This window comes from Myxocyprinus asiaticus, chromosome 14 (genome assembly GCF_019703515.2).
Source record: "Myxocyprinus asiaticus isolate MX2 ecotype Aquarium Trade chromosome 14, UBuf_Myxa_2, whole genome shotgun sequence".
NCBI lineage: Eukaryota > Metazoa > Chordata > Actinopteri > Cypriniformes > Catostomidae > Myxocyprinus > Myxocyprinus asiaticus.
The window spans coordinates 36,611,115-36,676,585 of NC_059357.1; the positions used below are offsets into that span (position 1 = coordinate 36,611,115).

The window sequence follows — 65,471 nt, forward strand, 5'->3', positions numbered from 1 at the left end:
TGATCAATAAATAATGATTTACATATCAGCCTCCCCAGAAAATTCCCTCACAGTTTGCAACTAGTGTATTTCTCTGTATCTCTGTTTCTTAAACAATATATTTTGCTTGATTTTAGAAAAGGTGTAAGGTGAAAAAGGTCTGAATAGTATTTTGAATATTTGGTGTGTTTTTCGTGTCATACAGGTCATTCTGTCGTTCATCTGATGATATCGATAGTATACAGCCACTCATTTTAGTTGTGTTACAATACAATTAGGGTAACATGAATGTGTACCCCCCACCCCAGAAATTTTAAAAGCTCCCCTATGAAATTAATCCTGATGCCGACATTGCTCCTCATGCATGCTGATGCACCTCCAGAACAGAGGCAGGTAGTAGCAGGTCAGACGTTATTTTGGCACTTTGTCTGACTCCACTAGACTATTTGGGAGGCAATAGCTGTGCTGTGCTATTTGGACTTTGGTGCAGATAGTCATTCAGTATCTTTTTTTGCCAACTGTGAGTTCTGGATGAGTTCACATTTCTCTGTTTGAACTAGAACATCATCATTTGTTTTCTAGCCTTCGGCTCAAAAGCAATATCATTCTGTCCAAGCCTTAACTCTTTTTAAAACATCTTCTTCCATATAATGCACATCACATCTAATCAAATTCTCCTTCCTTCGCCTGTGATGTAATTTATTCTTGTTTTCACCTATAGTTGATTCAGGGGATCCCAAAAGAGCACTGCATGCACACTCTGAAATCAAGCTTGCATATCAAAAAAACGTTCCGGCTCTTATAAGCATCAATTTCAAAGAGGCAGATATCCAAGATGTGATGAGTTTCTAAATAAAATGTTTAATATCAAAACCCTGCAACATAAAAAGATTAAATAAAATAATAACAAAATAACATTTAATAGTGGCAGGCAGGTCAGGCAAAGTGCAGGTAGGTAATTACATGTACAAAATGACAGGGTCAGAGATCAGTGACCTCAGTAATGATAAGTTTGAAAGATTAGATTGTTTGACCTTTGTTAAAAACACTTTAGAAGATTACATTCATTTAGAAAACAACCGGTTTGAAATGCGTTTATTCACAGCACGCCATCTTTTTGACATGAATGACAACGAGGCTGTGAGGAATAGATGCACAGTCTCTTCAATGGGTTGTACTGCAGTTTAAAGGGTTTTTGGATCATTCTGCGGACAAAACATTGAAAAAAAAATCATCTTTCCAAGACTATGACAAAAAACTCGTGAGTTGTGGAAAATCAGATGTGATCGAGGAGCTTTTACCAGCTTTATACCATGCGTGCCATTGAAGAGATGGTAAGTCTATCCCTTGCCACCTCGTTGTCATTCCCAATAAAAATCAAAGATACTGTGAATAAGGTCCATAGATGCTATTTGCAAAAGCATCTTACACTGCATTCAAGGTATACATTGTATATGTTTCCTGGAATTCAAACCCATGACCTTGGTGTTGGTGCCATTCTACCAGTTGAGGTCCAGGAACGCTTCAGGAAATAAAAAATGCATTAAAGCTCAGCTTTAACATTTTAGCAGATTAAAAATGCACAACAAGTACATATACACACACATAAATATGGACAAAGTTCTTCTTTGTGGCCAGCATCTACACTTTAGGTAATATATGAACAGTCCATAAATAAAAAAAAAAAATTCAAAAATCACTGTTTTATGTTTTTATGTTTTAAACGTTTTTAAAAACAAAAAATTTACCTCAAGTTGTCTTACCTTGCAACATTATCTTACAAACAGCTGCAGCGGAGGAAATAAATATTTGGACACTTAAGCTTCTCCTAAACATTTATGAAAGTCGTTACATTATGTACAAAATATCAAAGCAAGTGGCAACTGCAAACACATCATCCTAGGCCTTTTCCAGCCAGAAAAGATTTTACTATGAGACCAACCTTTTCTGTATAAACTCAGTTCACTTAAATTTTAAACAGGTGTCCAAGCAGATAACCAAAATTAGATACGTTCTACAGTACTAACATTTAATAATGTCTCATATCAGCCAGCACAATATGAACAAAATAATTACTTGGTGCAACCTACAAATTTAAAAACTAACAAACTTCTTTTTTTTTTTTAGATATAAATGCAGAGATAGCACTTTACATGAATGTTCCCTTTGTGAAGGGTTTATAACGGGGTTCATAAATAAATAAGTCATTAACACATGCATTATAAATCATTTATCTGCAGTTATAGCAACAGACATAAAAAGAGCAACTTTTCAATACTTACCTAATAGTGAGCATTTAAACTTGCATGCTATAAATGCTAAATAAACACATTTATCCATACTTATTAAAAAAATAAATGCCCTATTTCATGATTTGTCACAATGTAGTAAAAATAGATTAGTGAGATTAAAAGGAGGGATTATGTCATTTTACTACAGTCTGCTTTGTGTTTATATTAATTATTATAATGTCTTGACTCACTTGTGTTGCCACTTTCTTTGGCACACTGATGTCAAGAAAAAGAATGGTTTTACCTAGTCCTACATTTTTAGAAATTATTGTTGAACAAGTGTTGTTAAGCATTTGTAACATGTGAGGTAAAAGGGCTCACTGTTTAGCAGGTATCGCATGAAAGTCACTCTTTATATGGATGTTGTTATAACCACATATCAATGATTTAGAATGCATTAGTAAATGAATTATTATTAATTAATAAAACCCCTTTATTATCTCTTAACAAAAGGAACTTTAATGTAAAGTGTTACCAACACGGAATATAACCATTTCTATATAGACAGCAGATACAGAAATACAATGTTGCATGCAAACTTGCAAAACTGACAATGGTCTGTTGACTTGATCTCCTAAATGTTGGATTTGCCTGTGTGCTGAACGCTCCTGGATGCCTGTAAAAAAAGTTCACATCACAAGCTCATTGATATTCACAGTCACAACTAGTTATTACAAGAAGTCCCAAAGTTTAGATTGACTAAAATGCTGCACACTGTAAAAATGAAAAAATAAATAAATAAATTGCCAGCTGTGGTTGCCAGAATATTTATGTAAATTAGAGTAAAAATGTAAAAACTTTACAGAACAATTTAAAAATTTGCAGTTACTGTTGTAATTTACATGACCACGCTGGCACTGTAAAAAAAATTGTTACATTTACAGTAAAAAAAAGTAATAACTACATATTAAACTTCTGAAACTGTAAAAATCTGCTTTTTACTTTATAAGATATTGTTAATCACTGTAGTAATTACAGAAGGGCACATGATGACATGAAGTTCATCAATAGTGGCTCTTCCAGGAGCAATGACTAATAAACATGTAGAGACAGTGCTCAGTTGTTAAACACCATAAGGATAACACATGTGAAATTTAAATAATGCAGTAAACATTAACTAAACTACATTAAATATAAAACACAATGTATGTAACTGATATTAAAAATAAGAAGAAACATAACTATTCCCACAACATATAATGAAATATGATGGGTCATGCAGAGAATAATTTACTGTAAAAAGTAAATGTACTCTCTTGTTAAACATAATTTAAATTTTTACCATTAATTATAAAGGAAAATCATACTTTTTACATCTAAAATTAATTTTTACAAAATGTTATTGTAAAAACTACTGTATTGCCTTTTAAACTATATTAAAAAATGTTACTGTATATTTTACAGTTAATACTCATTAATCAATTAACATTTTATTTTACAGTCTTTTACTGTTCAAATTACAGACATTTTTTACAGTGCAGTGATTATTTCCACCCCTCTTAAACATTTGGAAAGGACATATGTTAATAAGAAATGCTAATGTTTCTCTTCAGAGGGTGCAGCTGGTATTTGATCTTTCCGTATTATTGTTGCGCTGAGGATTATTGCGGTTAATGTCCTCAATATATTAATGCTAATGGTACAATGAACATGCACCTCAGCCTTTTAGCGGATTCCATTTTTGTATAATCAGAGACAGTCAGCGAACGTCCCCTGTCTAGAAAGAGTTTACCTGGGATTTGCTTGTTTGGTTTGAGCTGAACTCTGAGTATTTCCGCTTCTGTGGTGCACAGATAAATGACAGGAATTTGGCATACTCATCTCTTACCTGTTGGGAAGTAAACAGACAAAGAGAACACTGATGATTTGATTGTCTTGTTTTTTTATGCTAGTTTATAGGGATCATCCTACACAATCTCATGACAGAATGTCACTTGGGTACTTTTTTTTACCTGCACTACTTAAATGTCACTCTGATGTCGTTTAATCAACTCATTGGCTCTTGCATGTCATGTGACTGATTGCGACAATCTAATGTTTGGATGTATTTTCCCAGAGGAACATTTTTAGTGATTAAAACCTTCACTTTCACTCTGTTCCTCAAACAGAGCTTTCGTATGGTTTCAGGAGACTTTAAATGCAGTATGAGTCATTTGGTAAGTTATTGTGACTGTACTTTATATGTTAGTGGTTAGGTTAGGGATAGGGCTGGGTTAGTGGATCTAAAATATGAATATGATTGTATAATGTAACTTAACTTCAGATAAATCTGAAGATTGCAGAGCCTGTGACGGAATCGTCCGAATTGAGGTTAAAACGGCATAACAATGACATTTTGGTAATGCAGGCAAAAAGTCTGTACGGAGACATTTTTGTCATGAGACAACCCTGGATCATCAAATGACCCAGCACATGCATGAAATCTGTTTAATAAAAAGCATATTACACCCAACCACCTCCCACCTGAGAATTACAGTAGTCTGAAAAAAATATAACTCATCTTAATGTGTCATTTCTCTCTGCCTGCTCCGTGTCAAAGTTATATTTATTACAGTGCTTGCAAGGAAGCACTGCATTGATATTACTAAAACGTTCTTGTTAGTGGATTAATCTATTAAACTTCTGCTTTAAAGGGATAGTTCACCCAAAAATGAAAATTCTCTCATCATTTACTAACCCTAACGCTATCCAAGATGTGTTTGAGTTTCTTTCTTCTGCTGAACACAAACAAAGATTTTTAGAAGAATATTTCAGCTCTGTAGGTCCATACAATGAAAGTGAATGGTGACCAGAACTTTTAAGCTACAAAAAGCTTATAATGTCAGCATAAAAGTAATCCATATGACTCCAGTGGTTAAATCTATATCTTCAAGAAAGGTGTGGGTGAGAAACAGATCATATTGAAGTCCTTTTCCTACTGTGCAGGAAGGAGAATTTATGGTAAAAAAAAAAAAAACACTTAAATATTGATCTGTTTCTCACTCACACCTATCAAATCTCTTCTGAAGATTTGGATTTAACCACAGGAGTCTCATGGACTACTTTTATGCTGCATGTATGTGCTTTTTGGAGCTTTTGGAGTTTTGATCACCATTCACATTGTATGGACCTACAGAGCTGAAATATTCTTCTAAAAATCTTCATTTGGGTTCAGCAGAAGAAAAAAAGTCATGCACATCCGGGATGGCATGAGGGTGAGTAAATGATGAGAGAACTTTCAGTTTTGGGTGAACTCTGCTTTAACAGACACCATTTAAACTTCAGTCTCAGGTGTGTTTTATATTTCTACTTTCATTTAAGATTACATTTTGAAAATCTCCCATTGGCCTACATGGATAGAATGTTCATAATGTAACTAAGAACGATCGCATCATTGTAACATTTACAAACTAATTTGCGATTGGTCTCCTTTCTTACATCTACATAATGTATTTTCATACTGAAAAGTAATTGGTTTTGTCTTCCTTGCATATATTTAACCGTAGGTGCATGCCATCTGTCAATGTGGCTTTAATACAGCATTTTATTTGCAGACCTGAACTGAAGCCTGCAACATATAGTTACCTAAAAATATAAACATTTTCTTTTGCAGGCTTTCACTGGCTTCAGGAAATGCAAAGATGGTTATTCTTTTTCTGTTTATTTTCTTTACATGTCTTGTGCTAAACATTTACAAAAAAGCCAGTGGAGAAATTAAATTTCCTTTTCAGTCACAGTGAACAGGACTCACTTGTTTCGAAAGCCAACAATGCATGATGACCATCAGCACCCCTTGCAGACTGCTTAGTATGGTGAAGATGTATGACATTGCCAGCGTGCCCTTATCAAACTGAAAACAGCCAAACACCCACATGATGCCGAGGACACACAGTTGAGCAATCGCAGTGATTGTAAATGTCCTGTAGAGGGAGACAGAGATCTGAAAGCTTAAGAGGACACACTGGCGGACAGTAAAGATACACACACTAAAAACAGACCACAAAGACCCCAGTTGTGTGACTTTGCATATTACATTTATTAAATATAAGCTTGTATTATTGCAGCAGTGGATAAGGTTTTAAAATGCAATCTTCTATGCAATACCTATCAGGTTTTAATAACATTCTCACTTGATTTTCTGTAGATTGTCTAAGTCTGGGTTGAGGGAGGAAAATTTCTCTGCCAGCTTCCATATAGTTATGAGGAAGAAGAACACATTAACCTGAAACAAAAAAATAAAAGCTGATATCAAATAATTTCTTTCATTTACAGAGAGAACTGTTTGTATGTGACATTTTAAACAAACTTTTTTAACAAAAACTTAGAGGTACTTACAATTATTATCACACACACTGGCCCATAGAAGCTCCAGATTATGCCATCTTCAAAGTTCAGCCAACAGCTAAATGTAAGGAAGAAACATCTTAACACCATCATAAACACATCTGAAATTCTAAGACCTTTCTAAGATTATAAGAGATTATCAATGATAAGTTATAAATCTAAAACGCACTATCTCTCTGTGCCATATCCTTTTGCAGACACTGCAGCTGAAACAGCCACAATAACAGCGGGAACTCCATAACCAGCTGCAATCATATAGACTGGTCTCAGAGTTGTGTTGAAGACCAGCACCACCATACGGAAGAGCTGCACTCCCTCCAGACACATCCAACAGAACGCAGCCAGAAAGAAGTAGTGCAGCATGCCTGCAATGATTGAGCAGCCCACCTGACCAATAACAAAGGTAGAAGCAAAGGGATGTTTATCATGTTTTTTCATGTTTTTAAAATATAGGAAAAGAAATGGCCATATAAATATATTTTGATGGTTTAACAAAATTTATAGTTTGAAAACATATTTCTACCAACCGTGCTGTTACAACATATACTGTATTTACAATGTGTTTCAAATATATTTGGCATGAAATATATATGTGGCTCTTCCGTCCCCTGGCGGACAGCAGCAGTTCATCTGCCTCCCGGTGGACGTCAGCTGGTCTTCCGTCCCCTGGCAGATGGCAACGGCTCCTCTGCCACCTGGCGGACGGCAGCGGGCTCCTCCACCTCCCTGCCGGACGGCAGCTGTGAGTTCTCCCAGACAGCGTGCCCCTCCTCCTTCCCGGGTTTTGTCACCAATGTAACGAGTTCACACAATGGGCAAGGAGGAGGCGGGAACCAGCTGAGCAGTCAGCGTAAACTTTAATGACTCAAAGGAACTTAAACATACCATAAAACACACAGACACGCACACACACAGCGACCGCGTGCGTCTCTCTTTCTCTCTCCCTCTGGTGTCCCCAGCTCCTCCTTTATCTCTCTCCTGCTGATTGGGCAACTCAGTGCCGGGCGTGCATCCTCACGACCCGGCCACGCCCACCTCCTTGTCACAGAGACCACTCCAAAAATTTTTAAATCAGCATCTCTACATGTATGGCAGCCATTCCATTCCAGTGTCTGTTGAATTCCAACACAAACACACCTCATTCTAAGGTACTGATTAGGAGATCACCTGAACCAAATCTTATTTAACAAGAAAAAGTATAAAAACCACTGCTGTGGTCATCACTATCCTCTTCAATAGGACCAGCTGGATGGCAAAAACAGTGCTAGTAGTACCTCAAAAGTAATTTAATTTAAAAAATAATTATTGACCATGCCAAAAGAGTTGAAAAGAAAAGTTTTCAGTGAGGAAAAGAAGGGTTCAATTCTGGCTTTACTGGCAGAGGGATACAGTGAGCATCAGGTTGCTTCCATCTTTAAAATTTCAAAGACGGCGGTTCATAAGAACAAGGTCAAGCAGCAGACATTAGGGACAACAAAGCTACAGACTGGCAGAGGGCGAAAACGACTCTCCACTGAACGGGATGACCGCCAACTCATTCGAACAACCGTAGGAAGACATCAAGTGACCTACAAAAATAATGGCAAACGGCAGCTGGGGTGAAGTGCATGGTGACGATAGTTCAAAACAGGCTCCTAGGGGCAGGGCTGGATTCATGCAAAGCTAGGAAAAAGCCCTTCATCAATGAGAAGCAAAGAAGAGCCAGGCTGAGGTTTGCAAAAGACCATAAGGATTGGACCGTAGAGGACTGGTGTAAGGTCATCTTCTCTGATGAGTCCAATTTTCAGCTTTGCCCAACACCTGGTCATCTAATGGCTAGATGGAGACCTGGAGAGGCCTACAAGCAACAGTGTCTTGCACCCACTGTGAAATTTGGTGGAGGATCGGTGATGATCTGGGGGTGCTTCAACAATGCTGGAATCGGGCAGATTCGTCTTTGTGAAGGACGCATCAATCAAGCCACATACAAGGTTATCCTGGAAGAAAACGTGCTCCCTTCTGCTCTGAGAATGTTCCCAGCAGGACAATGCTCCATGCCTCACAGCCAGGTCAATCAAGGTGTGGATGGAGGAGCACCAGATCAAGACCCTGTCATGGCCAGCACGATCTCCAGATCTGAACCCAATTGAAAACCTCTGGAATGTGATCAAGAGGAAGATGGATGGTCACAAGCCATCAAACAAAGCTGAGCTGCTTGAATTTATGCACCAGGAGTGGCATAAAGTTACCCAACAGCAATGTGAAAGACTAGTAGAGAGCATGCCAAGATGCATGAAAGCTGTGATTGGAAATCAGGGTTATTCCACCAAATATTGATTTCTGAACTCTTCCTAAGTTAAAAATTTAGTTGTTTAAAAATGAATATGAACTTCTTTTTTTGCATTATTCGAGGTCTGAAAACACTGCATCTTTTTTGTTATTTTGACCAGTTGTCATTTTCTGCAAATAAATGCTCTAAATGACAATATGTTTATTTGGAATTTGGGAGAAATGTTGTCAGTACTTTATAGAATAATACAAAAATGTTCATTTTACTCAATCATATACCCATAAATAGTAAATCCAGAGAAACTGATAATTTTGCAGTGGTCTCTTAATTTTTTCCCAGAGGTGTATATATGTATATATATGTATATATATGTATATACTGTAAACCCTAATAAGTAAGCAGAACTTAAAAAAAAATTTTTAATAAACTTTGGCCGGATGGTTTACCTTATTGTCTGTGCGGGTGATCCCCACAAGAAAGACAAAGTAAGCGATGAAGAGGCTGATGCAAAGATGCAGGTGGATGGTGTTGCGTGTGCTCTGGATAGAGTGCACAAAATAAAATGTTGCAATGCAGATGAGAAGGCAGGCCAGTGACAGCGACAGTCCCACCCATGTGATCAGACGCAGCTCATAAACATCCTGTGTGACAGATCAAGAAATTAAATGAGGTTTAAGATTTCACTTAAAGCAAGAAAACTATTCATCTCTAGGCCTGTTTCATAGACTGTATGCACATGCAGCGTGACTGCAACAGCAAGCTCGCTTTGTGCTTCCACACTGATAGCGTTTCTGCTCTGTAATAGAGCTGCGACTCTATACAGGGGTTACTATATTGAAGCTGCTTCTAAAATGGCACTGTTCACTTTCACTATGCACTCTGCCATGAATTTTCAAAGTGTAGTATTGTATCAAATGGAACTACAGTGAAAACATTTGCCCTTCTTCAGTTCACAATGTGTTGCTGCTAGCTTTAGCACTAAATTCAGTCAACTCAACACACATTTGCAAGGTGCTGTCTTTACAGAAGTTTCGCTAGTTGCCACATTCACCATTAATTACATTGTTTTGTCAGGCCAGCATTGTGGCTAGGTAACTTTGCCTCTTATGCTATAGCGCTAGCCGCGACCGACCGTTGAGTACATGATGTACCCAACATTCCTCACTTTATTTCAGTTGAAGAAATACATCATCCAGGTACTCATGGAACACTTCTTTTCATAAAATTTTTCAGTGTGAACAAACTACTCTAGACAACACTAATTACACTACAAATGGTGCAGAATAGTGCAGAAGTATGCAAATTAGCGCACAGTTTGAGTATTTCCTTTAATGACGGCCATTAATTATAACATTTGGAATCAGCCATTGGGAACTAATACAAACTTAACGGTTGTGAAATCCAATTTACATGATTCACATTTACCTAAATGGTACATGTTTTTGGTCTCCAACTGTGCTGTTTTTCAATAGTTTTTCTATGCAAACATGTGCTAGATGGACATCTTTGACCGTTGTAGCGCGTCTCACTGTTTTTTAACATCTTGTGCAGGACCGCTGCGTTTTGTAGATGCCGTGTCTAGTTAAAGTGTGTTCAAGTTTTAAAAATGTGTTTAGAGACACACGCATTCGGTTATATTTGTTGCACTCTGTCTAGGTTTCAGCCGCTAATACATTTCCTCACAGATATCAAGAGGGCATTCAGCAGATGTCTTTGAGGCAGTTATGATTTAGAATGCAAATCTGCTTTTGTACAAATATTTTTATCAAATGATTGAACACAAGAATTAGAATGTGATGCTTTCCAGAGGTAACACTCTTGAACAAACATCTTGGAGATGTATGTATGATACCTAGGTTGTAGAAAACAAAACCTTTAGTGCTTGGAACAGGAACTACTGGTAAAAAAGGATGTTATTTTTGGTTTTTAAAATAAAGTTCCACTTCTCTTATGTGCTCAAGATGAGCAGTTGTTGTGACAAACATAATAAATACAAACCCCAATGTCATAGAGTGCCATCAGTACTGCAAAGCTGCTTAGGTGATTACAGGAACAGACCGTCTGAACATCACTAGAGTTCATGGTAGTGCAGCCACGTGTGGACCATGCACCACCTTGCAGTGAAGGGTCCCAAAACACACAGGTGTGGTTCTCATTTGTGGGCTGGGAGAAATGTACATTTAAAAATGCTCATTAATAGTACGTCATGGGTAAAACACACTGTACTGTATGTGGTAAATGAAAAGCCAAGTTTTAATATGGCTCCATACCCTCAAGTGAGAGAATGTGAGAATTACAGGTTTCTCCAGATGGCCTGTTTCTTTGTTGCTAACAATGGCAGTTACTACTCTGGAATTAATATTGAAATGTTTGTTTTCTGGTCCCTCTATGTAGCCAAAAAATCTGTTGAGTGATTTTTCCAGACTTTTGTAGCTGAGGAGAGCTGCAGTTGTAAAGCCTGGTTCACAGATACAAGTCAATTAATTAGTTAAATGATCATATATAAATTACTTTCTATAGTCAAACTGTAGAAATGTGATCAATAGGGCTGTCAATCGATTAAAACTTGTAATCAAATTAATTACATGATATTCACAACACTTTTATTAATTTACATTTATGCATTTGGCAGACGCTTTTATCCAAAGCAACATACAGACCTACTTATTACAGGGACAATCCCCCTGGAGCAACCTGGAGTTAAGTGCCTTGCTCAAGGACACAATGGTGGTGGCTGTAGGGATTGAACCAACAACCTTCTGATTACCAGTTATGTGCTTTAGCCCACTATGCCACCACCAATCCATTAATCAAATTTAATATCAATATTTGCTGAAAAAAGCCCACTTATTAAGATATTACAAAGATATGTTTTTCCTTTGAATTAAAAGGAGTAGTTCACCCCAAAAGGACGTATCTGTCATCATTTACTCACCCTCATGCTGATCCTAACCCATTTGAAATAGAATGTTCTGGTAACCTGAAATCAGCCCCTTCTGCTGAATTTCTGACAAGCATCATCTCCCATCAGAAATTTGTGCATTAATGCAACTGTGTTTACCTTTCCCTGTGGTGCTACTGATAGCGAATTTCGTGAACAGCCTCAGAGACACAGGCTCTGGTTCCATGGAAACCAGGAAGTATTCTCATTCACAAAAACAATGGTAAGCGCAATTCGGAGGTTGCATTTTCCAGTAAAAACAGCTCGCTTTAAAACACACTTTTGACGTCTATACATTCAACAACACTTCTAGTTTTGGCCACTGGGGGCAGTGATTAAAATTATCGGTAAGCACAGACTAGGGTTGCAGCGGTATACCGGTTTCACGGTATCTTACCTGCGTGTGCGCATCTCCTTTCCTCCTCATCTGCCTGTCAGACTCGTTAACTTGCGCCACACACACATGCAGCGGAGGAAATGTCAGAGAGAAGCGAGGTGGTCTGACATAAGTGAGTGTGTGTGAGTTAAATCAGTGTTTCTCAACTGGTGGGTCATGACCCAAAAGTGTGTCGCAGGTCTATTCGGATTGGGTCGTGGACAGCAGGAAAAGAACAATGCCGTGGTTCTCCCATTGAAGATATTTTGGCGGCCGCCCAAGTGATAGCCTATTTAGGACTGGCGAGGCAGATTTAATGATAATCTTGCAATCAGCTAAAGGCTTGAAACGGAACCAGCTCGTGCTAATGATCTGCTCTTTTCTCTGGCACGCATGTGCAACAACCGGGCTTCCCTCGATACTGCGGAGCGCAGACCTCAAAACTGATGTGATCAATTTCAATTCTAGTGAGACTTTTCTAGTTTAAAACGTTACAGAGGAAGTCAAGTCGAACCTCTCAAACAGTAGGCAGCCCTGACATGCCAAAAAGCACTGAGGAGGAAAAGAGCAACACTGTGCTATGCGCTAATTTTTTTTCATTATACATCATCCCCTTTACAAAATTGTTTCACGATTTTACATGAGTAAAAGTAACTGTTATATTTTGACAAAATGTTATAGTTTCATATGAAATAATCTGAATATATTAGACCTAATTTTATATCAACAGTGGCAGTTAAAGTTTCAAGATGTGTTTCAGCTAGTATTTATTTTTTCATAAATACTATAATTTGTTATTATTATTATTATTATTATTATTATTATTATTTAAGACTAGCTACACTGACCTAACCATGGTAATGAGGAGCCTTTCCTCCTGTGTAATATGTATGTTCTGTTTGAATTATATTTGAAATTAGGAAACAAACTGGATAATAATGAGCTCATATAAATATGCTCTTCAATTTTTTAAAGGGGGGAAGAGAAAACTTCCTGTTGCTTTTGTTGTTGACGTCAACAACAAAAATAATGTCACAATGCATGTCCTTGTACTTGAAAACCATGAACAAAACTATGCAACATAAAAAGAAATGCGACCCAGGATACATTAAATACAGGTTATATTTTTACTATGGTGTGTCGCCACTTGACTTCCAATGTAAAATCTGCATCCTGAAGCAAAACCAGTTGAGAACCACTGAGTTGAAGGTACAGACAGGAGCAGTCTGTCTGAACTGTTGTGCACCTACAGTATATGTTAATTATTAATAATCATAGGACATTACTTTAAAAGCTCACACAGCTGATGATATTTTTCATTTAGTAGTTAATTTAACATGCAGTGCTAACATGTAAACTAACAAGCTTTAGTTATATAACATGTTATTGTTACATGGTAATTTTTTTTATCATGTTTATAATTGGGTTTATTATTATAATTCTGTTAGCTTTCTTATTTATTCTATTTATTTTATTTATTTTCAAAAGGGAGACTTTTTTTTACACATACTTCAATTAAAAAAAAAAGGCTTGAAGTTTCAATTATAATAAAGCGTTTGTTCAACAACAACAACAACAAAAAAAAAACTGTTTCCACTCCTTTAAGGGTCATTGTAACTGATAATAATAATTGTGTAATACCGTATACCATGATACCGTGATATTTTCTGAGATGGTTATCGTACTGTGAAAATCTCATACCATTGCAACCCTAGCACAGAATGATTTCAGCTGAAGAACTTTAGACCTACTGATTAGAGGTAGACCGATATATCAGTTTTACAGATTAATCGGTGCTGGTAGTTGCTTTTTGGAACTATTGTTTATCAGCAAAAATGTGTCGATAACTGCAGATTTCATCATTTAGTAATTTCAGAATAAGAGTCCCCAGTGTGGGCTTGTTTATACTTAGAAGTCCTGGGTTATGTAGCAAATCTTTTTTTTTTCTTTTTTTTTTCTAGTTATTATTAGGATTTTGGTAAAAAAAAAAAAAAAAGAAAACAAAAACAGCATCTGGGATTTTATTTATTTTGGACTCTTTGTCTTTGCCCACCATAATAAAGAAAGAATATGTTTTTGTTTTTTTACATTCTATAAATCAATTTGAAAAACTATTGGCTGATTTATCGGTTATCTGCCTTTTCCACCTTAGATATCGGTATCGGCAAATCCACTATTGGGCGACCTCGAATACTGCTGCCGAATTCACACTAAGATCAGTTTGCTTTCTTCCATTAAGCACAAAAGGAGATGGTAGGCAGAATGTTAGTTACTTTCACTGTACATGGTAAAGAACAGTGCCATATTCTTAAAAAATTCTACCCAAGTGTTCCTCGGAGGAAAGTACTGTAGTAACTGTTGGGGCTGGGCTGACTGCGGACTCAGAAAACATGCTTTGAAATGGATGGAACTGCTGACATGGTAGGGAAATCTCTAATCATGGAATTTTAAAGGTCAGATTAAATGTTTAAATGTGTTCATTTTTTACAACATTATTATTTTTTAAATCATTCAATTCATATACATTGACAAATTGACAGCCCTAGTAATCAAACATTTAGTCATTAATCAAAGCATAAATACCTAGATAATTGTTGCCTGTTGCTGTGTCCCAGTGGGATGAAAATCGTGTGGTGTTGGTGGATATCATGAAGGGACCCTCAGGTTGAGAACTGCCTCTCTTTACCAACAGCTCCACCTCTTAAAGGTAAAAACACATTAGAAATGATAGAGGATTTAGAGCAATGTAATAAATAGACAACCAAAACAATTCTGTAGACATTGGCCTATACTAAGCTAACAATATGATTTTTTACATTTTCTGAAGAAAACATGAGTAGTCCTTCCCCATGTAAAAACTTTCCACCATGACACTTAGGTGTTGTGGGTGGTGGCCAGAGCATTGCAAGGTGGTTGCTAAAGTGTTCTTAGTGGTTTCTAGGGCATTTTTGTGGTTGCTTGGGTGTTCTGGGAAATTGCTAGGTGATTGCTTACTGTCCCAAGTCAAAAAAGCCTATGAAATAAAGTTTCTATGATATGTAAGTCCATTTTTTCATCTGCCAGGAAAAATCGCTAAGTTTGATCACTTAGAAAAGTAATAGAACACTCAACAAGCCACACGGTTTGAGTTATCATTCATGTCAGTAGCACAAACATGCAGGACGAGTTACGCACCAAAGTTAAATACTTTGGTAAGGGGTTTGTTCAAACCCCTAACCCTAAGTATAAGCAACAGTCAGTGTGATGCTTGCCTTATCACTAATAATGTGTACTGCTATCACAAATACTATGATGTACGACATTGCATTTTTTTTTATATACTGTTTATTTCAAGAAGCTTTCTTGTTCTGCACCTTCAATTCTACAGTGTCAGTCATGCTATTACTAACAGATAAGCTGATATATTGTATGAAAGTGAAATACTGAAGTATATTCCTTACCAGTTTTTTTGGATGACCTCTGGGTCTGGGTGTTTTTTAGAAAAGGTCCGATCAGTGTTAATGCACTTTCCACAATATCAAACAACACTGAAACCATATTGTTATCAGGTTGAAACCCATCATGAAGAAGGTCATCCAGGGCATTCAGAAGTTTCTATATAGGGGTGGGTGGTGGTTGGGAAAGATTTGTGCAAAATAATTAAGTTTAAGTATAAGCACCCATTTGATGTCTGCTCTTTAAATCAGAGGTACAATATATAGGGTTGAAAACACTAAACAATTGCGCCACTTCTTCACGCTGTATTTTAGTGCAAAAACTTGCATCTTAAGCCTGTTACAGTTCTCTATGCAAGTATTTTGAATGCAGATGCATCTAGTTTCACACGTTTGATTTTGTGCGTCGTTGCGTTCTTAAATGTGCAAGACCTAACTCAAGTGTTGCTTTTTCAGCATTGCCACAAGGGGTGCTATAGCAGACATTAGTGTGAACTTTCGCTTTTACTGCTGTCATGGCGGAGCAACAGTTTGAAGAGAATATTGCTGTGCAAGTACGTTAAAGTCAATATTTTTAGCAACGTACCTGAATAATACTGTAACACATCCAGTCAATTGCCACACATTTTTGGAGTTAACTCTTATAGGTGGGCGGAACGATCCTAGAGTATCGATACTTCCGATACTGATTGTATCGAGAGGATTGATACTCACATACAAATGGTGGTCAACCAGAATAGGCCTAGCTTTGCTAGAACAACACAGACAGCGTGTACATATAAATAAAGATATCAGCGGGCGCAATTAAATCTCATTGAATTCCCACCTCTACAAAGCTCTTGGCAGCACATGATTTAGCCAATATACACTGTAACTTTTGCATTTCTGCAATAAAACAGCAAAGATGTATGAAGTGTAACCTCTAAAAGTCTTTCTCCATCAAATTGTTCATAAGGTTCCTTCCTGGCAGACTCACTCGGAATCAGCACCAAACAGCTGTTGCTCATCAAAGAGACAATTTTTGTTAGTTTTGAAGATACCTACACAAACAAAACAAAAAACAAACACACACTCACACACACACACACACACACACACACACACACACACAAGAAAAGAGATATCAGCATTCTGGTGAGTGTAATGAGTGTAATGCTGTAGCAGTTTCAGAAATCCAACTCGAGTCAGACAGTACCTGTGATGTCTTGCTCTTATTCATAAATGTGTCACAGTTAAGCTCTGAAGAGAAAACACATAAAGCAAGCATTAAATAAGAAATTCAACTAAATTTGCATTTCCTGAAGAGATTTTTCCAAAGTTTACAAAAAACAAAAAAACAAACACATAAATACTGTATATAGCACACATAAGGCTCAAATTATCAACAAAACAAATCATGGAGTCAAGTGAGTGGTTCAGGCTGAATTAATTGCAGATGTTTAATTCTAAGAGTTCAAACTAAGCAATCCTAGTCTCCATTCATAACTAATGATTTCAAAGGAACCAGCAAGAGTGCTATTCAAACAATAACCTGTGCATTTCATAGTCTTGTGACCATAGTTGGTGAATCCCGGATTGCACTTGCATTCATGGCCATTGTTGCCATTCTGGCAGTGTCCTCCTCCACAGTTTAATTTATCAAGGATGCATACACCTTCAACACAAGGAAAACGGCATTTTTTATTCTCAAAAAGAAGATATTTTTGACTGCTCCATATTTTTAAATAAGTAAATTATCACATGATTCATGTTTTTTCTTTTAAACAAAATTAGATTTTTAATGGGGCTTACTTTCACAGAGATCATTTAGTTCCGTCAAATAAATTTTCCCTGACTTCAGTCTGAAGCCTGCAGCACATGTGCAGTTGAAACTGCCAGGGGTATTATGACATGTTGTATTTTTTCCACAAAGACCTGGATCATCTTTGCATTCATCCCTGTCTATTATTTAGTGACAGATCATAAATAAAAAGACATGCAAACTTGAAACCCTCACTTCAGAATTATTTTCCCATTCATTTTCTCCATTGACATTTAAAAAAATAATAATTTGAAAATTGTAAAAAAAAAAAGACACAATGCCATGAAGCTTTGCAAATGGCGTAATCACATTAAAAAAAGACGGGAAAATAAAGAATGGCAAGAAATTTATAAAAAAACAAATATTTAAAATAAAGTTGTCTATTATTTGCATTAAAGACACAATACATTTTATCCTTCACACATAAATTAATTTCTGAAATGAAAAAATAGTCACTCTGATTATGTCTCTGCTGCACAGATGTCATACCTGAGATGCATCAATCCATTTTTAGAATTTCTCATTACCTCTGCATGTAGTCCCATTCTCTTGTTTGAATCTGTCTTTTGGCTCAAACCCTTCTTTACATTCACAATAGTAGCTGCCATTTGTGTTTGAGCAAACTGCATTTTCTCCACAAATTGGATTTTCAAATTCACACTCATTCTCATCTATTGCAATGACAGAAAAAAAAATAACACAGCTCTTTTCAATTACAGTTTATTAATAAGAATTTTAGTAGGGAAATTTATATCTTTAATGCTCTTAAAAAGAGTAAGAATTATCTAAAATAGGACACAACACTTCTTGGTAAGGTATGTGTGCAATTAATCATGTATTTTAGCCTAGGTTTTTGTTCATACCTACACACAATTTTTTAGACTTTATAAATCCAAGGGGGCAGGTTTTTGCCAGGATCTTTTCCATCAGGGCAAATGAAAGAACTGCAAGCAAAGATAAAGAATGTTACTGCATATTCTGCATGTTTAGTGAAGCTCAGTGCACATATAGACAAATTAGACACCACATTAAAAATCATCTTGGTAACGACTGCAACCTTAGTTCCCTGAAAGGAGGGAACGAGATGTTGTGTCAGTACGTAGCTTACGCAATGGGAATCGTGTAACACAGTGTTGTGCTACTGATTCACATGCACAAAGCAATGGCTACTAGCCAATAGGATAGTAAAAAGGCATTGACAAGGTCTCCCTTCTGTTTGACTATCACAAGGGGCTTCATGGCCTGTGTCAGACCCATCTGCCCTGAAAACTTTGTGTCTGGCCACTTGGCCGAATGAAGGCCAGTCTCAAGACATCAACAAAAGTAAAAACAGAACGAAACCTTCCTTTGCTACAGAGGAGATGTCAAGTGGTGGCCGGAGCGCCAATTCCTACAAGAGTTGAATTCGCGACCCTGAAGAGAAAACTTATGATGAAATGACATTGTGCTTCTGTGTATATGCCTGAAATAATGCACACATGAGGGTGGAGCGTCAAGTGCCATCTGCCAATAGATTAGTGTGATTTTAAAGGGCTTCAGAGATCGTCAGTCCTGAGAGGAGTTCTCATAGCATCAGCTACTCATGCAGCATTGAAGTGACCGACTTTAAAGTAAACTGGGATTTTTTTCTTTTTATTTTAAACATGGAAATACACAAAGTTTTTATGATTTACGAAATTTAAAAGAAAGAGCATTTATGATCTAAAATAAAGAAATAACATGATCATAAAGGTTTTCACAAACCTGTGGAGTCTCTATGGTTCAACTCAAAAATATTATTTTAACTGAATACACCTGAATACACAAAAAGCTAATTTTAAGGGTTAGATAAGGTAGAAATAGTTCTTAAATGTAACATATGCAGGTTACCACTTTTGAAGAGGAATAACAGTCTGAGCATACAAATCAGCTAATTCTTCTATTAATAAATCTATCTCTCAGAGTTCATGACACATTATCAGTGAGAGGACTGACCTTCACACTATCACATGCTCTGACCACAACGCAGGGTCAAACAGAAAACTGTTCAAACATGGTTTAACACTTTTTACAACCACACTGGTGGACTCTACCATAACTGAAGGCGTGGTCTTACTTATTTCATAACCAAACACAGAGCAAACAATTATTCTTTGAATCAATGCAGATCTTTTTAGACTTCAAGCTAACAGTAAGGTTTATTTGACATTTATTCCTCTTAATAACTTTCCATAGAGTTGATATTACTGTCCCACTTTCCCGGGCCTCTCAGTCCATCTGGGCACAAAAAAACACCTGGATTTCCTGTCCTCATTGCTTCCACCAGTCATTTTTCCATTGTCAAAATCATACCCACATAATTCAAGCCTTAACTTCAAGCTAAACATAGCACCCACCAAAGTTTCAGTAATTTGTATTATCATTTTACCACATTTTCACATACTGAACTTGCAAATTGTGGGCATATTTAATCAAATAAATGTTATTTTTCTGTTATTTTTCTCTATCTTTGCAGGTTCGTGAGCACTTGCTGTATTTGGGTAGTTGCTATGAAATTCTTTTGAGTTGATCTTTGGTGTCTTACTCCATCTAAAACTATTTTTAAACAGCATTTTAGTATGAACTGAGTTTTTATGAATTGAGAGACTATGTGTGGAATATTTGTATATATAAAAATTAATTTGTCACACCACAAGACCCTTTAAAATGGTAAAAAAATTGATTAAAATTTGAGAAAAACATCAAAGAAAAGGTGACCATTCACAGCCCTTATATCAACAAACATGATATAAATTTTAGCCTATAATACTCATGTTGATTTAAAAAAAAAGGTCATTGACATGTTATGCACCATCAACTACCCATTTGTATCAATCATCTCTTGTCTCACAACAATCTATTTCCCATTGTCATGAACTGAAATCCAAAGTACGGTACTGATTCTTCACAGTCATTTTTACATCTGAATTCATGCATGTTTCACAAATATTTATGTGATGAAGTATGTATAATGTTTTAAGACTTTCTGAGAAAAGGAGCAAAACTCTCTCAGTAATGAAAATATATTCTATTAATCATATTCGGCCAGTGCTTTTCAGATTACTACAGTAGACCTCATGGACCCTGATACAGACAAAAACGACCCCATTGTGACATCAGATTTTCCTCTCTGTAGCAGTTTCCTCTGAAATAGCTTTCGAAATTGCAACAAACATGCAGCTGTTCGCAGAATTGCCATTTGAGCTCCCAAAACCACACAGTGGCTCCACACAGATATTTGGCTAAACATTCATTAGTGGAAATTTGAAAACTAAAAAGATTAAATATGACTCACCCAGGATCAGTAGATACACATGCCTCATTGTGAAAGAGTGACTTATACATTCAAAAAGAAGTTTAAACCACTTGAAATTTAAGTTTTGATTCTGAGCAATCCCATAAAATGAATTCAGCTGTAAAAAGTCTTGAACCCCTTAAATCTGGAGTCTTTCTCCAGGCACGTCTTGAAGTATCTTCAGTTTGTCAATAAAGGTTTGTCGAGTATCCACTCCTAACTTGATCAAAGAAAGAACAGAAGCAAGGTTGCACAGTTTTTAATTTGAATGCCTCCTTTTTCTCAATATTGCTTTTAACACTAAGTCTTATGTCTTTCTCGATGTGTCTCTGTGTGTGCCTGAGAGAGTTTTGTGAGTGCAGTCCAGCTGAGTCACACCCCCTGCTCTGGCTGACTCTGAGAGGGAGGGGAAAAGAAGAGTTGGCAGCTGTAAAATGACTGAAAATAGGATTCATAACATCATTGTAATATGAAGTAACTCAAGCCACGAAGAGTTCTGTGGATGCAATTCTGTACAGTACAGTACAGTAGTCAGTAGGTTGCTCGTTATTTCACAAGGAAGAATGTGACTTTAACTGAAATATTTAGTTGGTACTGTATATATTGAATACATCATTCAAACGTTCACAGTGTTGGTTGGAAAAAGTATATGAACCCCTAGGCTAATGACGTCAACAAAAGCTAATTAGAGTCAGGAGTTGGCAAACCTGGCATCCAATTAATGAAATGCGATTGGAGGTGTGGTTTAGAGCTACTTTGACTTATTAAAATCACTTAAAGATTTTGGACCATGCCTTGCAAAAAAAGAGATCTCAGAAGACCTACAATCAAGAATTGTTGCTCTGTATAAATCTGGAAAGTGCTACAAAGTTATCTCGAAGAGCTTAGATAGTAATCTGTCCACAGTTAGACAAATTATCTATAAATAGAGACGATTTAGTACTGTGGCTACTTTCCCTAGAAGTGGCTGTCCAACCAAGATGACACAAATGGCATACCGCAGAATGTTTAGTGAGGTAAAAAAGAACCCTAGATTGACAGCAAAAAGAGGTATTTTTGGAACTGGTTAACATTCCTGTTCATGAGTCTACTATATGGAAAACATTAAACAGGCATTTTGTCCATGGCAGGACACCATGAAGGAAGCCGCTGCTTTCCAACAAAAACTTTGCTGCACATCTGAAGTTTGCCAAAGACCACCTTGACACTCCACAATGCTATTGGGAAAATGTTATGTGGACTTATGAAACTATGGTTGAATTGTTTGGGAAGAACACGCAGCACTACATATGGCATAAAAAGGGCACTGCACACCAACACGAAAACGTCATCCCAACGGTGAAGTATGGTTAAGGGAGCATCGTGACTTTGGGCTGCCTTGGGGCCTGGCCCGCTTGCCATCATCGAGGGGAAAATTAATTCCCAAGTTTATCAAGATATCCTACAGGATAATGTCAGGGTGGCTGTGCACCAGCTGAAGCTTAGTAGAAGTTGGGTGATGCAGCAGGACAATGACCTTAAACATTGAAGTAAATCAACTATAGAAAGCTTCAAAAAAAGAAAATCCACCTTTTGGAGTGGCCCAATCAGAGCCCAGACCTTAACCAAATAGAGATGCTGTGGAATGACCTTGTAACAGGACTGGTCATTGTAGGAATGAGAAAGTGGGATTCAGGTAACGTCACACTCTTTATTTACTCAAAATAACACTCAGTAGCTCGGCTAAAACACTAATCCGCGGAACAGCTGGGTAGATCTCTCTCCTCCCTGGGCTCTGGCGTGGGCTCCTCTTATTGCTCTTCCCAGTTTATTGCAACAAGAAACAGCTGCTAGCCCTAATTGTCACCCATGGATGAAACCTTACGGCTTCCCCTCTCCCTGGACAGACACTCAACCACACCCTCACCACAGACCTCAAGAGAGCCATTCACACTAGACATCCTAAGGAAATGTTTGAGCTAAAGAAGTTCTGTAAGGAAGAATGGTCCAAAATTCCTTCTGAACGTTGTGCAGGTCTAATCCGCAGCTACCAGAAACACTTGGTTGAGGTTATTGCTGCCAAAGGAGAATTGACCAGTTATTAAATTCAAAGGTTCACTTACTTTTTCCACAGCACTGTGAATGTTTAATGGGATGTGTTCAGTAAAGACATTAAAGATTATAATTGTTTATGTGTTGTTAGCGTAAGCGCATTGTTTGTCTATACTTGTGACTTTGATAAAGATGAGATCACATTTTATGAGCAATTAATGCAGAAAACCAGCTAATTCTAAAGGGTTCACATACTTTTGCTTGTCACTGTAATTGTGTAGTAGCAGCATGTTCTACATGCTTGACACAGCATGTCTGTGTGTTCAGCAGCAGCAAAAGCAGATCTAGTCCACAAGACCAAACCTGCCAAATTGTCATATCCATTCTAGCGCCTTGAATTTATTCCAAGAGTTGTCATTACCGAGCTTCTGTCTAAGAGAGACCCCAGATATAAAACATGAATAAAAGAAATGCATTTTCACATGTTTGGATTCTCTGATTGGTGTAAACAACGTATCAGTGATCCTGCAAGCTCTTCTATTTTTAATACTCAATATAAAATATAATTATTATACAAAAATTATTTTCTACTATGTGTTTTTGCAGGGCCAGATTGACCCCAAACATAAACATGGTTAGTATACAGGATAACACTCGCTTTTCTGAATAGTACATGGAGACAGCATGGTGATTAGGTTTAGAGGAACGTATTATGAATTTGATGGTATATATGAATATGTGAATTGTATGTATAATAATAGATTATTTGTGACATATACATATATATATATATATATATATATATATTCAAAACAGTTGTCTATAAGCCTAGCATTGTTAGTTTGTAATGGGGCAACAAACTTCTCACAGCTTCGGGCTTACTACTTGCTGCTTAACACTGAAAAAGCAAGTCTGCATTTCTAAGTGTGATTTCCTGTTTGTGCGTTGTTATGAAGTTGTCAAAGAAATGATATGTTCTTTTAGCTTGTGCTGCTTCCAACATTTACAGAAGGTTTCATCACCAACATGGTTTCAAATAATATTGTACATTCATGGTTTGCCATAGAATACTCTAACATTCTTCCTTAAAATGCCTAACAATGCTAAATAACCTTTTGTACATTGATATACAGATTCTTGCAGAGGAATTCCTCTGTGAATATCTGTGTGACAGATTTATGCGCTGACATTGTGTCAATCCAGGTTAAATTTGCTCATACAATGTATTCTAGCTGTGTTCCGTTGGCAAATGGGACCAAATGGGATCAATCAAAGTTATGTCCAAGGCTCCCCAACAATGGGGCCCATTTTGGTGTAGAGTTGCTGGGTGACTTGTTGACTGACTCTTTGATAATGGTGCTTTACAGTCATTGTGAAACAGAAATGTCTTTCTTTTTATGTCATTTCTTGAAATTGATGTTAGTGTCACTGCTGAAGAGCAGATAAAATCACTACCCAGGAAGAAGCTAATATTACCAAAGATTATACCACAGGTTTGTTAAATGCTTGATTCTGATGGTTGATGGACATTCTTAGGTGTGCAATTATTTTTCAGTAAATGCACGGCTATGAAGTAGTTCCAGGTCTTGACTGCATAACTGTACTATATCACTTCGCCAAATTATTTAAGTTATTTCAAAGAGCCGTACAGGCTACCACAGCAAAATAACCAAATATAACAAAAACATTGGCTAAGTAAAGAACAACATAAGAATGACAAACAATGTCTATAATATCCTACATTTATTAAAATTTCTGTGTAAAAGCACCCTTGTACTCCCTCTCTCTCTCTTTTGCTCTCAACCTCACTCACACTCAATGTATGTGTCCACTGGTGTGTAGTGAGCGGAGAGAAGCAGGCGCTTTCAAACTGCCTGCTTCGCTCACCACATGCCAGTGGACACGTATGGTCACATTCCCATGACTTGATCAATACAACAGTTTTTATATTATCTGAAATATCTCTTCATTTCTGTGTAAAGCACCCTCGCGCTCCCCCTCTCTTTCTCACACACGGACACACACACACAGCGAGGTTATAAAAAGTTATTTGGCAACAGAAAAGTGACCATGCCACGCTGCAGCTGAGAAGTATACTTCATGGAAATATGAAGCGATGTAACTGCTGACGAGAGCTGCAGCAAACAGAGGTAATCCCACACGCGATCTGTCTCAGTTTCTCGGTCACACACATACACACACACACATGTTAATATTTGTGGTTTATGAGGACTCTCCATAGACATAATGATTTTGAATTTTATACTGTACAAACTATATATTCTATCCCCTAACCCTACCCCTATACCTAACCGTCACAAAAAACGTTCTGCATTTTTACATTTTGAAAAAAACATAATTTAGTTTGTTTTTTAAGCAATTTAAATTATGGGGACACTAGAAATGTCCTCATAAACCACATTTATAGCATAATACCCTTGTAATTACCAGTTTGTAACCTAAAAAAAAGTTCTCGTATACACCTAAACCCGCCCACACACACACACATGTTTGTTTTTGCAACTTGGTGGGGAATTTTTTCTATACCCTAAACCTACCCCTAAACCTAACCTTTACAGAAAACTTTTTGTATTTTTAGATATTAATTAAAACATTATTTAGTATGTTTTTTCAGGTGTTTTCCTCGTGGGGACCGTTTTGGAACTAGCAAGGAAGGCTTGGGCTGTACTAAAGCAAGATGCTGAATCCATGGTGGAAGAAAGTATTTCCACTCACAAGAGTGTTTTAGAGATGAAAACCAGAAAATGTCCTGAGATAAAACCCTGAATGATGTCTTAAGGTGTGGTAACTGTGGTATAAGCGGAATAATTGACTTCGGCCTGTTGAATTATTGAAAAATAATGCACACTCCATTGTACGTCGTGGCCCCATTACCATCTCAGGATGTGCAGTATTTTTGAAAAATTCAGCAGCCCATCATCAATTATTCCTTAATTATTACATGGCGGCCTGAAATACTCGATTCTGATTGGTCAATGCCGCCATATAGCAGTCTGTTATTGCTCTGTAACAACCGCAGCACCACGTATCAGACCGCTCATCCGGGTCCTTGTGAGCCGTCTCTCCTGCTTCTTTGATCACTGTGCGATCTCTTCAATAAAGTAATAAAATATTTTCAACTCAAATCAATGTTTCATGTCCATTTATTTGTTTATTTGGCAAGCAGTCTTGTAATAGCCTGGATAATGAGGAGGCAGACGGCTTTTTCGCAAAATAGTAGTCTTGTAATAGGCTGAATAGTCAGATGGTCATTTTCACAAAAAGAAACCACCAACAGAACTCGAAATTAGGTTCTTTCTTCTCAAATGACATAATTTCAACGCAAATCAATATTTTATGTCCATGTATTTATTTATTTGGTTAGTAACTGTATAATAAGTGGGATAATGTACAGTCAACTGGTTTTTATCGCACAATAAACCCCTTCAGGGTGATACAAGACTGTATTGTGCAATAACAACTGGCTGACTGCATATTAACCCTAACATAGATAATGCTATGAAGAAATATATCATTGCATACTTCATAGTTTTCAAATCGCAAAACATCTGTAGTTCCTGCTTTGAAATATTTTTTTGATGAATGTGCTGTTCTAAGACTGCTACATCTTTATGGGATGTTTTTACATTTTGGCTAATTTTTACCTTAATCTTTTAACTGTAAGTTAATGTTTTATCCTAACCATTTTGTGTTCAAAATACACAAAATAAACCCAAAAAAGGGTGTGGATGGTAGGCGTAGAGGGCCCATTAAAGCCATTAGCTACTTTTAGACTAATATGTTTCCAGATTGCGGTTAGCCGGAGTAGAATGCTTCTATTTAGCATTTCTCTAATTTATACAAAATATATATTTTATTATGAATTATATTATTAGAATAACATTTTGAAAGAAATGTTTCATTGAAAAAAAAATATATTTTTTTTCTTATTATTTGCTATGTCCCTCTTTTTCTTTAATGACAGCATGCACTTGAGCTGGCATGGACTTTAAGATTTAAAGCTTTGCCAGTCTTCTCTAGTTTTATTGTCTTAACAGCTTTATATGTAATTAATGTATATATATATTTAAGATAAGATATAAGATATATATATATATATATATATCACAGTTCAACACCACCGATGCGAGAAGTATGTGGCAGGGAATTAACATAATCACAGTCTTCAAAGCTTCAAAAATCTCCTCAACAGAGAGAACTCCCGTGCCCGACACAGCAGAGGTTAGTTCACTTACTGTCTCTGTTGCGGATGTAACCCGATCTCTCAAACGGGTGAATATTCACAAAGCTGCGGGTCCGGACGGCATTCCGGGCCACGCTCTCAGAGCATGTGCGGATCAACTAGTAGGTGTTTTAACTGACATTTTCAATCTCTCTCTCTCCCTGTCTGTGGTTCCTACATGCTTTAAGACATCCACCATTGTGCCCATACCAAAACAGTCAAAGATAACTTGCCTAAATGACTGGCGTCCTGTTGCCCTAACTCCCATCATCAGCAAGTGCTTTGAAAAGCTCAGAGGTGTAGTAACGAAGTACAAATACTACTTAAGTACAGTTTTTTAAATATTTGTACTTTACTTGAGTATAAATATTTCTTTGGACTTTTACTTTCACTTTACTACATTTTGAAGAGAAAATTGATACTTTTACAAATTGATACTTTTACTCCGACACATTTCTCCTGATCCTTTCGTTACTTTTGCGACTGAACAACGCAAAAAAATAACAGCAGTACGTGCGAAAATGCATGCAGTTCGGCGATAGTGATGTGTGATTTGTTGAAAGAATCATTTGAGTCAAATCTTTTAAATTCGATTCTTTTGAACTGAACAAAAAGATTCAAACAGCGGTCTGAATGATTTGTTTTGCGAAACATGAATCTGAATCAAAATCACAAGCGAAGCGTGCGCCAGATTACGTGTTCTGTCGTCTGTCTCCACTGGGGAAGACAAGAAACTGCTCGTGAGTTTTTTTTTTTTGACTAATTAATTTGATAAATTTAGGCTTAAACATTATGAAAGCTATGAAGTAATGAAGTTATGTGCTATCTGTCTCTCGCCATTCCAGGAGACCTGTTCATATAAAAGTCAATCACATGCATTTACATTTTACATTTAAACAAGGTATGATGTGTATGAATAATTACCAGCGCTCATGAAAATGTCCAACAATATTATTTTTATATTTTATGAAGATGTGACTGGTCTTTGCCGAAGCAAATCTAGTTTTCTGGTGGTTGCTAAAGTGTTATATTTGCTTTGTAGCATATTTATGCTACAGTACGTGGTAACTAGGTTTTTCTGGATGGTTGCTAGGGCATACTATGCAGTTATCAAGGTGATCTCTGCTGTGTGTTTTGGCGCATTGCTACAGTATGTGGTTGCCAGGTTGTTACTATGCTGTTGCTAAGTTGTTTTCTGTGTTTTTGCACATTGCTTTGCAGTTGACAAGGTGTTCTAGGTTGTTGTCAGGTTGTTGCTATGCTGTTAAGTTGTTTTAACTGTGTTTCAGCACATTGCTATGCAGTTGCCATGGTGTTCTAGGTGGTTGCTGGGTTGTTGCTTATTGGCCCCATAATCCCATAAATATGATCATTCTGATTTGACATTAAAGGGATGGTTCGTTTAAAAATGAAAATTCTCTCATAATTTGCTTACCCTCATTTGATGTGTATGACTTTAATTTTTTTTTTCTGCAGAACACAAACAAAAAAAAGATTTTCAGAAGAATAGTGCTGTTATGTAGGCCAATTCAATGTAAGTGAATGGTGGCCAGACCTTTAAAACTCCAAAAAGTACATAAATGCAGCATAAGAGTAATCCATAAGACTCCAGTGGTTTCATCAATGTCTTCTGAATGGATCAAATTGGTTTTTGGGTGAGAATAGACCAAAATATAACTCCTTTTTCAACTGCAAATTTTGACATTAGCAGTCTTCTTGGTGATCAGGATTTCAAGTTTGATTACACTTCCTATAGCGCCACCTAGGGTTCTGCGCATGCATCAAGCACTAGAAAGTGAAATCAAGCTTGAAATCATGATCATGCCTAGAGATTGCAATGGCAAGATATACAGTGAAAATGAGTTACAGTTTGGTTTGCTTTCTCCCAAAACCAACTGAATTGCTTCAGAGGACATGGATTTAACCACTGTAGTATTATGGATAACTTTATGCTCCCTTAATGTGCTTTTTGTAGCTTGAAATATCTGGCCACCATTCACTTGCATTGAATTAACTTACTTGAATAAAATCTTTGTTTGCGTTCTGCAGATGAAAGAAAGTCATACACATCTGAGATGGCATGAGGGCAAGTAAATGATGAGCACCACCAATCAAATAAGTTGCCATGGGTTTCATGAACTGTTCCGTAATTTATGCAATTTACCTGTACTTTTGATACTTAAGTAAATTTAATATCAGTTACTTTAATACTTTTACTTAGGTCATTTTCTCATGAGCCACTTTAACTTTTACTTGAGTCAATTTCCATGAAGGTATCTTTACTTTTACTCAAGTATGACAAATGGATACTTTATACAACACTGGAAAAGCTTATCAGAAACCACATCTGCTCTGCGCTGCCTGCCTCACTGGACCCACTACAGTTTGCTTACAGAAGCAACCGCTCCACTGATGATGCCATTGCAGTTGCAATACACACTGCTCTTTCTCACTTAGAAAAAAGGAACACATATGTGAGAATGCTGTTTGTTGACTACAGCTCAGCATTCAACACCATAGTGCCCTCCAAGCTTGACGCGAAACTCTGGGCTCTGGGCTTGAACTGCTCGCTGTGCAGCTGGATCCTGGACTTCCTGTCAGGCAGACATCGGGTGGTCAGAATGGGCAGTAACATCTCCTCAACACTGACCCTCAACACTGGAGCCCCGCAGTGTTGTGTTCTCAGCCTACTCCTGTATTCCCTGTACACACATGACTGTGTGGCAACACATAATAGTAAAGTCATCAAAACTATGGAATAACATAAATGGAACTATGGGAATTATGTTGTGACTAAACAAAATCCAAAATAAATAAAATATTTGTTATATTTTAGCATCTTCAAAGTAGTCACCCTTTGCCTAGAATTTGTAGAAATGTACTCTTGACATTTTCTCAACCAACTTCTTGAGGTATCACCCTGGGATGCTTTTTAAACAGTACTGAAGGAGTTCCCATCTATGTTAGGCACTTATTGGCTGCTTTTCTTTATTATTTTGTCCAAGTCATCAATTTCAAAAACTTTTTTTTTTTTTTATAATTTTTTTTTTTTTAATAATGAAATAAATTAATATGTTGGCACAATTATATTTTTGTCTACAAAACTAATTTCAAACATTTAAGCATACGCCTTCAGATCAAAAGATTTTTAAGATCATGAGAAACATTTCAGTCAAGTGTTTCAAAACTTTTGACCGGTAGTGTATATCATAGAAAGTGACGTGTGTACGCTCTTTTTGACCATAAATAACCACATAGGAAGCACCCAGCACACTCCAGCAACTGCAACGCCATGGCAGTCAATCACAACACACTAGAATTTGCATGTGCAAGCAGCACTCACATTCTTCAGATGTAAAAATTTAGTTATATTTAATAATTATAAAGACATCCAAATATGTTATTTCATGTCAGCCTTATACTGTTTTGTTGATGGTTTATTTATTGATGTGTGAATTCATGGCTGACAGAGAATACAAATGAGAAAAATTTAAGAGTAACTGTTTCTCAATGCTAAGAACACAAAAAATCAGTCTTGCCTAACTTAACTATTTTATTTTTCTCTGAGGTGGATGATGACTCTAACAAGACCATAATAACGTAAGAATGCATAAAAATGCACATTGAGAAACTTGTTAAAACAGTCAGTTAGTTCTGCTTTTTCTGTGGCCTTGTCTTGTTGTAGACACCATTCTACGGTGCTAGGGCAGAACAGGATATGAACAGGAAATTACAGATGGAACAGATCTGTAAAACATCACAAATGAAACTCCCAGCTCTCATTGTTTTTCATAATGGAGACTCTTTTATTATTTATTGTTATAATATTATAAATGCTGGAATTTGGTATGCTCTGGTGTTTATTAGCAGTGTTATATAACAGACGTCCTCACTCTCTCGCAGTCCTGCCTCTCATCTAACACAGACAAACTCAACAATCTTAGAAATCATAGAAAAGAAAACATCTGTGCACCAGAAAGAAAGGAAGTAGACAAACTTGATGTCTGTGTGGAAATGTATGTGTGTGTACAATGTGTGGGTGTGGATCCAACACAACACAATGATAAAACAATAGATATATTTTTCAAAATGAAGACAAAAAGGACATTTTGACATTTTTTGGTTGTCAAACTTTGTGTAATATGTTCATAGTGAATACGATGCACTACACCTTACTCTGCTAGCACAAGAGTGTTAACTTGAAATGACTGAAATCATCCACTAATAACAACTATCTGGTTAAAAGTCATTGCAAAATGTTCCTTTTTAGTTGTTGTTGAACTAGTCCTTTAATAGTCTAAATACTTGTTGCTGCCTGTGTAGAAACATACTGATATCATATATACTGACTATTGAGGTCAATCCAGTGTTCTGTTCCAAGTATTCAAGATCCATCAAGTTCCCAAACAATGTTTATCGTGTACTACTGAAACCCACAGCTGTTCCTCTTATTCTACTCTTGTCCTACATTCTGCTGACAGCAAGAGAATGAGTGTTGATAAATGGCCTATTCCCATGGTAAAATGCGGGTTAGAGTGTATAGTATCAGACAGACAAGGGATTTTGGTGCATAGTATTTATAAAATGTAACCCTCTTGGGAAATACGGCATGTATGAGTAAACATAAACACATAACAGCTGGACAGAGAATTTGATTGCAGATGTGCAGGATGCCACAGAATGAGAAAAAAATATATAATCAGTGGTTTTAACCATTTAAAAATAGTGAGTCATAATTTGGCATTTGCAATTTTTGGGATATAAAGCTTAACCCAATAAAGAGACCGATATGGCCAAAGACCTGGAGTCCATGATTCCAGTGGCAAAAGCCAGTAAGAAAAGTCTCCAAAATATAAAACTAGTGACAACAGTAATAATTATAGGTATATAGTTCACCCAGAGATAAAATCTAGTTCATTTATCCAACATAGTCTTTATTTTGAGTACATTTTATTTAATTTCTTTTGAAATGAATGATGAAAACTTTGCTCAGTCAGAGAGGTCAGATTAAAATTGAGCCTCAGATGTGTCCGTACACCAATATCTAAAGTATAAATAGAAACAGACATGCATCGGTGTGATGTTAATCTGCACTGTGTCATCAGCTCCTCACCAATAAATAAACAGTGTATCAGTACTAATAATCAGTACACTGTGTTCTTTCAGTGTGGCGTCCTTCCTCTATTTCAGCACTTTCTTGTGCTCTTTTGCTTTTGAGTGCTTAAATAGTGTTTCAATTTAACCAAGACTTCCCCAGTTATCACCTCCTCCCTAGAAAAAAAACACAAGACCAAAGTCATCTGTGTCACAATTTCACAGTTGACAGTTAATTTTTACCAGATGTGATGTCTGTACACAGAAGAGTGGATTACAAAAATGGAGAATGCTTTATATTTCGATGCTTTCTTACAAAACTTTCTTACTAAATATATACTCACTATTGCTGGTGTGAACAACAGCAGTAACTATATAACTTGATTACATTTTCTGAAGCCAATATGAGTGGTGCGTGCCTGTGTAAAACACATCCCCACTAATGCTTTGAAGGGGGTGATTTTATTTGCGCCCCCCACCCCCCTCCCAAAAAATCCTGCATCCGTCCTTGTTTATATTCCAGAATTTTTTTTCAATGCTGAAAATAATTTAGTATGAGATACCTTGGAATTGTGTGACTGAGTCTATCATAATCAGACAAAAAACTGAAGTCCCCCCTCCACAAATGCTTTTATAGATAATGCTGAGGTGGATTTCCATTCACAGGTATGAATCCTTGCAACTAGCAGCTTTTATTAAAAAATACTATCTAGTGTATAAATGTCTTCAATGAGATATAAAACATTTTAATGCAAAACAGCACGTTGACGGTCCTGACATGTGGTACCTGTTACTTTTCTCAGTGCTGGCTAGGGCTACCACTCCTGGAGCGAGTTCGAATCCAGGGTGTGCTGATGACTCCAGCCAGGCTTCCAAAACAACCAATTGGCCTGATAGCTCTATGGGTAGGCATGTAGGTCTATCATGTGGGTTATCTTGCACGTGGTTGCTATTAGGTGGTTCTCGCTTTAGGTGGGGCATGTATTAAGTTGTGCGTAGGGGTGGGCGATAAAACAATATTGATATTTATTGAAAAAAACATCCTGGTTACTTGCATAACCTCCATTCCCTGATGGAGGGAACGAGACGTTGTGTCGATGTAGTGACACTAGGGATCACTCTTGGGAGCCCGAAACACCTCTGGTCTTTGATAAAAGGCCAATTAAAATTGGCGAGTTGTATTTGCATACCACTCCCCCGGACATACGGTTATAAAAGGAGCTGGTATGCAACCACTCATTCAGGTTTTGTGCTGAGGAGCCGAGACAAGGTCCCAGCCATTTCAGCGGGTAGTTCAGCGTTGTGGCAGGAAGAACACAACGTCTCGTTCCCTCCATCATGGAACGGAGGTTACGCAAGTAACCAGGACGTTCCCTATCTGTCACTCACTTGACATTGTGTCGATGTAGTGACACTAGGGGTCCCTATACGAAATGCCACAACTGGCTGAACTGTGTTATGTGAACTGGCGGTGTGTGACGGGCAGACCACTGTGTGCCTCGTAGCCAGCGCACCAAAAAAAGGAATTGATTTGTGCCACAGCTGGGTGCGCAGGGGTGGAGAGACCGCTGCTGGAGCGCCAAACCTGCCAAAATGGAATGGTGGACGGTGGTCATGATGACAGCCATGCACACCAGGTATGTGACCCAGGGAACAAGGAAACCGCTCTTTTGCTGAACTCTTGGGTACCGCAGCCACTTGGGCATGTGGAAAAATTAATTGAAAAGGCAAAAAAAGATTCTCCTCCCGGCCCTCCACCGGAGGATGGAGTGGTCTGCTTACCAGCTCCAAAGCAGTGGGTTTTGTCGTCCCTGGGTCGCCCGTCTCAGGGGCACTTCGAAGCCTTTTGCGGGTTCTTGGTGGCCAGCCGTGAGACGGGTGGCGTCTGCTTCCTGCGGTGGGCTTCATGCCAGGCCAGGCCACAGGGGCGGGCTGCGGCGGAGCCGGTGCAGTCACTGCAGGGGGACGAACTTTGCGACGAGCAGGCAGGGTGCGGGATCTTGAGCCGTGTCGGGGCAGGATGTGCCGGATAGCCTCCGTCTGCTGCTTCACTGCCGAGAACTGCTGGGCAAAGTCCTCGACGGTGTCGCCAAATAGGCCAACCTGGGAAATGGGGGCACCAAGGAACCGTGCCTTCGCAGCCTCTCCCATCTCGACCAGGCTGAGCCAAAGGTGGCGCTCCTGGACCACCAAGGTGGACATCGTCCGCCCGAGAGACCGCGCCGTGACCTTCGTCGCCCGGAGAGCGAGGTCAGTTGCCAAGCGCAGCTCCTGCATCAATCCTGGGGCGGAACTACCCTCGTGCAGTTCCTTTAGTGTCTTGGCTTAGTGGACTTGCAGGAGAGCCATGGCGTGCAGGGTGGAGGTGGCTTGTCCAGCGGCACTGTAGGCTTTGGCCATCAGGGATGACGTACACCTACAGGCCTTGGACAGGAGGCACAGGTACACCATGAGCGCCTTATCCACCGGGGGAATAGTCGAATAGCCCCTGGCCGCCCCACCATCGAGGGCTGTGAAAGCATGTAATTTCCGTGTCAGCCTGTGACTGGGCGACCGTACCCGAGGGGGGGAGCCCAGCTACGCTCGTGAGCTCATCACCTTCGCGGGCTCTAAACAAGAGGTTGAACTCACTGTGAGATGAGCCAGCGGACTCATCCGGAAGCCCGATCGGGGCAGACGAGCGTGCTGGGGAATGGGAGGTCTGTGGGGGTATACCCAGCGGAGGAGGTCCCATTGGGGTCCCCAAATCGCCCCCAGTGCTAGCCGCGCTGGCCTCATACCCGTAGGTAGAAGGACAAAGGCAGGGAGCCGCTGGGGTGGTTTGCTTACAAAGGCAAGCCGCGACAGCAACGTTGCCATGGTCATGTTCTCGCAATGAGTACGTGATCCATCCATGAACGCTGTCTCCGCGTGGGTCGCGCCCAGACACGAAAGACAGCGATCGTGACCATCAGAAGGCAAGAGATAACGACTGCAACCAGGAATAACACACAAACAGAAAGGCATCTTTAAAAAGATGCGTCTTTAAAAAGATGTTCCGTGTGTGCCACTCTTTTAGAGAAATACACTCTTTTATTTCTGCCGAAGCACCCAGGGGTGTTCTCTGCAGTGCACCAGTGCAGAGGAGGGAGAAGCTGCTAAAATGCGCCGTCAGATCCAGCAGAGGTGAATGAACAGTCAGCTCTGTGAACATCGACCGGTCGGCTCGAAGAGAAAATCTGAATGAGTGGTTGAATACCAGCTCCTTTTATACCCATATGTCCGGGGGAGTGGTATGCAAATACCACTCGAAAATTTTCATTGGCCTTTTATCAAAGACCAGAGGTGTTTCGGGCTTCCAAGAGTGACCCCTAGTATCACTACATCGACACAACATCGAGTGAGTGACAGATAGGGAACAAAAACATTTTCGATATTGATGATAAACTTTTGAGTCATTTTCGATATTTAGCTTATATTCTACATCTAGCCAATCAGATAAGGTGTGTCTCGTTAAAAACGTGATCAGTTCGGCAAAGTTAGACACACAACTAGCAAACTGAATCACAATCATGAAATCAGATGGTTAGGAAGTATTAGCAGGCTAGCGTCTACATAGCCCTGCTGTCATATAAACCAGTAATAAAGCTAGGTTTTAGGTTTTAACATGAAACCATTATGTACTGAACAAGACAGCACTGACAATGCAGTACAGCTATCGACTGAACATAACATCAACACCACTGCTGTTTATTTATGTCCCGTTTAGTTAAAAGTTTTTCATGATCCATAGCGCTGCCACACTTGTGATGCTTATTGGTGGTTAGCAATTCAGCTTATGGTGCATTACCACTACCTACTGAGCTAGAGTTTTAAGCATCTGCTGAAGACGAAGAAATTGGCAAAATGTTATCTAAAAGAGGTCACACGCCTTATATAGAATTAAATCCTAAAATGAGTATACTTTAAAGGATGCTTAACCTCTGGGGTTTACTTGTAAACTAAACATTTATGTTTATGTTCATTCTTAACAAACATGTGAAATGCATTTCCTCCCCCATTAACCCTCTGGGGTTTGAGGGTGTTTTGGGCCCTGGAGAAGTTTTGACATGCCTTGACATTTGTGCTTTTTTCAGTTGCTTAAAAACATATTAATGGCTAAAGTCTGACAACACTGTATTCAGCACAAACTGGGCTACAATAATATGTGAGCAACATGTATGTGCATGTTTGTATTTTTGAGAAAATGTTTATGCTTGGTTTTTGAAAAAACAAAAATGTTAAGTCACTGAAATAAGGCCATATATCACATACTAAATATTTGTTCACAAGACTTTTGAGAACTGGATCTTGTAGCCTAGAGTTTTTGCTATAAAATGATGGTCTCTCGGGCGGACGATGTCCACCTTGGTGGTCCAGGAGCGCCACCTTTGGCTCATCCTGGTCGAGATGGGAGAGGCCGCGAAGGCACGGTTCCTTGGTGCCCCCATTTCCCAGGTTGGCCTATTTGGCGACACCGTCAAGGACTTTGCCCAGCAGTTCTCGGCAGTGAAGCAGCAGACGGAGTTATTACTGAAATTTAGTCTCTTCTTAAAGGTGCAATATGTAACAATTTCAATCGCCCTTTTTTGCCAATGTGTGAATGGCTTGTAATGCAACTTAAAAAATGAGCCCTTCCCGGACTTCCTAGGTTGCCTATTAAAGCCTGTAGACTGATTTTCATTCGAAGGGAGCGGGTCAGTTTTGCCGGGAAAATCTGATGTGACGTTTATGCCCTCCTGAGAGCCTTGCCTCAGACAGTAATAGCTTCTCTTCCACTATTCAACAGCAACAACAAACTGCAACACTAGGTAACGTTATCTTAGAGATGGAATCCAGCAAACATCCAGCTCCCTGCACAACACTGACTCCTACACAAACTCAGAGTAAGCCAAAAAACAAACAAAAAAACATTTATCTACTGAACCCAGTCTGGCTAAGCGGGAACATGATCGTGGTCGATTGAAAACTAGAGTGAACATCAGCAGGGCATTTGATTCCTGGAAGGACCTTCGTTCAGTTCAAAACAGACCCTGAATTGACATTCTTCTCATTGGACAGATAAGATTACATAACTGCAAAGCACATGAAATATAGTGCCATAAGAATTGATCTGTGTAATTTTAGCTAACTTGATATTGCCTGCACAGTAACTGTCATAATCAATGTTAATCTGTAATTATTCAGCAAGGTAAACTACAATAACACATGAAATGTATGCTAGACAATGTTCAAGATATTGCAAAAAGACCCATTCGTTAGTGTAACGTAACTTGTTTATACAGAAAATATATACATTCTATTATTATAAAAGAATAGCACATCAATATCTCAAAATGACAGTTGTGATGGAATCACATCAGTACTGAATTGTGTCAACATATTTATAATGTACAGTCTATTTTATAAACAACTACTGTCATCATCCACCAAATTTAGCTAACAGCTATTGATAAAGCTGGCTAGCTAGCTAATGCCGACATAGGCTATCGTATAAATGCAGTCAATGTATCATGCAAAGAAAAGTGATTACTTCAAACTACAGTCTCACATAGTCAGACCTATATCCACACTTTGTTTTAGCCCTGTTCCAGCACAGGAGACTCAAATATATTATATAGTCTCAAAGTTTGTAGTAAAACAATCATAACTGTGTAATTTTTTTTATTTATTTATTTATTTTCCCCTTATTCTCCCAATTTGGAATGCCCAATTCCCAATGTGCTTTTAAGTCCTCGTGGTTGCATAGTGACTTGCCTCAATCCAGGTGGCGGAGGACGAATCCCAGCTGCCTCCGCAGAAGATCCCATCCCATTTGTGGAGAAAATGCTAATTGCACAACACAAATGGCAGCTACTACTGTGAATGTAAAGAAGGGTTTGGACCAAAAGACAGATTCAAACAAGAGACTGGGACTAAATGCAGAGGTAAAGAGAGCTTGAAAATGGATTAATGCATTTGTCATCAATGAAGCATGCCTGCGGTGGGAAAGCAAGACCTTGTGCTCGCAGGGCAGTACTGGAGACTCTTTTCTACGGAAAGTAGCTAAGGTATGTCCAAAATGTCACTAGATTTGTCGCTAGGTGCTTTTTCTGAAAAAAATGAAATAAAATAAAAAGTCGCTAAAATGGTCTGAAAAGTCGCTAAATCTAGCAACGAAGTTGCTAAGTTGGCAACACTGCAAGTGACCATTAACTTCTGATGCTGTTTCTTTTGTGTGGGCTTCATAGACCGTAAATCTCTATCAATAGCTGTCCAATGACAGACCGTCTTACAGATCCTTTGAGTGGGGCGTGGTGAAAGGACATTGGTTGCTCCCACGAGATCTATGTTTATATTTTATTAAAGTTCATCACTGAGAAGGTTTGCCTGCAAACTTAGTAGCACCAAACAGCACAAGCAGCCTCAAGAATGGACACAGAGTGGCATCAGGGCCGGATTTAGACTCCTGAGGTCCCCTGGGCATGAATTTATGTAGTGCCACCCCGAACCACCCAGCCCCTTCAATAAAATATTAACAGGGATTGCTCGCCACAAATTCTAACATAATTTACTTACCTTCATTCCAAACTCCATTTGACTCGTGTGATATTCTATGTTTTTTAAATTCATACACTAGTTTTGAGTGTGGAATAGACCAAAGTTGTAAATGTTGTCAGCTGCTGACTGTGTCATATAAGACATAAAGTTTTTATTCCTGCAAGTGGCACTCAATGGCTCATAAAACCGAATCCTCCATTCATCTGCATTTAAATCTAAAAACGTTTTGTATCCCATTTTTACCCTGGATAATTATTTTGAATAAAACTTGATAATTTCAAGGATTCATGCCTGTGAATGTAAATCCGCTTCAGTAGTATCTATAAAAGCATTTAAAATCCTCTTCAAGTAAGAATACACAATGTGATTGATCTGTCCTTTTCAGCGCTGAGAAAAGGCACGTGTACCACGAGACAGTGCCATCTATGCACTGTTTCACCTATTAAATCTTACAGCATTTTATATCTCATTGGAGACATTTTTACAATAGATAGTCATTTTCAAATAAAAACTGAAATTGCAATGATTAATACATGTGAATGCAAATCCGCCTCAGCAGTATCTATAAAAGCATCCCCATCCATTATAAATGACTGTGATTGGCCCATCCTTTACAGCGCTGACAAACGGAACGTACCATGTGACGGCGCCATCTACGCTCTGTTTTGGTAGCAGTCTGGACCTCTGGATAATAATTGACACCTAATTATTGATACTGAATAAATGTAATTACCATTACATTAAAACGGACCTTAGACAATTTTACAAATGCTGTTGCATGGTGCCCCCCTGGACGTGGTGCCCCTGGGCACGTGCCCAATTGTCCATATGGTTAATCCGGCCCTCTTGAGCAGAATGTCACACTAGAGATCGCTAAATTTGTTCAAAGGGGAAAGCGAGAGCTAGAAAGAGCGCACTCCCATGCATGGTTGCCAGATTGCACAAAATATGTATAACATTAGACAGAATATTTACAATTTGCGCAAGTATATATCTCTAATTGGGGGGTTTGCATCTCATATTTGGCAACCCTGAGCATGTTAAACGTTTGTGGAGGCGCTTTAGGTCCCAGTGCAAGATAACTGAAATATCCAATGAAAAAACAATGCTTTTAGGATAAATCAGCAGCGGGCCAGATTAAACCATGTTGCGGGACACATCTGGCCCATGGGCTAGGTTATTCATGCACATAATGAGAAGTTGATATTTGAGCAATATACTAAACAATGCCTTTTCTATGTAATTGAATTGCCCACCTTTATCAGAACTTTCTAATGCACTTTATTTACAGTCAACACATCTGAGGAGTTAGTTATTAAAGGAATAGTTCACCCAAAAATGAAAATTCTCTCATTATTCACCCTGATGCTATCCCATATGTGTATGACTGTCTTCAGCAGAACACAAATTAAGATTTTTAGAAGATAGAGCTCTGTCAGGTCCTTAATGAAAGTACACAGGTGCCAGTACTTTGATGGTCCAAAAGTCACATTTAGGCAGCATAAAACATTTTTAACTTTAAGTTGGTGCTTCCATCCAGGGTTCTGATGCTATTTCAAATGGCTGAAATTTCGCGTGATGTTCGTTCTTCTGTTGTAAATAAGAGCCGCTTCCGAATTCTCGGGTGAACTCGCCGACGTGCTTATGTCACGCTTCACGTTAGCAGGTGGCAGGAAGCGCTTTTTAAAAGTTAATAACGAACCAGAGAGCAGAACTTACAAAACATGTCTGAAGAGTTTTAAGTCTAAGAATAGTTGCATTTTTATGCCCAGACTTTTTTTTTTTTAACCAGAGTACTCCAAAATCAAAGAGAGAGATGGAGGAGGTTGAGAAATCCACACATACACACTGAGAAGCTACAGTCAGACAGAGAGTACAGCAGACAGCAGTGATTTGAAGGTTAAAAAAAAAAAAAAAAAACTAGGTTAAAAACTCTGATTAACATAGAAAAGGTACCTTTTATCATGTGTCGTTTGCCATCTGGTTAGGACATGTTGTGACTGTGGCTGCCTTTAGGCTCTTCTACAGTGCATCCAGAAAGTATTCACAGCGCTTCACTTTTTCCACATTTTGTTATGTTACAGCCTTATTCCAAAATGGATTAAATTCATTACTTTCCTCAAAATTCTACAAACAATACCCCATAATGACAACGTGAAAGAAGTTTGTTTGAAATCTTTGCAAACGTATTAAAAATAAAAAATGAAAAAAATCACATGTACATAAGTATTCACAGCCTTTGCCATGACACTCAAAATTGAGCTCAGGTGCATCCTGTTTCCACTGATCATCCTTGAGATGTTTCTACAACTTGATTGGAGTCCACCTGTGGTAAATTCAGTTGATTGGACATGATTTGGAAAGGCACACACCTGTCTATATAAGGTCCCACAGTTAACAGTGCATGTCAGAGCACAAACCAAACCATGAAGTCCAAGGAATTGTCTGTAGACCTCCGAGACAGGATTGTATCGAGGCACAGATCTGGGGAAGGGTACAGAAACATTTCTGCAGCATTGAAGGTCCCAATGAGAACAGTGGCCTCCATCATCCATAAATGGAAGAAGTTTGGAACCACCAGGACTCTTCCTAGAGCTGGCCGCCCGGCAAAACTGAGCGATCGGGGGAGAAGGGCCTTAGTCGGGGAGGTGACCAAGAACCTCTTTGGCCTGAATGGCAAGCATCATGTCTGGAGGAAACCAGGCACCACTCATCACCTGGCCAATACCAGCCCTACAGTGAGGCATGGTGGTGGCAGCATCATGCTGTGGGGATGTTTTTCAGCGGCAGGAACTGGGAGACTAGTCAGGATCGAGTGAAAGATGAATGCAGCAATGTACAGGGACATCCTTGATGAAAACCTGCTCCAGAGCGCTCTGGACCTCAGACTGGGGTGAAGGTTCATCTTCCAACAGGACAACGACCCTAAGCACACAGCCAAGATAACAAAGGAGTGGCTACGGGACAACTCTGTGAATGTCCTTGAGTGGCCCAGCCAGAGCCCAGACTTGAACCCCATTGAACATCTCTGGAGAGATCTGAAAATGCTGTGCACCGATGCTCCCCATCCAACCTGATGGAGCTTGAGAGGTCCTGCAAAGAAGAATGGGAGAAACTGCCCAAAAATAGGTGTGCCAAGCTTGTAGCATCATACTCAAAAAGAATTGAGGCTGTAATTGGTGCCAAAGATGCTTCAACAAAGTACTGAGCAAAGGCTGTGAATACTTATGTACATGTGATTTTTCGTTTTTTATTTTTAATAAATTTGCAAAGATTTCAAACAAACTTCTTTCACGTTGTCATTATCTCTCTTTTTGATTTCTAAGTACTCCGGTCCCCTGCCAAAGCACTTCAAAGAATATTTCACCCAAAAATGAAAATTCTCTCATAATTTACTCACCCTCATGCCATCCCAGATGTGTATGACTTATTTTCTTCTGCTGAACACAAACAAACATTTTTAGAAGAATATCTCAGCTCTGTACTGTAGTTCCATTAATTGCAAGTGAAGCCACTTTGTTGCTCCAAAAGCACATAAAAACAACATAAAAGTAACCCATATGACTCCAGTGGTTAAATCTATGTCTTCAGAAGCAATATGAAAGGTGTGGGTGAGATACAAATCAATATTTAAGTCCTTTTTTTACTATCAATCCACTTTCAGGGCGAATTCCAAACAGAGTTTATTAGCCCTTGAAGGACACTGCAGGAAGGGGACCCCCCACAAGGGGCGTTACAAACAAAAATGAGCAACTCTACCCCTCGATGACGGGCTCTTCCACAAAGCCGTTAGCGAAGTGTACATGTGATGGTCACTTCGAGGAAGTAATTTTACCATTTATGATCACGTGACCTTGGGTGTCATATTCTTGCTATATAGTTTGAAGCAAGGTTGTCAGTAAGAATCTATCACGTTCAAACACCCAGGCAAGTGCTATATTCCTTTTGAAGCAGATACATCTCCTCCTCTGCAGTTTACATTCGTCCTCATACATAAGATAGCAGACAGCCATAAGCAGAGATATATCAAAAACAGGGTCCATTTTCCCTCTAGTCTAATCACTGAAATAACCTTATTATTAAGACCTCTCGTACACCAAATACCTTTCAGCGGTAAATGTTTAATTTACAGCTATATATTATTATCAGGGGTGCCATCACATGTCACAAAGTAGTTTTGCCAAATTATTATAATTATTCTTTTTTTTGCAAGCAACATAAAATCATATATTAATATGTATAATTGAACGGTTCAAGATTTTTTTTCCCTTTTTGAAGGGATCATAGAAGTGACATTTTTTTTTCACTGTCTGCTGCATTTTGTTTTAAGGTGTTTAGGTTTAATGATCCTAATCATCACTTAACTTTCTTGTTTTGAACATTTACTTCATCTAACTTACTAAATTATTTACTAACCTGTTAAAACCCACTGCTGGGTGATGAGATACCAGCCGTCTCCTTTTCCTGCTCATGTCTGTTTACAAAATCACCAATTACTCATATATAGTTACTATCATGGACTGAACATGTTCACTCGCTAGGTTTTTTTGTTGGTTGCGAAACGAGTCTCAATGTGTGTGTGTGTGTGTTTGTATGCGTGAGTGTGTGTGCGTGTGTGTGTGTATGCGTGAGTGTGTGTGTGTGTGTGTATGTGTATGCGTGTGTGTGTGTATGTGTATGCGTGAGTGTGGGTGTGTGTGTGTGTGTGTGTGTGTGTGTGTGTGTGTGTGCATGTTTGGGTGGTTTACGAGGACATTTTTTTAGGTTACAATCTGGTAATTACAAGGGTATTATGCTATAAATGTGGTTTATGAGGACATTTCTAGTGTCCCCATAATTCAAATCGCTTAAAAAACATACTAAAGATGTTTTTTTGGAAATGTCAAAATGCAGAAAGTTTTTTGTGAGGGTTAGGTTTAGGGGTAGTGTTAGGGGATAGAATCTGTAGTTCATACAGTATAAAAATAATGTCTATGGAGAGTCCTCATAGGGACAGCCGCACCAACATGTGTGTGTGTGTGTTTGCATGTGGGTGCGTATGTGTATATGTGAGCGTGTGCAAGTGGGGGGGGGAGACGAGGGAGCTTTTCAATCGAAATTGAAATAAATGTAGGATATTATAGACATTTTTTGATGTTCTTAACCGATTTACTTTAACCAATGTCATTGTTTATATGGTTATTTTGCTATGGTAGCATTTACGGTGTGTGTGTGTGTGTGTGTGTGTGTGTGTGTGTGTATGCGTGAGAGTGTGTGTATGCGTGAACGGGCAGATTTGGGTGGTTTACGAGGACATTTATTTAGGTTACAAACTGGTAATTACAAGGGTATTATGATATAAATTTGGTTTATGAGGACATTTCTAGTGCCCCCATAATTACATACTAAAGATGTATTTTGGAAATGTAAAAATGCAGAAAGTTTTCTGTGAGGGCTAGGTTTAGGTGTAGGGTTAGGGTTAGGGGATAGAATCTATAGTTCATACAGTATAAAAATCATTATGTCTATGGAGAATCCTCATAAGTGATAGCTGCACCAACATGTGTGTGTGTGTGTGTGTGTGAGACGAGAGTGAAAGAGAGAGAGAGAAAGAGAGGGAACCCAAGGACCCTTTTCAATCGAAATAGAAATAAATTTAGGATATTATAGACATTGTTTGTCATTCTTATCCGATGTAGCCTACTTAACCATTGTCTTTGTTTTAACTGGTTATTTTGTTGTGATAGACTGTAGGGCTCTTTGAAATAACATTTCAATAATAATTTGTCGAAGTGACATGGAACTGTTATGTGATCAAGACCTGGAACTACTTCATTGCCATGTGTTTACTGAAAAATAATTGCACACCTAAAAATGTCCATCAACCAATCAGAATCAAGCATTCAACGCTCAAATTGTGCCGAAACTTCCAAAAAAGTGCTGTTTGTGGGGTTGGAACACCCCGTTTTCCACAGATTATTAGAGATTAGGGCTTCTTTACATTTCCACCAGATCGTTACATCAGGAAAAACTCAGGATTTTACATAAATGATGATATTTCACGGGTCACCTTCATTGTTATCGCGTCTGCTCTATTAGACACAATTGACCCGCAGCAGCTGTTGGTGGATATTAACTTTTTTTATCGAAGAAATCATGCAATTCTTGATCGCAAACTGGCTGTTTTTAATTTCCAAAATGCTGTGATAGATATGAGGTCAAATATAATATAACGATGATCTTATATGACCAGATGTAACGTGAGGAACGGACCCGTCTCCAACACCACAGCGCATGGACTACTGTTTGTGAAAGGATAAGTGAATAAAAACAATGTCATACTGCGAAAATAATGTCTTTGCATTTATTTTGAATGCAGTAAATAATATTGTTCAGTCGAAACGGCTGTTAAGTTTTGATATGGAATATGATCATATTGAAGTAAATTATTATTATTTGCTGTATGTGGGTTAATAATTTAAGCAGTTAAGACACATATTGTACATCTGATGGTAGTTTTCATTTCTAAGAACCCAAATTCTTAGGCTTTAGAAGTCTGTTAAACATGTGAGCATGTGTATTCATCATACCTGTTACATGTCCGACATAATCATACAGGCTCATTGAACCAAGTTTAAACTTGTTTTGCCGACATTTCAGAAAAGAACCCACATATTTTCTTCACTGTAAACTATAGATATTCCTTTATAATAACTTTTTATTAACATTAAAATGCATTATTGCATTCTATAAAGCGTAAAAGATTATTAAAACTGCAGCGCTGCCTGTTTCCACCATTGAAATCTGCTGCTCGAAAGAACCCGGACGCACAGTTTCCTGCGGTGTGACGTCGGTAATTTAATTTATAAATATTTTCAGGTCCCACTGTGGCGAAGGCTGGCATACTGAGGTAACAGGTGCAATCCTATGGCAAAGGTACTAGTGTGTTAGCATTAGCCCATGTAAACATTACAAATGACACATAATCTAATGCAAATATCTTACTTTCAGTCATCATCGAGTTGTTATAACAGCTTCTTTTACTGATTTTTGTGGTTTCCATTCATAAAATGAAGCAGAAAGCATAATATTTCTAGAATTTGCAGCCCGAGTCCAGTGCCAGATCCAGAACTGTTCAATAAACCTACACAAATACCAGCGATTGCTTGGAAAATATTGACAATCATACATTTTCGTAGTCATCTATATATTCATGACATCTTTCATCAGACTAAACATTATTTTTTCACTTTACGCAGTTAATACTTTATATTAACTGTGTAAGTTAATACAATATAATACGTATAGATCCAAATGAGGAAATCTGTTCATGTGGCCTCTGATGTGATACACTTTTTTCTTCATGTCCATATTTGCTTCATTTCTGTGCTGCAGCGGCTTCTGGATTCATGATTGAATGGATAACATACTAAATTTAACAGATGACCACGGATTTCAAGATTATACGAGACACATATCGTATCGTATGCAGTAAATGTAAACATATATAAACAAAGTGACAGAGTGCCCGCCGTTGGTACAGTGAGCATCAACAGTTTAACTAGATTTCATGTTTAACTTGAATTTGAGTTCATTTGAAATTTTCATACATTTAACATTTATACTTTTGGTTCTTTGTGACTTTGTAGAATCTCAGACCATTATGTTATTGTTATTATGCACAAGTATGTAACTAAACTGTGCAAATATTCAGCTCTTTCATTTGATTTAAGTGTATTGTGTAAGTTTGCCAAGCTTAAATTCAAATGTCTTGCTTGGGTCTACACTCTGGAAGTGTTCTGTTAACTCTCAAAACTATAATTACTAAATCTGAAACTAAAATATATAAAAAAGAAATAGAAATGTGTTTACAAAATAAAAACTAAATTAAAACTAACAAAATCATTAATGAAACTAACTCATATTAAACTGGCTAAATGTTAGTCTTTTAGAATAGTACAATGTTAAATATTAAATGGTAAAAGTCTAAATCTATAATATGCTATAAAAAATAATCAGTATTTATTACAGATAGCTATTTTATCCTCCCACATTCATTGCTCATGCTTCTCATCTTCTCCAGGCAGGAAATACGGCTGCTCTGAAGCAAGTGTAGCCAACTCTCGTAAGACAAATAAGCAACCGCAGCTTCAAAAACAAGCCCAAAACCAGACCAATATTATTATAGCCTGCTACGCAGTGGTGGAAAGAGTACTGTTTTGTTTTTTTTACTTAAGTAAAAGTACTACTACTGAAGAAATAATTCACTTGAGTACAAGTAGAAGTACTCAGAAATGACTCAAGTAAGAGTAAATAAATAGTTTTCCGAAAAACTACTTAAGTAACTATGTTCCAAATTACTTTATGAAAATTATATTATATATAGTATATACACTTCCATTTTTAGAACACAAATACTTTTTTGTTCTTGAAAGAATCTGATGCTTCCTTTCACAAAGGATGCATTAAATTGATCAAAAATACTGCCAAAATCATTAATTGCAAATTATTATTACGGATTGAAATAATTGTTTTACGTGGCATTTATTCCAATTTTTCTTTACCTGTGATGGCAAACATATACTGTGTCACGTATTCCTTACAAAAGCATTCTAAAGTGCTAATTTGGTACTCAAGAAAATGTTCTTATTATTAGAACAATTGAAAATGGATGCGCTACCATCTGGAAATCACAATACAATGGGGGTTTTTCCCCATTTGCTGAGGTATTGAGTTCTTACAAGTTGCTTTACACTTGCAAATTTACACTTTATCATCACTCGCTGGGTGAAAACTATTTGGTAACTGCCGACTGGAAAATTCTTAGAACTATAACCCATTCTGTAACTAATATTCTTTCCTTTTTTTTTTCTGAGATGTTCCTCTGAAATTATCTATTGTGGAGCTGTGTTGATCTGAGTTCTGAAGGTTAACATTGTATTAATTTATAGAATACTTTCAATAAGTGTTTTCTAGATTATTTACTTCTTTTGTCATTATTGTTCTGTTGTTACATTTGTGTTTATTGTTTTGTAATTCACTCCATATCACGCCTCGGGTTCTAGTTAGTTGGTCAGATAATGGGGTTTTCATTTAGGTTTGTGGGTGGGAGGGGTTGGTGCCTGTTTAAGAGATTTAATAATGGTAAAAGGTGTGGTGATAACAATAATGTTAGGTCTTCAGTGATTCAAAGTAATACTGTAACTGCAAGTAACAGACGAGGGCTCATTTTCACCTTGTGGAATGTAAAAAGATTAAATCACCCCGTTAAAAGGAGCAAGATATTGTCTCACTTGAAATCTTTGTCTGCGGATATAACCTTTCTACACGAAACTCGCTTGAAAACTGATTCTAAGGATAAGTTGAAATGCGGATAGAAAGGGCATGTACAGTATACCAATCTAATTTCTCTGTTGAAGCATGAGGTGTTGCTATCTTGATACAAAAAGGTGTGCCATTTAAACTCAAAGCTTCAAAAACAGACAATGAGGGTTGGTTTCTTATTTTGTCTGGCGAGATGCACTCCCTCCCTATAAATTTAGTGAATGTCTATGGCCCAAACTCTGATAATCTGGATTTTTCAAGAAGGTTTTCTCTTTTACTCCCAATATATTTCAGACAGATCTCATTATGGGGGGGAATTAATCTGTGTTCCGGATCCATACTTGGACAGATCATCCCCTAAGAGATCCCCACAATCCAACACAAGACATTTTTTTATGCTTTTTTTAACAATTCCAATTTAGTGGATATATGGAGACTTTTTCATCCAACCGAAAGAGATTATACTTTTCATTCGCAAATTCATAATGTATACACATGAACTGATTACTTTCTGGTAGAAAATGTGTTATTTCTAATGTCTTGAAACCATTCCATTAGATATTCATTTCTGATCACGCTCCAGTTATATTTGAGCTCGTCCTCAATATTTTGTCATCCTCCCATCCATTGTGGAGGATGGACCCCCAAGTTGTCAATGTTCCTAAATTGTATGACTTCATGCTTTTACAAATGGAAATATTCTTTGAGAATATTGACACCTCCGATGTATCACCAGGGCTACTCAGGGAGACACTGAAAGCTTATTTAAGAGAATGTGTAATTTCATATCAGGGGTCAGAAATAAATTGTATAAAGCTAAACTTCTGGATCTTGGGAAACAAATTCATCAATTAGATAATGAAAACGCACAAAATCCTTTGTTGGATACATACAAAAATATCTTACAGTTAAGGCTTTCTAAATTAAACAAATCATGTCTTTTCATTAAACAAAAATATTTTGAATTATGGGAAAAGCCACACAAATGACTTGCTAGGCAGATACATAAATTAGAAAACAATAAGACAATTCATAAGATCAAGACAAAATTCGGAACTGTCAGTGTTGACAGTTGTTGTTCCACATGTTGTACACTAGATGTCCCCAACGTGTTCTCCCTGTGTTTCCCTCGCTTGTTTGTCATTATTCATTTCACCTGTGCCTCGTTTTCTGAGATGTATTTAAGTTGCTGTTTTTTTGTTCACTCCTTGCTCAGTTTTTGTGAGTTCATGTTCTGTTCTCTGTGTCTCCCGTGTCTCTGTGGATTACTGCCTCTCTTGCTGGAATCCTTCATGTTTTTTGGATTTACTTTTGGAATTACCTTTTGTTCTTTGGATTTATGTTTTTTGGAAAACCTTCTCTGCTTCTCTGGAGACCTGAGTGCCTGCCAGGGCCTCTTGATCCAGTGTGCCCTGACTTTTGAGCTCCTTTCCCTCTGACCGATCCCGGGTCACATACATCATTACCTTGCTCTCGGGAAGAGCCTTGTCCTGGGCCTCTGCAGTTTGGCAGGCACACAGCCCCTTTTGTGCTAGTTACGAAACCTTTGTGGCCAAATTCTGTAAGGTTTTCAACCATCCTCTCCATGGCCGAGAGTCCTCAAAACTCTTGTCCATAGAGCAAGGGGACTGCTCTGTAGCAGATTATGCCATCAAGTTCCAGACCATTGCTGCCTCCAGTGGCTGGAATATGGAGGCTCTCATTGTCTGTTTCCAGAACGGCCTCTCGTCAGCCATACAGAATGAGCTTGCTACCCAGGAGATCCCAAGCGATCTCGAGACCGTTATCGACATGGCTATTCGACTGGATAACTGCCTGAGAGAGAGAGAGAGATTGGAGTCGAAAGCCCACTGCCTGCCCTTTGATCCCAGTTTCTCACCCTATCCATACTTTTCCCTGCTCCCAAGATAACTCCTGAGCCCATGCAACTGGGCAGCACAAGAATATCACCTGTGGAACATGACCGTCACATGAAGGAGCGACGTTGCCTTTACTGTGGACAACATGAGACTCATGCCCCGAGATTTTGGGAAAAGCCCAGTCCCGTGCAGACAGGGGAGGTCTGTGACGGGAGTAACCTGATTCCCTCCCCCTGTCGAAGCTGGAATGTTTTTGCCTGCAACACTCTCCTGGGACAACCAACAACACTCTCTCCAAACCTGGGTGGACTCTTGGGCGGCTGGGCATTTCATGGACTCTACTCTAGCCCAGGAACTCCATATCCCCTGTGAGTCAATCCCTATTCCTTTGACCATTACTGCCCTTGATGGTAGACCTCTGGGCGGTGGAGAGGTGATCAGATGCACTACTTCCTGGCATCTGTCAATAACCCAACACAGCGAAGAGATATCCTTCCACCTCATCGATTCCCCAGACTTTCCCCTAGTCCTTGGTTACCACTGGCTCCTTCGCCATAACCCCCACATCGACTGGATTTCCAGTTCAGTCCTGGAGTGGAGCCAAGCTTGCCATACTACTTGTCTTGTCTCGAGCCCTCCCAAGTCTGCTCCCAAGTCACTTGAGTACCTTGAGCTTTCTCAAGTTCTCCCTGTGTATCACGACCTCCAAAAAGTCTTCAGCAAGCATAGGGCAACGGCACTTCCCCCGCACCGGCCCAACGAGTGTGCAATTGACCTGTAACCTGGTTCTGTTCCCCCCAGAGGCAGAATCTCTTCCTTGTCCCCTCCTGAATGGGCTGCCATGGACAGATACATCTCGGAGTCCCTTGCATCTGGTTTTATCCAAGCATCCACTTCTCCTGCTGGAGCAGGATTCTTTGTCGGCAAGAAGGATAGGGGTCTCCGCCCTTGTATTGACTATCGAGGCCTAAACAAGAGAACCATCAGGGATCGTTACCCATTGCCCCTCATGGCTACAGCTTTCGAGTTACTCCAGGAAGTTTCCCTATTCTCCAAGCTCGACCTCTGCAATGCTTACCATCTAGTGTGGATCAGACAAGGGGACGAATGGAAGACAGCCTTCAATACTCCCACTGGGCACTACGAGTATAAGGTTATGCCTTTCAGCCTCACCAACGCCCCAGCTCTCTTCCAGGCCTTCATTAATGGTGTTCTCTGTGAATAGCTGAATCAATTTGTCTTTGTCTACCTGGACGACATCTTGATTTTCCCTAGATCCCTTCATGAACACATGGATCATGTAAGGAAGGTACTTCGTCGACTTCTGGAAAACCACCTGTTTGTCAAATCCGAGAAATGTGAATTCCGTGTTACCTAGATCCAGTTCCTAGGATTCATTATTAACCCAGGTAACATTGAGATGGACCTCAAGAAAGTTCAGGCATTGGCAGAGTGGCCTACTCCCTCCTCTGTGAAGGATGAGCAACATTTCCTGGGGTTTGCCAACTTCTGCTGGAAGTTAATAAGGAATTTCAGTTCTGTGGCACCTCCTCTCTCAGCCCTCACCAAGGGTAAAGGATTCAAGTTTCTCTGGAACTCTGACTGACAAAGCCTTTCGGGATCTCAACTGAGCTCGAAAAGCCTTTTGTGGTTGAGGTTGATGCCTCTGATATGGGAGTAGGAGCAGTTCTCTCTCAGAGGGGAGCTGATAACAAGTTACACCCTTGTGCTTTCCTGTCACACCGCCTGACACCCACTGAGAGAAACTATGACGTCGGAGACAGGGAGCTGTTAGCAGTCAAGTATGCCCTGGAAGAATGGAGACACTGGCTCAAGGGGGCTCAACATCTGTTCCTTGTCCTGACTGATCACAAGAAATTGGAATACATCCAACGGGCAAGACGACTCAATCCCTGCCAAGCATGATGGTCTCTGTTCTTCAACCATTTTCAGTTTACCCTCTCGTACCGACCTGGTTCCAAAAACATCAAGCCAGATTCTCTGTCCCGAGTCAGCTCACCCGATAGCCGGGAAGAATTAGTAGGCCCCATCATTCCTAGTTCCAAGTCTACATTCAGACAGGCTCTGGTTTGAGATCCTGATCCCGGGGGAGGTCCACTGAACTGCCTGTTCGTTCCCAGAGCTGTTTGCTCTCAAGTTCTCCAGTGGGGACATAGTTCCGGTTTTACCTGCCATCTTGGCATTCAACGGACTCTCGAGTCCCTGCAACGAAGGTTCTGGTGGCCTACTATCAAGAAGGATGTGCGTGAGTTTGTAGTGGCTTGTGTTCCATGCAACCAAGGTAAGTTTCCTCACCAGTCACATCTAAGCCTGCTCCATCCTCTCTCCATTCCATGACAGCCCTGGTCCATGGATTTCATCACTGGACTCCTGTCGTCCCGAGGTAACACTACCATCCTAGTCATTGTGGACAGATTCTCTAAAGCATGTAATTTTATTCCTTTGCGAAAATTACCCTCTGCCAAAGAGACTGCTGAAATTGTAATTAACCAAGTCTTTAGAGTCTATGGTATTCCACAGGACATTGTTTCCAATAGAGGACCCCAGTTCTCCTTTCGTTTCTGGTGAGCATTCTGTCGACTACTTGGGACGACGTTGAGTCTATCCTCTGGGTTCCAACCCGAGTCTAACGGACAGACAGAGAGGCTTAACCAGGACCTCGAGACCACTCTTAGATGCATGGCCACCCACAATCCCTCTACCTGGACATCCTTCGTCATGTGGGCTGAGTACGCACACAACACACTAAGGTCCTCTGCCACTGGAATGCCTCCCTTTGAGTGCCAGTATGGATTCTCTCCCCCACTGTTTCCAGACCAGGAGGAGGAGGTAGGAGTTCCTTCTGCTCAGTGCTTTATCCACCGTTGCTGCCAAACTTGGAGGAAGGCTCGTCTCAAGCTCCTCCAGTACTCCGAGCAGTACCAATGTCAGGCCAACCACCATCTACGCTCTGCTCCTCCCTTGTGACCTGGCCAGCGGGTCTGGTTCTCTACCAAGAACCTTTCCTTGAGAGTTGAGTCCCGCAAGCTGGCCCAGTGCTACATTGGTCCCTTCAGGATTGCAAGGAGAGTAAACCTTGTGTCTTACCGTTTATACTTACCCAGATCACTTAAGATTAACACTACGTTTCATGTATCTTTGTTAAAACCTGACTTGTCCTCTCCTTTTGCTCCCACAGTCAGACCTCCTCCTCCACTTCGTATGGTCAACCGGCTTACACAGTCCACCGGATACTGGATTCTCGTCAGGTCCGAAGGTCCCTTCAATATCTGGTGGACTGGGAAGGCTACAGGCCGGAGGAGTGCTCCTGGTTTTCTTCTTGAGACATCTTGGACCCCAATCTGATCAGACAATTCCATGCTCATCATCCAGATCGTCCGGGAGGGAATGTCAGGAGACCTTCCTAGAGGGGGGGTCCTGTCAGTGTTTTGGTCTTGTTGTTCCTCATGTTGTACACTTGATGTCCCCATTGTGTTCTCCCTGTGTTTCCCTCGCTTGTTTGTCATTATTCATTTCACCTGTGCCTCGTTTTCTGAGATGTATTTAAGTTGCTGTTTTTTGTTCAATTTTTGCTTTTGTGAGTTCATGTTCTGTTCTCTGTGTCTCCCGTGTCTCAGTGGATTACTGCCTCTCTTGCTGGAATACTTTGTTTTTTGGATTTACTTTTGGTATTACCTTTTGTTCTTTGGATTTATGTTTTTTGGAAAACCTTTTGGATTTAACACAGCCAATGAACTTTGTTTCTACTTGGATTTACTTTTGGAATCGCTACTGAACTTTAATTTGGATTTATTAAAGACTTGTTTTGTTTTATCCCTGACTTCCTGTGTTCTTTGCAACTGAGTCCATAAATCCCGTTCCTCCCGAGCTCAGTTCCCTCGACCTTGTGTTACCCCTGAGCCTGATAGGAACACAATATATCACATCTAAGGATATAAATGAGTGTTTTAAGAAATTTTACAAAATGCTATATTCTTCTGATCCTTGCACTGATATACAAGGTATGGATAAGTTCCTAAATAGATCTAACCTTCCATCTCTTTCCCAAGAAGACCATGCTCTTCTTAATAAGGATATATCTTTAGAGGAGTTAAAAGGCACAACAAGTTCTTTAAAGTTTGAAACTCCAGGCCCAGATGGCTTACTTTCTGAATTACATAATATATTTAGTGATATTCTTACTCCCTACTTGCTTAAAACATTTTCACAGGCATTAGTGACTGGGCTACCACCATCATTCAATGAAGCAATTATAACTGTTATTCCCAAAAAAGGTTCAAATCTGGAAGATGTTGAAGGGTATAGGCCCATTTCTTTACTTAATGTTGCCCAAAAGATACTATCTAAGACTCTCGCAAATAGACTCAGCAGACTAATTAGTGGATTAATTCATCCTGATCAGAATGGATTTATTCCAGGTAGGAACTCTTTGCACAATGTTAGGTGCCTTTTTAACATAATGCATTCCAAAGCTGTTCAAGACAATCTTGTAATAATCTCCCTTGATGCCGAAAAGGCTTTCGATTGAGTGGAGTGGCATTTGTTTACAATGCTAGAAAAATTTGACATGGGCAATAAATGTATAGATTGGATTAAGATTCTGTATAAAAATCCTACAGCTCAGGTATTAACCAACAAAATAATGTCCTGTCCCTTTAGTCTTCAAAGGGGGACCAGGCAGGGTTGCCCCCTTTCACCTCTCTTATTCGCACTGGCTACAGAATCCCTTGCAGAAACCATTCATTCTGATCCATCTGTTTGTCTCCAATACAATCTTCCCCGTTTAAAGTATCACCGGAGAAATTTACATATCTCAGAATTTAAGTTACCAATAAATATTCTTCTCTTATTTGATCAGTTTGATAAGATCTGGCACTCTGTTATCTTAAAGGAAACCCTATTGATTAACACATCACTCTAACAATGTAATGTATTAGTATATTTTCACCATATCTTTTTAATTTTAATTTTAATGTAGAGCAGGCCTGGTAAGAGAAGGGATATACTGTTTAGGAGATTGTTGTGACTATTATGCTGTTTTTGTTTTGTTTTGCTTCTTTAAATGTTTTTTTTTTTTTTCTTTTCTTTGTAAATATACACATATGTATACACAAAGGAAATGGAATCTGTAAAGCGGCTAATCCTATTTTAAATTCTGTTTTCCAATAAAACTTATTTTTTAAAAAAATAAAATAAATAAAATAGGCAAAAAGAAACACATTTCTCCTGAAATTCTATTTTCTGAGAGATGAAGGCTATTCCATGCATTACTGTTTTGAAAAATGAATCTCTAACCAGGATAGAGAGGGAGATGGATGGCCCAGATGTGCAAAAAAAGACAAGTAAATTACAGTCTGTTGTTTGAGAAACAGACTGCTCACAGGTCCTAAACTAGCAGCTTCTGAATGCCAAAGACCTGCATGTCACGGTTATCGTCCCATGTCGTCCCATGTCTGTCTTGTGTCTTTGGTCTGTCTTGTTTTATGTCGGGAGCATGGTGTCTGGATCCTGACTTCCTGTCTGGTTCTGTTTCGGTCCATGTCGGAGTCCGGACACTCATGCTCCTTGTCTGTCTGATATTGACGTGGGTGTATCGCGCTTATGTCAACTTGGCAGCATGCACTCACGGCAATAGTTTGTCTGTCTCTCGCAAACACGGGTCCGTGTCACGCTCGCGTTGCGTGCCCGGGTCATGAGCTGTCTTCATGTTGTGTTGAAGTTCAATCACTTCGGTATGGTGTCGGGTGTGTGTGTGGCCGAACTCTCACACAGGTTTTCTGTTTTGTTTTTGTCACCTGTTGAGTGCATCGCGTGCCGTTTGCCTCGCGATGTACGCTCAGGTTCTGTTTACTGTGAGAATAATGTGGCATTGCTTTGTTTGACGTTGCTACGCATTCTAGTCTTGTTTGTCGGTTGGCATGGGCGTATATTGCCTTATTGTCTTAGCGATGTGCACTCATGCCATTTGGGTGTTTTGTTGTCTTGTGAGAGCACGTGGCTTTGTTGTGTTTCTATTTCGCTGCGTGTCTCTTACGTCATACCCCGCCTCCTTGTTTGCCCATTATTAGTTCATTTGTTACACCTGCCCTGTGTTAACCTGTTTGATTTCTCTCCCTATTTTAGTCTCCTTGTGTTTTCTGTCCAGTGCCAGTTCATCTTGTTTCCAGTCTTGTGTGTTCAGTCGGTCCTGTCTCCTTTCAGACCTGTTTCATCCCAGACCAGTCCGGTTGGTCCTGTGGCCCATTTTCCCTACCGCTGCCTGGATTATTGACTTTGTGTTTTTCCCCTTCGTTTCTGTTTATTTTTCCCCCTTTGTGGGAGTTTATGTTGGTTTTTGTTTTTTATTAATAAATCCTATTTTCAACTCTGCGTTTGGGTCCTATCTCTACATTTCATGACAGAACGAACTGGCCACAGAGGACCCAGTAGAGATGGACATCTTTCTCCACACAGCTCCCGGCCAGAAGGAGCGGGTCTCTCATAGTACCACCTTGGGTAGGATTTCCCAGGATGGACACAGCTTGGGTGTTTACACTGAGGAGCTGGTCCTGGAACCCCACAGGTGGTGCTATGATGAGACCTGTCTCAAAGATCTCTTCCTATCGGGTTTGGACAACCCGCACAGTGTCGAGGAGCTGGGTGAGATTTTTTTTGGCTCTTTTGGGATCTGTTGAACCATATCTGCTGGCTGGCGGAAGTGGAGGTCCTTATGTAGAGATGGAACAACAGATCCCTCAACCCCTCTCAGCCCGTGCCCTGTTCCCCCCAGCGCCCACACCTGTTACGGCCAACGAGCCAGCGCCCACGCCTGCCACGGTTAAAGAGCCAGTTCCTGAAGCCGTCCCAGTGCCAGCATCCTTGGTCATGATGGCTGCTCCCACAGCAGTTCTCCTGGCCAGCCGGCAGAGGTGGAAGAGAAGGGCTCCTGTTCCCCAGTCACTGCCAGCGCTCCCGGCCACGGAGGCCATTCCCCAGTCACTGCCAATGCTCCCGGCCACGGAGACCGTTCCCCAGTCACTTCCAATGCTCCCGGCCACGGAGGCAGTTCCCCGGTTGCTGCCAGCACTCCCAGCCACAGAGGCCGTTCCCCAGTCACTGCTAATGCTCCCGGCCATGGAGACAGTTCCCCAGTTGCTGCCAGCACTCCCAGACACAGAGGCCGTTCCCCAGTCACTGCCAGTGCTCCCGGCCATGGAGGCTGTTCTCCCATCACTGCTTGAGCTCACAGCCACGAAGGCCATTCCCCCATCACTGCCAGTGCCCACGACCACGGAGGTCGTTTCCCTGTCGCGGGCAGTGCCTGAGCCTTCCACGGCTCCGCCACCTGAGCCTCTCCCTCCTGCACCCTGTCCAGCGGCCGACATCCAGTTCACTGCACCCTGTCCAGTGGCCGACATCCAGTTCACTGCACCCTGTCCAATGGCCGCCGTCCAGTTCACTGACCACTGTCCAGCGTCCGTCGCCCAATACTCTGTCCCCTATGTGCTGAGGCCTCCTCCCAGGCTGCCAGACCCTGCCTCTGCCCTGAGGCCTCCTCCCAGGCCACCAGACCCCACCTCTGCCCTGAGGCCGCCTCCCAGGCTGTGAGACCCCACCTTTGCCCTGAGGCCTCCTTCCAGGCAGCCAGACCTCCCCTCTGCATTGAGGCCTCCTTCCAGGCCGCCAGACCCCGCCTCTGCCCTGAGGCCTCCTCCCAGGCCGATAGACCCCACCTTTGCCCTGAGGCCTCCTCCCAGGCCGCTAGACCCCACCGTTGCCCTGAGGCCCTCCCAGGCTGCCGGACCCCGCCCCTTTCCTTAAGTTTCCTCTTTGGTTTCCCTCCCTCCCTACCCTCCCTTTCTGTTGTATTTTCTATTTTGTGTTAGTCTGGTTCTGTTTCGGTCCTTATAGGGGTCCAGACACTCATGCTCCTTTGCATGAGTCTGTCTGTTATTGACGTGTTGTGCTGAGCTCAGTCACTTCGGTCTAAGGTGTCGGGTGTGGCCAAACTCTCGCACAGGTGTCCTGTCTTGTTTTTGTCGCCTATTGCATACATCGCGTGGTGTTTACCTCATGATGTACACTCAGGTTCTGTTTAGTGTGAGAATGTGTGGCATTGCTTTGTTTGCCGTCGCTATGCATTCTCTCGTACTCTTTGCTGGTTGGCATGGGCGTATATTGCCTTATTGTCTTGGCGATGTGCGCTCATGCCATTCGGGTGTTTTGTTGTCTTGTGAGAGCACGTGGCTTTGTTGTGTTTCTGTTTCGCCGTGTGTCTCTCTGTCTTACGTCATACCCCGCCTCCTTGTTTGCCCATTTTTAGTTCATTTGTTACACCTGCCCTGTGATAACCCGTTTGATTTCTCTCCCTATTTTAGTTTCCTCATGTTTGCTGTCCAGTGCCAGTTCAAACAGAAAATTTTAAGAATACAACATTTATTTAAATAGAAATAGCCATTTGTAACATTCTAAATGTCTCTAAATCATCTCTAAACTACATAATGTGCATCGTGACTGAAACACATTCCTATTTCAGGTTTATTCTCATTCACGTATGTCCAAGTATTTTGGCTATTAAGTTAACATACTGTACAAAAACTAATATAATGCAATATCATAGAGGAGGAAATGTATCCTCTATGATATTGCAGCATTTATCCAGATATGGAATGAGATTATTAAGCAAACTGTTATCAACTCCTACATGCCATTTAAATAAAATAAGGCAAAAATAAACATTTCACACAGTGTTTAGTGAGAGATAACTACAGATTTCCACAGATTTCATATTAGCAAACTATAGTTTGGCAAGTCATTTAGGACATCTACTTTGTGCATGACACAAGTAATTTTTCCAACAGTTGTTTACAGACAGATTGTTTCAGTTTTATTGACTATATCACAATTCCAGTGGGTCAGAAGTTTACATACACTAAGTTAACTGTACCTTTAAGCAGCTTGGAAAATTCCAGAAAATTATGTCAAGCTTTTAGGAAATTAGCCAGTTAGCTTCTGATAGGCTAATTGGCTAATTGGAGTCAATTGGAGGTGTACCTGTGGATGTATTTTAAGGCCTACCTTCAAACTCAGTGCCTCTTTGCTTGACATCATGGGAAAATCAAAAGAAATGAGCCAAGACCTCAGAAAAAAATGTGGACCTCCACAAGTCTGGTTCATCTTTGGGAGCAATTTCCAAATGCCTGAAGGTACCACGTTCATCTGTACAAAAAATAGTACGCAAGTATAAACACCATGGGACCACGTAGCCATCATACCGCTCAGGAAGGAGACACATTCTGTCTCCTAGAGATGAATGTATTTTGGTGCGAAAAGTGCAAATCAATCCTAGAACAACAGCAAAGGATCTTGTGAAGATGCTGGAGGAAACAGGTAGACAAGTATCTATATCCACAGTAAAACGAGTCCTATATCAACATAACCTGAAAGACTGCTCAGCAAGGAAGAAGCCACTGCTCCAAAACCACCATAAAAAAGACAGACTACAGTTTGCAAGTGCACACTTGGAGACTTTTTGGAGAAATGCACTCTGGTCTGACGAAACAAAAATAGAACTGTCTGTCCACAATGACCATCGTTATGTTTGGAGAAAAAAGGGTGAGGCTTGCAGCCGAAGAACACCATCCCAACCGTAAAGCATGGGGGTGGCAGCATCATGTTGTGGGGGTGCTTTGCTGCAGGAGAGTCTAGTGCACATCACAAAATAGATAGCATCATGAGGAAGGAAAATGATGTGGATATATTGAAGCAACACATCAAGACATCAGCCAGGAAATTAAAGCTCGGTCACAAATGGCTCTTCCAAATGGACAATGACCCCAAGCATACCTCCAAAGTTGTGGCAAAATGGCTTAAGGACAACAAAGTCAAGGTATTGGAGTGGCCATCACACAGCCCTGACCTCAATCCAGAAGAAAATTTGTGGGCAGAACTGAAAAAGTTTGTGCGAGGATGGAGACCTACAAATCTGACTCAGTTACACAAGATCTGTCTGGAGGAATGGGCAAAAATTCCAGCAACTTATTGTGAGAAGCTTGTGGAAGGCTACCCAAAATGTTTGACCCAATTTAAACAATTTAAAGGCAATGCTACCAAATACTAACAAAGTGTATGTAAACTTCTGACCCACTGGGAATGTAATGAAAGAAACAAAAGCTGAAATAAATCATTCTCTCTACTATTATTCTGACATTTCACAGTCTTTAAATAAAGTAGTGATCCTAAATGACCTAAGACAGGGAATGTTTTCTATGATTAAATGTCAGGAATTGTGAAAAACTGAGTTTAAAGTATTTGGCTATGGTATATGTAAACTTCTGACTTTAACTGTATAGTAGCAAGTAAACAAGTTATCCCCACATATATGTCAAACTACATTGTGTTAATGTTTGGCACAGTTAAACGTTGCCTACCTAAAAACAAGTGAAATTTGATTAGTGGCTAAACATGTTCAGACAGTTCCCTTGTACCTGAATGAATGGCTTCTTTCCAGAATAAAATGAAATATGCAGAAAACATCTCGGTTACGTACGAAACCTCGGTTCCCTAAGACGAGGGGAAAGAGACATTGTGTCACTAAGCTAATGCATATGGGGAGTGTCCTTCTACACGACCTAGTTGAAACCTCTCTACAATAACATCAATTCTAATATTGGCTATGGTGTTTGAGCCCCGCCCTTTTAGGCACGAAGCTGTCCGCTATAAAAGCGGCAGCGCAAACGCCATCACTAAGCTGACGCATATGGGGAACAGAGTCCCATCTCGCCGCACTACACGACATAACCTTCCAGAGTGGAAACATGATGCCACAGTCCCACGGGACAGTGACTGACATGAGTATGCCACAAGTGAATGACCCTCATGGTCAGCCAGGAGGGGAACACTCAGAATATATATATGAACTATGGTCATATAGTATGGATTAACCCCTTCACAAACCCAGTCAGAAAGGAAGTTTATTTATAATGAAGTGCCTGTAACTTTAGGAACACAACGGTCCGAATGCAGGTGGTTGTGAATAGTGACTGGGAGCCCGTACTTAAAAAGAGGGACATAAATATATATTTGTAAAATAGCTAGTGTTCTAGACAGAAAGAACTTGTTTTGAGAGAGACATTATTTCTAGGTTGTGAAACCTTGCGAATGTGTTTTGAGAAGACCATCCTGCTGCAAAACATATGTCTTGTAAGGACACACTGTTCGTCCATACCCAAGAAGAGGCCACGCCTCTAGTTGAGTGTACTTTAACACCAATTGGGCAATTTGCACCCTGTGACTTGTAAGCCAGGGTGACCGTGTCAACAATCCAGTGAGAAAGTCTTTGCTTGGAGATGGATATTCCTTTCGTGCGTCCTCCATAGCACACAAAGAGTTGGTCAGACAGTCTGAAATAGCGTGTGTGCTCAACGTATGTGTGTAGCACTTGCAAGGGGCATAACAAATGCAAGTTCCTGTTCCTCATCTGAATTAAATGGAAGAGGGAAAAAGTCTTGAAGGTGAACCACCTGTGCTTAGAAGGATGTGGTTTTAACCTTAGGCACATAGCCTTTTCTAGGTTTGACAGTGGTTTTGAAAGACCCGGACCAAACTCCAGACATGAATTGTCAACTGACAGTGCTTGCAAATAACCAGTCCGTATTATTGAGGCCAAATCCAGCAGTGATGCGGTCTTAAGGGAAAGCACACGTAATTCAACATAGTCCAGAGGCTCAAAGGGAGGCCCTGCAAGCACTTTTAGGAGCAAGTTAGGTCCCAAGTCAGGGCTGTAGCCGACCGAGGGGGATTTAGCTGCCCCGCCCCCTAGGAATTCTGATTAAATAATGTTTTCCTATAGAGGTGTCAGTTTCAGGTGCTTGATACGCAGATATAATTGCCACATAAATTATGAGCATAGAGTGAGCATCACTCTTAAGAAATGTACAAATTTCAGGTATGGGGCATTTCACTGGGTCTTTGCAGTGTGAAAAGCACAAATTAGTGAACATATTCCATTTCAGTGCATAAAGGCATCTCGTGGAATAGCCTGTAATATTGTTTTCATAACCAACTGAGCCATAGGCTTTGTAGCTTTGGCTGGGGATGCTAAACTGTGCCTTTTGTTTGAGAGAGATCTTTCTTCAGTAGTATTTCCCATGGAGTCCATTACACACCGTGCTCCAACCTGTGTTGGATGCATTTGTGGTCAGCACTTTCCTTCTGAAAACTTGACCCAGCATAAAACCCTGTTGGTAGAAGCCTGGCACTGTCCATGGTGCTAGAGCAGCCAGACAGTGGCGAGTCACCGCAATGCGCATGAAAATGAAATGACTTCAGTGGTAATGTTTTTTCAGTTTGAACTGAAACAGACACCAAAGAATGGTCTGTATGCACTCGTTCATGAGTTGCACATGCATGAACTCCTAAAAAGAAGATTTACTGGCTGGGGAAAAGTGTGCTTTTGCCCAGTAGACATTAGACCAGATTTTCTATATGGCAAAGCTGCAAGTCTCTGTGTTCGTTCAGTAGTGCATCTGATTGGCTAGTAATAACCAATCGCTGAGGTAATTCAAAACATGCACACCATTCTTTTTCAGTGGGGCGAGCAATGCTTCGATACATTTCGGGAATGTGCGGGGAGCCAGTAACAGACTGAAATGAAGGACTTTAAATTGATATGCAGTTCCATCAAACGCAAATCTAAAAAGCTGCCTGCAATGCGGTGCAATTGGTACATGAAGTACACGTCCTTCAAATCGCAAATCATTCCTGAGGACGCATGTGCATTAAGATCTGTTTCTGAGTAAACATTTTGAATAGGCGCATCGTGAGCGTGTGATTCAAGCGTCTCAGAACTAGAATGGGCCGAAGCCCACCGTCCTTCTCCAGAATGAGGAAATAACGTCTGAAAATCCCACTGTGTGTGTGTCACCATCTGTGCAAGCAATACCGGCACATCCTGTGGTTGGACCACAGATTGTGCTTGATCATTGTAAACACCAGCTCTGACACACCTGTGAGGACTTGCCACACATTCGTGCAGCGGGACAGCAGGCTTATTCATTCATATGAATCAACCTCTATCACGTTCTTTGCGAGAAGATTAAGTTTTTCGGCTCGTAACACCGTCGTGTCTTCAGACTGAACTGTGGTAAGACAGAACACCATTGAAACGGGGCGGCCGACATGCGTAACAGGACAGAGAACATGTTCATACATGATATAATATGCCGCTCACCGTTGGGAAGCTGTTATGTGAAATGTGTGGGCTTTGAAGTGGGAATGCCCTTATTGAAAAAGTGTGAGCATCTCGTGCGAGCGCTGTACTCTTTTGCAATCTTTGTATGTTCATACATGATATAATGTGCCACTCACCATTGGGAGGTGATTGTGCATAATGTGCAAACTTTATTGCATGTGTTTAATGTGAGACACAGAAAACAACATATTGAACAACAATATTCTTTTTCTGACAAACAGCAATGGGGAAGAGGGGAACAGCATTGTGTCAGGAGCGCGTTTGCTGCGCGGTGGGGTTCCAGTTGGCATGGGGCTTGCACTGAGGCTGCTGTCTTCATTTGGGTCACGGCTTGCGTGGCTTTACCAGCGGCTCGGTGGCTATATTTGGTAGCGCTGAGGCAGCTGGTGTGGGGTTTTTAGCCAGGTGCTGGCCCGAGACAGAGCGGGAACGAGCCGGTTGTGATGAAGTACTGCTCCGTTTGGCATAAAATGTCTCATAGCCTGTGACTGTTGCTGAGTCGTGACGTAGTGCTCAGAACATTTATCCACAGAGCCTCCATAAAGGCCGGCTGGAGACACCGGAGCATCAAATAGAGCGGCTTTTCCCACGTCGCGCATTTCCTTGAGGGTCAGCCAGATGTGACAATCCAAAAATACCAGGTTGCTCACTGACTTACCAATGGCCTGTGGAGTGACTTTCGTGGCTCACAGCGCTAAGTCCATAGCGGTGCATAGCTCTTTGAACGTCTCTGGATTGTAGCCTTGCTTGTCCATTTGTTTGAGGAGCTTAGCTTGTAAGACTTGGAGCACCATCATCGCATAGAGTGCTGAACCAGTTTGGTCTGCCACTGAGTATGCTTTTCCATCCAGTGCGGACGTTAGTCTACATGGCTTAGAAGGATAAACGGGGTGTGATTTCCTCACCCTGTTACTCGCTGGGCAGAGATGTGATGCTACCGCCTCTTTTGGGGGGGTAGTTGGGCATAACTTTTGTCATCCCCATGGTCCACTTTATTGAAAAGAGTGGAATCGCTGTGTGAGCTGAATAGAGCGTGCACCAGGATTTGTCAGTTCATTACGAACTTCTGGGAAGAGCAGGGCAGAACTCCAGAATGCAGTCACTTGACGGCGTCCGGACTGCACGAACCATTCATCAAGGTGAGGTTTTTCAGGTTTCTCTGGAGATTACTCGAGACCGAGCTCTTCAACTGCCCTTGAAAGGACATGAAGCATCTCCTATTCAGTTGCATGTGCATGCTCCTCACCCTCGCTGGGGGAAGGGGCAGCATCATCCACTGACCACTCGCCAGATGCAGCAAGAGACATAACATCATCATCCCCAGCGTCAGAACCGCCGAAAGTGACAAGGCGGTGTGCTCCTACGGAGGGCCGAAGCTCGTAACATACATACTGTATCAGCATAGACGCACATTGTTCTTGGCATAGACGCACATTGTACATGGAGATTGAGGGGCTCGCGGTGCGTGTGCCGGCACGAAGTCCACCTCAAATTCATCATGCTCGACCTTGCGGCCCTGCCATGCCTCCTTGTGTGATCTCCTCATGTCACAGAAGAGGCGGGTGGGAGGGTGCATGAGGCTGAACCTTCCCTCAGAACGAGGGCGATTCACGAGTGAAGCATCTTGAGACTCATGCCCTCACAATGAGGGCAGTCTGTCTCTATGAGAGCTGTCTCTGCATGGGTGTGGCCCAGACAGTGAATGCAGCTCTCATGCTGATCTGATAGCGGGATGTGTCCCTTGCATAAAAAAATACTTACGGAACGTCATCTTTAAAAAGATGTGAACATGTGTTCGCCAGAACACTGCAGTGGAGCGGGGAGTCTTCTTGTTGCCGTGAAGATCCCGCCCACTGACTCGTGTATGTCGACGGTGAAGTAGTACAGGGCTTCTAGACGAGAGATGAATCGCTGTCATGAAAGAAGAAAATTCTGAGGAATGGTGTTTGAGCGCCCACTATTATAGCAGACAGCTCAAACACCATAGCCAATATTAGAATTGTTGTTATTGTAGAGAGGTTTCAGCTAAGTCGTGTAGAAGGACACTCCCCATATACATCAGCTTAGTGACGCAATGTCAAGTTGTAAGTCATAAGGGAAGCACAGTATTACAGTTCTTGTGTAGTGACAGGACTAAGAGTCTTGGAGAAGCTAGAGAAGAGAGGATACCGGCGGCAGTTTATGCATACTGCTTGGATACAACGTGATTTTTCTCCAATGAGGGGGAGGAGGGGGCAGGATAGGTCCATGTGGGGATTTGTGGGAGGGTAAATTACACTACAGCACTGATATTATTGTGAGGCTGTGAGCAGACAGTGTCAATCAATGCATTGGAGAAAAAAGTTGCTTGTCAGATTTTCCTAATAAGCAACCATATTTTTTTAAAACAAGCCCAAAAAAATAC

General features: G+C 40.0%; 1 protein-coding gene across 2 annotated transcripts; it reads right to left on the bottom strand.

Moving 5' to 3' along the window:
- Window positions 1-820: 820 nt before the first annotated feature.
- LOC127451712 (adhesion G protein-coupled receptor E5-like) lies at window positions 821-40,634 on the bottom strand. 2 transcript variants are annotated; one of them, XM_051716609.1, is made up of 18 exons: window positions 40,610-40,634; window positions 18,278-18,358; window positions 17,942-18,085; window positions 17,405-17,554; window positions 17,145-17,267; window positions 16,809-16,852; window positions 16,534-16,653; window positions 15,620-15,773; window positions 14,763-14,879; window positions 11,133-11,320; window positions 10,861-11,025; window positions 9,309-9,503; window positions 6,763-6,980; window positions 6,585-6,651; window positions 6,380-6,471; window positions 6,001-6,169; window positions 4,003-4,098; window positions 821-2,886 (listed from the first exon to the last, which is right to left on the bottom strand). In XM_051716609.1, the coding sequence occupies exons 1-18, from the start codon at window positions 40,617-40,619 to the stop codon at window positions 2,845-2,847; spliced, it is 2,175 nt and encodes a 724-aa protein (XP_051572569.1). In that variant the 5' UTR covers window positions 40,620-40,634; the 3' UTR covers window positions 821-2,844. The 2 variants fall into 2 exon arrangements, with proteins under 2 accessions (XP_051572569.1, XP_051572568.1); XM_051716608.1 differs by lacking the exon at window positions 40,610-40,634 and adding an exon at window positions 20,728-21,250.
- Between the last annotated feature and the right edge of the window lie 24,837 nt (window positions 40,635-65,471).

Bases quoted from the DNA above. Each gene is read 5' to 3' on its own strand.
- LOC127451712 (XM_051716608.1), bottom strand. From the start codon at position 20,755: ATGAGGCATGTGTATCTACTGATCCTGG. The intron at 18,359-20,727 runs GTGAGTCATATT...CTTTGCTTGCAG, and splicing joins TGTGTATCTACTGATCCTGG to TTCTTTCATTTGCCCTGATG. The intron at 16,654-16,808 runs GTACTGTCTGAC...TTGTTTGTGTAG, and splicing joins ATAAGAGCAAGACATCACAG to GTATCTTCAAAACTAACAAA.